Below are 68647 nucleotides of genomic sequence, written 5' to 3'. Positions count from 1 at the left end.
AGTGCGCCCCCAAGCCTGGCACAGCTAAGCCCCTGCGCCAGAGGAAGTGGCCTTCAGAGGCCCAGCCTGGGACGCCATGGTCACCACCCCACACCAGCCGAGTGGTTTTCCAGCCAGAGGAGACCTGCGGGGAGGGGTGAGGAGAGGCTCCACCTGCCCACCGTCTCCCCGGCTCCGGCCATCCTGGCTGCAGCCACTGCCTGTGACTCATTCCCCCGGGGACTGAGCCGGCTCCTCTCCTGGGGCACCGGCCCAGGCTCAGAAAGTTGGGGAGGGAGGAGTGAGGCCCTCTGTGCGGGGAGGGGTCGCAGCAGACCTCTCTGGTGTCCTCTGGCCTCTGCAGACTTCACCTTCCCTTTGCCGCAGCCCCCGATTACATAATGGGTCCCAAATGCCTCACAAGTAAGCGGCCCAGCCTGGCAGCTGGACTCAGGAGTCCCTATTCCCCAGTGCCCGCCACCAGCGCACGTCCCCATTCCAGTGCCCGGCTCGCTGGGGGAGTGGGTGGTGCCTCTCACAACCCCCCCCCCACTGTGAGGGGGGGCTGGGCAGCCTGGGAGGGGGTGGGGAGGCCCTCTCCAGGGAAATGAATTCCTGGCCTGGCCCCAGATGCCGGCCTGCCCAGCTCTGCTCCGGGCTAACGCTGGGTGCACACACAGCCCCATTGTACGCCTGGGCCCTGTGCCCGCCATGGGCCTGGCACCAGCTCCATCAACAGCAGTGGCTCCGTCAGCTCCTCAGCACCCCCTGCCAGGGCCCGAGCCACTGGGCCCCCGGGGAGGAGGAGGAGGGAGGGCAGGCGATTAGGTTGTGAGTGAGGGTGCCCCGGCCGGGGCCGTGCAGATGCCTGAGGAGCCAAATGCATACATTTGTTTCTTTGTCAACTGTGGATACAAGGCGGAGAGCACTGTCCCCCATTCACATGAGGCATCAAGACCCCAAGAGGCTGCAGTAGCCTGCCCAAGGGCACACAGCTAGCAAGGGATGGAGCCGGGGTTCGAGCTCAGGCAGCCTTGGTCCAGAGTCTTTTCTGCACCCCTTACTGTGCTACACACCCAGTCTCCAGGTCAGGGCTGGGGGAAAGGCAGAGCTCCTTCTTTCCCCAGCCCAACATTGAGGAGCTAGGCAGGCTACTTTCTGGAAAGTACATGTCCCCAGGGTGGAAGGGGACCCTGGAATAGTAGGGTCTGGAGCTGTGCGCTTGTGAGAAGCATGGTGGTTTTCAAGGATGATACTGGTGGCTGGACTGGCAGAGCAAGTCTCCAGAGTCGGAAGGCGGCTCTGTGCCTCAGTTTCCCTGCCCCACCGGCACTGAACATCCCCTGTGCTTCTTGGCAGGGCATAAAAATGTAGAGGTGAGGTGTGGCCAGGGCTGAGACCTGGACCCTCATCTCCTTTTCCGATGCTCCATAGGCTGGCTGGGAAGTTCCCTTTTCCCAACCTAGACCAAGGCCTCCTGTTGCTTCTATTCTTAGAGTCTGTCCTGAGCTGCCCCATCTCCTCAGGTTTCCCAGCCTGAAGGGTCCTCTGAGGCCGGAGAGCCTGCCAAGGGGGCAGCCTAGCTCTAGGCTGTGAGGGGGTCCCATCTCTGCCTAGCGCCCAGGCCCCTCAGGCCAGGCTGGAGGGTGCCCAGAATCAACTTCCATGGGTCTCAACTTATCCACTCATGACCTCCGACCCCATGGGTTTGGGCAAAGCTGAAGCTCCTCCCTTCTTCTCGGCCCAACCTCCTTGTCCCCTGCCCATCGCGGGCACAAGGCCTGGCTCCCCCTTGGTGACACCTCAGCCCTCTCAGCAAATGGACAGGGCAGTCTGCAGGGACCACCCGGTTGTGCAATGCCAGGGCTGGGCCTTGGGGACAGGTGGGGAAGAGAGAGGCTGGAAAGGGACACCAAGGCCAGCTCCCTTCTCACCCCACTCTGGAGTCTTGTCTGCTTTCCCAGTCTGCTTGGGCTCAGCTTACCCCGATTATGCTGTCCCCCAAGACAGCCAACACATCTTCATCCAAGGCCACAGCAGGGCACGTCAAACCCAGAAGGGCCAAGTCTGAGTGCCTTCTCCCTGGGAGATGCCGAGAAAGAGAACACCTGGGGACAGCCCTCAGGGAGTTTCTACTACAGCTGAGAAAACTAGGCAGAGTAACTTCTCTGTGCCTCAGTTTCTCATTTATAAAATGGGTACACTAATATTTCCTACTTCCCAGTGTTGTTGAGAAGGGCAGATGAATTAAGACATGGTAAATCCCTTAGGAACAGTTCCTGACAAATGGTAAGTGCTTAGTTCAGGTTTATTTGTAGTAGTCATAGTGGTAGTAGTCATTCTAGTAGAAGAAGTACAATATATGATATCAGGTAATGCTGTTTTTTCCAAACTAGGTTGTGCATACCGGTGAGGACAGGGACTGTCTTACTCATCTCTGTATCTTGGCGTTAGGCACAGAGCCTGGCTTGGAGCAGATTAAGTAATTGTTTTCAAATGGTGATCAGAGGAGGGTAGAGTCAGGGTGGGCTGCCTGGAAGAGGTGGCCCTAGAATAGGGCTTCCTGAGATGCACAGGCATTAGACAATCTGTGGATGGAGGATGGGGCAAGGGGTGCATCTGGAGGCCTCGATTGTGTTGGGGAGAGAGTGAGAAAGCCCCCTGAGCCCAGGACTTGGTGAGGACAGGGGGATCCTGGATGCCTTAAAGGCCCATCTAGGGAGTTACGACTTTATCTGGTGGACAGTGGGGAGCCACTGGGGGTGATGAAGCAGGGGGATGATCTTTCTTTGTTGCTTAGTCCATTTTGTTTTGTCCAAGTGTTCTCCACTTCTCCAAAGACAATAAACCCTCTCTCTGCTCTTCAGTCCCTTCTCTCCAATCCATATGCACCCCCAGCCCACATATCCATGCTCCATTCTTGGCCTTCTCTGCTCAGCTGTACTAGCCTGCTCCCCCTGCCTGCTCTTGTCCCCTTCCTCTCCCTGGCCCCTGACCCATCTTCCCTGGGATTGGGGTTGGCTGGACTTGGACTTGAGGGGAGAGGGATACAGGCATGGTGTGACCACATGGTGGGAACCCGTGTAATGGCGACCGAGCCAGGACACCCTGTTCTGACATAGCCCGCTACCCCCTTCAGGGAATGACCCACCCCCACCCCCAGCCAACAGTGTGGCTAAGGCTCATTAGGAAGAATTTACTTAGCATTTGTCAACCTGATAAATGGAGATACAGGTTTCTCTAACAGATAAATTAGAGAGTGATGGGCCTTCATTTTCTTGTTATTAAATTTAGCCTAAAAGGATATTGAACTGCATGGGAACCAGACTGTAGAAAACTACTGTGTCTCTTCTGTCTCCTTTCAAACATCCATCCATCTATCTATCCATTATATCCATCCATCCATCCATCCATCCATCCACCCACCACTTCATGCATTATGCCCATCCATGCATCCATCCATCCATCCATCTATCCATCCATCTATCCATCCATCTGTCTGTCCATTACTTCATTTATTATATTCATCCATGCATCCATGCATCCATCCATGCATCCATCTACCAAATATTTACTGAGCACCAAATTAGATGCTTTATGTTTAATCCTTATAGAAACTCTCCAAGATGGACACTATCGTCATTTTGTACATGAGGATACTAGGATGCTGTGGAGTTAAGTAAGTTGCTGAAGGTTACGCAGCCAGTAAGCGATCTGGGATTCAGCTCTACCTGCTTCAAAACACATGTTCATAGTGTGGGATCAGATGGCCTCCCTGGGTGTCCCCAGGGCCTCGTTCTGAGCGTGGAACATAACAGCTTTGCTATTGAATGAATGGACAGGCACACTCAGGTTCTGGAATGCTGGAGTTCCATAGTTCCATCCTAGGAGCAGCCTGGGGTGGGAAGCTCTTCTGGGCTTCCAGTTGTACTGGCATTTGCTACTGGTAACCTAGTGTTGCCATTGCTGCCCCTGTAGTGGAGGCTTCTTGATCACGTAACTTGCAACCCAGCACGTGCCTGTTTCTTCTCTTCATCAGGCTAGCTCTGCTTCTGAGGGCAGTCCTGTCTTCCACAGGTAGGAAAGTTCTAGGTATGTGCTTGGCCACTGCATTCAGCCCCACCAGTCTCGCCCAGCGACTGGGCTCTTGGGCACCTGTCTCCCAGCTTGTCCATAGGACACCCAGCCCCCATTTTACTCTGCCCCCTTTACTGGCCTTTCTTTCTAAGCTGTGGAGTTAGCGGCACAATTTCAGGTTAAAACTGCCTCCTCGGGCCCCATTGGCCGAGACAGGGCTGTGAGTGCAAGCAGTCTACTTGGGAAGTGACCCCAGGAAGCACGGCTAGTGGAGCAGGCTGAGTGAGACACAGAGGGGAAGGGAGCCAGTGAGATGTGTGTTGGGGAGCAGGTGACGGCTGTGGGCACCAGGCTGTCTCAGTGCGGATCTCTGGAGAACGTGCTTTGGAGCTTCCCAGCCGCGGGATGGGGTGAGGGAATTGGGGGTTTCTTCCTGGCTCCCCCTGGTCTTTGGCCCGGGGAGGGCGGGTGCTGCCTCCATTGGCTCTGGCACAGATGCGTGCAGGTGCTGGCAGTTGGAGGTGCTCAGGTGGGCAGGAGGGACTGGGAGTGTCCAGGGGCCCTGACAGCCTCTGCCGTGCTCACCGAACCCAGGTGTGGTGGCCCGGCCAGTCCCTCGGAGTGTGCCTCTGGCCAAACCCCCTTCCTACAGCCCTCCTCTCTCCATGCCCACGAAGCTGCCACTCCACCCCACCCACGCCCGCCACTCTACCCCAGGCAGACCCTTCCCACTGGGGCCAGTCACCGGTACCACATTCATTACATTCAGCAGATACTTAAGGAGTACCTACTATGTGCCGGGTGCCACCAGAAGAGGAGGAAGCTGCCAGGACCCCTCTAGATGCTCACAGCAGAGGAAAGGGATCCAGCGTGAAGGAGGTCCTTCCCATTGGTCCGCCAGACGCGGCAGCCCTTTCCGCCCATCTCTGAGCTCTACCGGTCTCTCCTAGGGGGCGGGGCCAACAGGCTGGGGGCGGGGCCGACAGACCGGGTGGCCACAGAGCTTGGGCCACCTTTGAGTCACCTCCCGGCTCTGTCGAGGCTGTGATTGTAGCGGTTTTTCTGACTTCCTTTTCCTTTCTCTCACTGCCCCTGCCTCTTCCCTCATGGGGCCACTAGCCGCATGGCTGCCACGTGGCTGCCTTCTTCAGTCGGGAACTGAGCCTTCTAGCGCCCTCCCTCCGAGTCTCTATGAGGAACAGGATGCAATTCACGGTGCAATGGCAGGGGGGCGGGGGGGGGGGGTTTATTCATGGGCACCCTTCTTTGTCCCCGGTGAAAGCCCTGCCTGGTGCCTGCTTCCTGAAGAGGGCCCTCCTCCTTCTTGACTCCTGCCCCCACCCCTCAGACTCCACTCCCACTACTTTCTCCTGCCTTGTAGGGCCCCGGGAGGGGGCAGAGTTAAGAAAGGGAGGTGGTGTGTAGGTAAGGCCGCCTGCTGTAGGGGCAGGGGAGGGCAGGCAACAGGGCTGGGGCAGGTGCCGGGCCTGGCGGGAGCACACACAACACATGCTCCAAACTCCGTATTGGGCCACAGGCAGGACTGCCAAGTCCCAGTCCCTTTGACTCATCTCTCCAGCCGCCACCCACAGACTTTCCCCTTGATGTTTTCGCTTCCAAACCAGGTTTGGTCAGGGCGCGTGTGCCAGGGCGGCGGGGGCAGGAGTGTGTTGACCTGGGCTGGCCAAGCTCGTTCCCTTCGACGTTCTCCTCCTACTTACCCGTGGTATCTATTTCCCACCCCGTGGGCAGGGCCAGCGCTGGCAGAGCAAACGTCAATCGTGTACCTGCCCCACTTGGATAGAAAGATGGCTGTACTTATTCGGGGCAGGCGCGTCAGTGTGAGGGCTGGGAGGACATCGGAGACATTCGCGCGAGGTCAGAAAGGGGGCACTTACGATGAGGCTTTCTGTTTGTCTCAGGATGGAGCTTAAGCATCTTTGATCGGGGGAGGAGGAGAAGTTGCAGCTGCAGGTCGGCTGCCCGAGTCTTACCCCCATGGGGGAAGCTGGGGAGACAGAAGGACACAGGTTGGGGGAGACGGTGAGTGGGGAGAGCAGAGTGACTGATGCTCCTCCCCCACCCAACACGCACAGAAGCCAGGGCACTGGGTTCCTCTCCCTGCCCGGCAGAGGGCAAGCGCTTCTTGTGGCGTTTCAGGACAGCAAAAGGGGTGGGTGGGCCGCTGTGTGCGTTTTGAGAGTGAGACCACCATAGGGTTCATCTCATACCTGTGTGTGTTGGGGGGGCTGGATGGGGCAGGTGGAGGCGGCTCCCTCACTCCAGGTGCCTGGGGTGGGGGCACATTGCTGTACAAGGTCATTTCTTTTGTTGGGGGAGAGGTCTCCTCTGGCTCCCAGAGGGAGATGGGGTAGAGGTGTCAGCCGGGTACCTGGGCAGGGCAACAGAGAAGCTGAGTTCTGGGTCTGGGGCAGCTGCCATTGGGGAAGTCCTGGGCTGAGCGAGGGCTAGGCAAGGACCCAGGCAAGGGACCCCTGGATTTTGTGCCCCAACGGACCATTCCCAGAAGCTCAGCTCACGCCGGGGTGGGGCTGGGGAGGAGGCCCAGCCACCGGGTGGGTGCGGGTAGCAAGGGGAGTCAGTCTGTGATTGTCCAGTGGCCCCTGCCTGCTCCGGCTGCCCTGTCCTGCCCCCACCGGGCATGAGTCAGACCGAAAGCAGAAGCTGCCAGACGTTGCGCAGGGTGAAGTGAGGCAGAACCAGCAGTGCTATTTTGGAAACCGGTTAATTCCCCCTTCTGTCCCCCAGCGCTCATCACTCAGGGCTCCCCCCACCTCCTTGTCGCCAGCTCTTTGCCTTCCTCGAGGGGACTGTTGGGGCGAGACTTGATGTCCCCTGGCCCATATGTCGGGGGCTGGGTGTGTTGCTTAAAGCTCCTCTGCTTGCTGGACCCCTCCTCCCTGGCCAAGATGTGCTGGCTTCTCTGGAACCGGCCTTCTGGGGTGTTGGGAGGGCAGGGTGCCCCCTCCTGGTGGGAACTAGCAGACCGGGTGAAGGATGGTCGGTGGCTTTTAGCACTGCCCCTCCTCCGCTGCTCTCAGGCCAGCTGTCAGCCGCCTCTTCCAGGGCTGTGAGCTGACAAGGGCTTCAGGTGGGAGCCTCTCCCGGCAGTGACTCTTACAGGTTTGGGAGGGATTTCCAGACCCGGAGGGGAGGTATTTTGGGGCCAAGGGCCTTTCCAGAACCCGTGACATCACGCACCCTGCAGCAGCCCCCACTGACCCCCTAGTCAATGGTTCTTTCTTGGGCATCTAGGCCTGCTTGAGGCCCCACATTTTAGGATTTCTTTGGAGCCCGTGTGAGCCTGGGGGCCCCTGGCCGTCCAGCCCGCGGAGGTGACAGAGGTCAGTGGGTGTGTGTTTCTGAGCTGAAGATGAGGGTGTATAGATGAGAGTGTTACCCACCCGTGGGCCGGGGGGATGGGGGTCCCTGCCACTCCTGAAGCTGTGTGGTCAGGGAGAGGGTGTGCTTTGCTCTTGCTCGTGTGATTGTGTGCGTGGGAGATGGGTGCGGTCTCCATCCGCAGTGTGTTGCCGCCCCCGGGGTGGGGGGGCCCTGAGGTCAGCGCTCCACCCGGCTATTTACCCCCCGGCAACCTCGGGTGGTGGGTTTCATGCACTGGGGCGGGGGACTGTCAGCAGGCACGTTGCAGGTGACCAGTTAGAATGTGGGTCCCTCTTCAGCTCAGGTGAGCAGGACTTGGGTTTCTTGTCGCTCAGCTGGGTTTGGGGCTTAGGCGGGGTGGGGAGGGGCAGAGCAGTGTTGGGGGAAGGGTGGTCTCCCAGGCCCGCTGCAGGGCCCCAGAGTCTCCCACGCCTCACGCACGGCGTGCAGGCACAGCCTGTCCTCGAGGTTGTCTGCTCTCTGCTGGAGCTGTTCTCTGGGCAGCTGAGTCCTGGGGTGGTGTGTGTGTGTGTAGGAGATGCTGTGAGCGTGTGTGAGTAGGTGTGTCTCACACGGCCTGTCTGGGTTGCTTTCCCACTGGGAACCATATCAGCTTCCAGTCAGTTCCTGCAGACTGTTTCCCCTCCTGCCCGAGCCAGAGCCCCAGCACCGAGTAAGCCCGAGTCCAGAGATGGCCTGGAGCCCTGCATTCCCGCCTCCACCTTGGCTCCTAGGCCTGCCTGAGAGTTTGGGTTGTTTGCTCAGGTTCACTGTGCTGCTCAGAAGGCCTGTGCCTGTCCCTTAAAGGCTCTCTCTCCACCTCCCGGCTCTCCCCTCCCACCTGTCACACTTGGAGCCAGCCGGTGATCAAGCCTCCAGGAAGCAGCAAGTAAAGTGACTTTAACGTGCCCACAGCTGTCCTAGGAGTCCATGTGAAAGTGCAGATTCTGACTCAGTAGGTCTCGGCTGGGGCCTGAGCATCTGTATTTCTAACCAGCTCTTGGGGCTGTGATGCCTGTGGATCTTGCTTTGAGTGGTGAAGCCTTAACTGGCCCTCTTCCATCCAAACTCCATCCAGATGGACTCTGCTCATCCGGCCAGGGAACTAAGCCTCAGGGGCCACCCCCTAGGTGCACTCCGGCTCCTTTGATCCCCTCACCTATTCTGAAGGAGGTGGCATTACTGCCATCCTGTTTTACAGATGGGGAAACTGAGGCTCTGAGAGGTTGAGTACCTGTCCCAGGTCATACAGCTGGAAAGTGGCAAAACCAGACTTGAACTCTGGTCTGTCAGGTCCAGAGCATATGAGCATTCCAGTAAACCCAGCCATCTTCCGGGGAGCGGACTCAGAAGGCTGAGATGCAGCCAGGGGGGCTGGGTGAGGGGTGGGACCGCAGCTGCAAGGAACATCCAGCCCCACCTGCCTAGCCCAGGGCCCCTCCGCTGATGGGATCACGACTCCCTACCTGCCTCCTCAGGCCCTTTCTGGACTGACTCCCCGCCTGGGCACCCGGCCTGCTGCCGTGCCCCTGTGCACTCACCTGTGTCTGTGGAGGTTGGGTGTGCGGACCAGGCCCCCCAGCCCCACTGCCTACCAGCGTGCAACCTTGGGCAAGTGGTCAGCCTCTCTGCCTCAGTTGTCCCCCTGTGAAGTGGGGGATATATTACTACTTCCCCAGTAGCATGTGCCTGGAGGATTACATCAGTAACATGTATCAACTCAGAGCCATGCCTGGTGCATAGGAATCGCTCAGTGCCAGTAGTAACAAGCGCCTGCTGGTTTGTTCCCGGAGACCATAGGCCACCTTCTGCGAATGTAACGCGGTTGTCAGGGCTCATAGGTGTTTTTCTTCCTTCTTTTTCCCCTGCAGTCTTCCAAAGCCTTCTTTTATTAGGCAAAGCCTGGATACTTCAGTTTTAAAGAGGTTGTTTTTGAAGTCCTCAGAGGCAGATTAAATTCTTAAAAAGGAAGCCAAGCAGTAGGAATTCATTGCAGTGGACAAGCAGAGATTGCAGAGGCCTTCGCAGCAGGGAGGAAGCAGAGGAAGCCCCCAAGGGAGGGGGTTAGGAGCCAGGCGCCCGGCCTGGGGCAGGGAGACCTGGGTTTGGAGCTCAGGTTTGGGAGCCAGAAGCCTCTTCGTGTGCCGGCTGCCCGCTCCTCGCTGCCCCTGGGCTGCATCCTCCTCTTCTGAGGAGAGATGGACGATGGAAGACTGGGTCTCCAATGCTGCCACAGCTCTGGAGAGGGAGCTCCTGAGAGTTGGAAAGCAGCGCCCGGCTCTCCCTCTCACAGGCCTGTAGGCTGGCTCCCCGGGCACCCGGCCCCAGACCCATCCATGCTGCCCGAACCCTGCACCTTCCTGGACAGAGCAGGAAGGGGGCCACCACGGCCCTTCCAGCCTCCTCACGTGATCAACCAGGGGTCCAACTGGGAGAGGGGACAGGACGTGTCTGAGGTCACGCAACTGGGTCGTGATATAGCCAAACGCGGTTTTTTGATCCCACTCTGCCCTTTCGGAACAGACTCATTCCAGAGGGTCCAAACTCCCGGGCCCCAAATCCATGATGGCACACAGTGACCAATCAGGCGGAGCCTTGAGACGCATCTTCCCTGGTGGGGGTATCGGTGACCTTATGGGCTGACCTAGCATCCACCGAAACTTAGCTGAGCTTCCCTCAGCAGGGGGATGGGATCAGGTGGGCTGGGGTGGGCAGGGGAGGTCACATGGGGCTTGAAGCCCTTGGAGACCCATCTGGAAATCCTCCCCTTGCTCTTCAGGCCCCTTTCCTGTCTGGGGTGCCATCTGTGGGCTGTACTCCCCGCCCTGCCCCTCCCTCTGCATGTACAGCTCTGCTGCCGTCCAGTGCCAGATCTCTGGTCCATGTAATCGCATTTCTGTCCAGCCAGTTTGATATAATTTCCCCCTGAGGCCCTCGTGTGGCCACGTTACCGCCTCAGTGAGATCCAGATATATGGTCTCCTGAGCCCTGGGCAGGGATTGTCTTGGCTGTTCGGCAAGAAGAGAGCCTGCAGGTGGGCGGGGCCTGGCCTGTGTCCTGGGGCATCCAGGAGGGCTGAGGGGTGTGCAGGCCTCTCTGGGACCCTCTGGAGGGTTCACTGAGGGCAGCGCGGGGTGAGGGGGTGAGGCAGGGCTGGGAGTTTACGGGAACAATAATCCATCTATCTACAGGGATCTTCCCTGTGGGCCCCTGGTTACCTCATGGGACTGGAGCTGGTGGTGGTCGCACACCTGAGGGAGACCTGGGCTGGCCAGGAACACTTCACCATGCTCTTGCAGTGTGGCCTTGCACTGGGCCCTTAACCTTTCTGAGTCTTGGTTTTCTCATCTGCAGAGGTTCTGTTTGTCCCATGAAGTGTTTGTGGGGGACTGGTGAGATCTGATACAGGTCACGTGCTGAGTGCAGCGCCTGGTCCATCGTGGGGACTTGGAGCGTCTGCTGAATGAGTGAACAGGTGGTAATTGAGCACGTGATGGGTGGTTGGATGAGCAGCCTCCCCGGGCCCTGAGCCTTGTTCTGGGAAGTCTGCCGGCTAGGATCGGGTGGAGGTTCTAAAGAAGAAAGCTGATTTCTCTGGGAGCTTCCTTGTAGCTGGGGAGACTGGAGGTGATTAGGAAACAACTGGAGAACAAAGTAGTGTGGTCACAGGCAGGCTGTTCAAGGGGATGGGGTGTCCAGGATTGGGGGTGCAGGGGAGAAGGGGAAGAAGGGGGTTTCAGCCCCCTTGCCCAACTCTAACCCAGGAGACAGGTGGCTGCCCACTGAGCGGCAGGGTGAGGGATTCTGCAACGTGTGTATCTGTGTGTGAGAGACAGAAACAGACAGACAGCAGAGGGTCTGCATGTGTGGCTGGACTGAGTCTATGCGTATCCCAGGGTGGACATCTCCCAGGACCTTTCTGGTTTCTCCCTCCGTGCTTCCCTCAGCCACATGTCCCCCTGGCCCCCCATCCTTCAAAGCCCAGTGGCAGTCCTCCTGGGATAGGCCTCATGCCAGGGTCCAGCTGATCCCTATGGGACAAGACAGGCATCTCTCTGGTCTGGGATTGCCTTTGAAGCTACCCCCCTTGCCGCACAATTGCCTTGCCTTGCCCCAGGCCAGCCAGGAGGTGCCAGCTCCCACCCTTTCCTGTGGGATGTGAGCTGGGTCCTCAGGCTGATGGGCCTGAGCTCTGGGCCCTGGAGGCCACTCAGCAGGCCAGGAGCTCCTGTGGCTGCCCTTCATCTCCCCTCTCCTTCCTCTCCCTCCTCCCCACCTCCTGCCTGTGTTCAGGCTTGTCTAAAACAAGCCCCTGCCTGTACTCCCCCCACCCCAGGGCCTTCAGCAGCACCCTGTGGTGCACACTTACCGGGGCAAGTGTGAATTCCAGTTGCTTTTTTTCAATGTTGGAAGCATCCGGAGAGCCCACTGTTGCCTTTCATGACCCCTAAGGAACCACGGATCAGCTAAGATAATAAGGACCCACATGACTAAGTGTCTCCAGCGCTGAGCCCTGGGCTAAGGGTTCTCTTTAGAACTTAGAGAGGTGGGTTTCACTGTTCCCCACCTGCCTCTCCCATAGCACCGCAGTGAATTATGTATAATATACAAGTTTTAGAAAAGAAAATCTTTTAAAACACAGGGATTTTCGAGAGGAAACAAAGAGGGTGCCTGGTATTGGGAAAAGCTGGCCAAGGCCTTTTTGCTTCTGGCCAGTCTGTAAGGAGAGACAGAAGCTGGTGATCACTAGGCAGTGCTGTCCCCCCACCTGGGGCCTTGTTATGGGGTGTGTGTGCGTGTGTGTGTGTGTCAATGGATGGGGGAATGGATGGGACCCTTTTCTCAAAAGAAATTTAAGAATAGAAAGAGGAGACTCACCCAGGGATGCCCCCGGTGGGCATGGATGAAACGAGAGTAACCAGTGACCGAATGGTATCACCCTTCTGCCCATGATTTCACCCTTGCAGAGGGGAAATCACCCAGCATCCAACTTAGATCACAGCAGCTCTCTGGGAGAGGTTCCCCAACTGGTAAGTCCCACTTGAGTGTTGGAAAGGCTGAGGCTAGGCTCAGACACTGAGTCAGGCCCAAGTCTGGGATTCATCCCCAAGCATTCTGATGCCAAGTTCCCATAGCATCTTGTGGGAAGGCGTGCTGGCTCCTGGGGATCTTATGACACCTCCCTACCCTTAGCTCTCTTCGGGTTTGGCCCAACTGATGCCCACCAGGCCCTGCAGGGACCCGTGACTCCCTTGGTAATTTGGAACGGCCCTGTCCTAAGGCGAGGGGGTTGCGTGGACATTCTTGTTCCGTTTCCTAGTTCATCAGGCCTTCCTTTGCCACATCCTCGGCCAGAGGGGGCTCAGAGCAGATAAAACAAACCCCAGACCTGGAATCTTCCCCTCTCTTCCCTTCCCAAGGCCGAAAGGTTACCCAGGAGGTCTCGGGGTCCTTCGCCCTGCTTCCGGGAGCCTCGGCACCTGTTCAGGAGGCCTTCCTTTAGTGGTTGGTTTGATTTCCCCTCGGCCACGACTGGGCAGCTCCCACACAACTGGTAGTTTGTAACAGACTGGGTCAGAAGAAAACTTCTTCCTACCACAGAGGTGCAGAATGTGATAAACGGCTTAACCAAGCATCCCGGCCTCTGAGCTTCCACACTTTGTTGTTTCAGCCGCCAGACATATGTTTTTTTCTGGGAATACAGGAAATTATCTCTGCCCTTTGAGGGAGGGCAGAATTTTTTCTGCTTGTGTTTGGGGATTCCAGACCATTCCCTCATCCTGGGCACCCTCTGGCCCCCTGAGCTAGAATGAAAGAGATCAGCTGCTGAAACACTTTGATTGGTGGGGGGCGGGGGGAGAGGCGCATCTTCAGTGGAAATCCCTAAAATAAAATGTGGCTACCTTGTCCCAAGTGCAGGACCAAGGCCAAACTCTTAAGTCCCAGGACTAGGGTGGTGGAGCCAGACTGCCAGCGTCCAGCCTCGCCACTTATTAGCTCTGTGACCTTTGGCAAGTGACAACCTCTTTGTGCCTGTTTCCTCATCTGTGTGTGTGAGGGGGACAGTACTGGTATTCATGTCATGAAGTGATTGTGATAATTAAATAAGGTGCTTTGAACCATACCTGGTGCATAGTAAGTACTCCATAAGCATTAGTATAAAATATTTTCCCTCATTAGAAAGATATACAGGGACTTCCCTGGTGGTCCAGTGGTCAAGAATCTGCCTTCCAATGCAGGGGACGTGGGTTTGATCCCTGGTTGGGGAACTAAGATCCCACATGCCTCGGGGAAACTAAGCCTGCGTGCTCTACAGCCCGCACGCCACAGCTGGAGAGAAGCCCACACGCCGCAACTAAGACCGGACACAGCCAAACAAATAATTAATTAAAAAAAAGAAAGATATACATTTTCATTAGAGAAAAAGAAGAATATTCCACAGGTAAAAAGAAAAAAAATCGGGCTTCCCTGGTGGCGCAGTGGTTGAGAGTCCACCTGCCAATGCAGGAGACACGGATTCGTGCCCCGGTCCGGGAAGATCCCACATGCCACGGAGCGGCTGGGCCCATCAGCCATAGCCGCTGAGCCTGCGCGTCCGGAGCCTGTACTCCGCGACGGGAGAGGCCACAGCAGTGAGAGGCCTGCGTACTGCAAAAACAAAAAAAAAAAAAAAAAAAAGAAAAAAAATCACTCACGATTACATCATCCAAAGAAGTCAGCAATATTTTAGTATATTTCCTCCCAAGAGGTTTTTCTACACATATTTGTACATGATGATCAGATTTTATATACAATTTTGCATCCTACTTTTTGTCACTTGCCATATCCCTGTGTTACTTGTTGTAAATACAACATTTGATGAGGAGGAACACGACATAATTTTTTTTTTTTTTTGGACTGCGTGGCTTGCAGGATCTTAGTTCCCCAACCAGGAATTGAACCTGGGCCCTCAGCAGTGGGAGCGCAGAGTCCTAACCACCGAATGGTCAGGGAATTCCTGAACACAACATAATTTAACCGTCCTATTGCTGGACATTGAGATTATTTTTTATTTTTCGCTATATAGTGTGATGGGCATCTTTATGCATAAAAAGCCTTTTCTGCATTTGAGATTTCTTCCTCAGGCTAGTGGATATTTTTTCAGGCTTTGATACATATTGCCAAACTGCTCTTCCAAAGAGGATGTACCAAGCTACATTCCGGTAGCTGCATTGAAGCTGCCTGGTACCAAAGGCATTTTAAAGTTGTAGCCACACTTGGGTGGGGGAGGGGAGAGGGTAATTCATTCAACTTTTCTTTTACATTCTTTAAGGTCTGCCCTCATTCTTACGTACAATTTTAGTGAAAGTAGGACACACCTACAGGAAAGTGTACAGACTATTGAGTGAGCATCTGGATGTATTTTCATAAACTGGACACTCCCGTGTCGCCAACCCCGGCATCAAATTACAGAACATTCCTAGTCCCCACACCCACCCCAGGCTGTCCTGTGCCACCTCCCTGTCACTCCCCCTGCAAGAGTAACCAGGATCCTAACTTCTAACACGCAAGATTCGTTTCCCCCGTTTTTGAACCGTCTATACATCGATCGTGCTGTGTGCGTGTTTGCCTTCTTTTGTTTGCTATTATGTCTGCAGGAGTCATCTGAGTTGTGTGTAGCAGTAGTTGGTTCACTTCCATCACTGAGCAGCGTTCCAGGGCATGGAGGTACCACAACTTCTTTATCCATCTTCCTGCTGATGGACGTTTGGGTGGTGTCCAGTTTTGGCCACTATGTATAGCGCTGCTGTGAACTTTCAGGTCCATGTCCTCTGGTGCCCACATGGATGCTTTTCTGCTGGGCAGATACTTAGGAAGGGAGTTGCTGGCTCATGGCGGCGACTATGTATTTTCTGCTTCCTGCTCGTATTTTTTTGTTTTTTTTTTTGCGGTACGCGGGCCTCTCACTGTTGTGGCCTCTCCCGTTGCGGAGCACAGGCTCCAGACGCGCAGGCTCAGCGGCCATGGCTCACAGGCCCAGCCGCTCCGCGGCATGTGGGATCTTCCCGGACCGGGGCACGAACCACTGCGCCACCAGGGAAGCCCTCTGCTCGTATTTTTAAAGGATCATCTGGAAGGCAGAAAAATCCCCAGGGCAGTTCAGGCCCCACAATTAATTGAAGGGAGGTGCCTCGGCTCAGGGCTTTTTGGGGGGCCCTCCATGAAAATCATGTCCCCTCCGAAGGCTTGTGTCAGGGCTGTAGTGGAAACTGAGTTAGGCCCTGGGTCCTGGCCCTCCAGCTCCAGCTGGTATGTGGCTTCTGACCCTGGCCTCTGCCTCCAGAGGCCACTCGGTATCCTCACCGGGGGTCCTCAGCTGGCCTCACAACCATCACGCTGAGCAGGGCAGGGCTCGGGCCAGACTCCAGGTGGAGCTGGGGGGACCCAACTTCGGACATGATTGGAAGCAGGTTGGGCCCCTCACAAACCCCTAGAAGCTGCCCTACTTCCTTTTCCCTTGTTTTAAAAGAATCACACAAGTAACGCATCTTCACATCCTAGGAGTTAAGTCTTCGAAAGTGGAATGAGAAACTATAAAAACCCCTCTTTTCGCCTCCCCACTCTACTGCCTCTCCCCAGAGGTAACACAGTGAACAGTTTGGGTGTTGGGGGTGGTGCCCGGATGAGTGGATAAAACATGGGGGCTGTGAACCAGGCTGCCTGGTTCAAATTGCCCTTCTGCTACTTATCAGCTGTGTAACTTAGGGCCAGTGACTTCACCTCTCCGTGCCTCAGTTTCTCCCTGAAAATTGAAGGCAATAATAGTCGTCACTGCTTGGGGTTGTTGTGAGGAACAGATGAGTTAATAGTTGAAAAGCACCCAGCCCAGCCCTGACCCATGGCAAGGATTCAAAGAGCATCTTGATTCTTCTAGTCTTTTCTACACATTTACTCATTTCCTGCCTAAGTGGGCTCTGGCTGTACATTTTATTCTGCAGTTTGATTTGTCCACTCAGTGCTGTATCTCTGAGATCTTCTTTCCTATATCTGAGACCTTTCTGTCCTGGGACCCTCTTTCTCCTTGCGTCTCCTCATGGAGTCCACTGATTTCTCCCCATCGTTCCCCTCCCTCTGTCCACATCTTCCCTTGGAAAAGGTTCTGACCAGCCTGTTCATACTAAGGCGTAAATGACTGACGAGGGAGGCTGGTGTGAAACCACCTCAGGCCCCTGACCAGAGGAGGGCACAGCTTCGGAGGGGAGCCAGGAGCCACCTGTTATCAACGCCTAAGGGCTGTTCTGTTAGGTGCGTTCTGCACACTCACTGTGTCTCCTTGAATCCTCACAACGACCCCAAGAGGCAGGTGCCATTATTGGCTCCATTTTACTGGGGAGGAAACCAAGGCACAGAGAGGTTAAGTGGCTTTCCCAAAGTCACCCAGCCAATATGGGCAGAGCAGGCACTTCGGCCACCTCTGTTGACTGTGAAGTCCATTTTGGTCACAACTAAACTAGATCCCCGACACAGCTTAGGGAAGGTAGAGGCAGGTGGGAGGCTCTGGGGGAACCTCAGCAGAGGCGACCTGTGGACTCTGAGGGTACAGATGGGGGCAGCTCTCATTGCCTCGGCTGCAACTTAAGCCCCTGCTATGTTTTCCATGCTACTGGGCAGGGGCAGGAATTCTCTGGAGCATCAGACCCCCTGGTCCCCTCAGGAGGAGGGGACAGGGGCGAAGGTTCTTCAGGGAAACACCCTAGCCCCAGGGTCTGCATCGTAGTGGGCACTCGAGTTCCCGGTGTTACCGAGTACATGCACGGTGGACCCATTCCAGGCCTGGTGGGTCTGACGTCAGACAGTGGGGAGGGTCTGGGGCATTTTAGATCTCCCGTGTTCCTCCTCTCAGCCCTTCCTGACCAGACTGGGCACTGGGGGAGGCTGCGAGTGGCCCTTAGGCTTTGAGTGAGCAGGAGTGCTTGGGGGTTGGGGGGGTGTTAGCACCCCCAGGGTCTCTCTTGGACCACCCCATCCGCCCTTGGATCCCCTCACCCCTCAACTCCCGCCCTTAACCCCACACCCATCCCACCTGGCCACGCTTAGAGCAACCCAGGCTGGGAGCCAGGGCAGGGGGCTGGGACTCTGCAGGTAGCAGCAGCTCTGCGAGGGGGGTGAAAACTTTGACAACAGGATTGGGGGTGGGAGAGTCACCTTCTGACAGAGGACCGGGGACAGGCTAAGGCTAGTGACACTCTTTGATACACAGACAGCTGAGGTTCATAATTCAATATCCTCCCCCAGGAGGCTCTCACAGACCCCGGCTGGGTGGTGGGGCAGGGATTCCTGCGTCCATTTTACAAATGAGCAAACTGAGGCTGGTGCAGGCAGTGAGAGGCTGAGCAGGCTTGAGCCCATGTTCTCGCCCAGCCCAGGATGGGCGCCCAGCCCTTTGTGAGAGAAACAAGGGGCTCGTTCTCCCTCAGTCCTCCCCGTGCCGGCTGGCACTGCCAGGCTCGGTGTCTGCACCCTCACCCCACCCCTGCCCCCATGGGCCAACTGAAGTTAGATTGTTCCTGAGGGGGAGGGGCTCGCTGCATTTGTGAGCGGGCAGGGGGTGCAGCTGCGAGGGGAGTGAGCTGGGCTGGGGTCAGAGCCTGTGAGGTCTGCAGGGCTGCAGTGCAGGCAAAGACAGGCTACCCCTCTGTAGGAGCACAGGACAGAGATGGAGGCTGCAGATGTGGCCCTGCTACAGGACAGAGGAGGGGGGGAAAGGGTGTGTCTGCTCCTTTCTCCTTGGGAACTGTCCATAGGGAGCTGGGCAGAGAGACCCCTGGGGCTGAGGCAGCCTCGTCACAAATTCCTGGCCTACGGGGACAGGGAAGGGAGGAAGGGAGGTAAGGTTAGGGCCGCTGAGTACTCAGCCCTCCAGCTGGGTAGCGCTGCTCCACTTTGTAGGGTAGGATGCAGGGTGATTAGAGCAGCCCTGGCTCCGGGGTCAGGTGGCTTGGGCGGCCCTGGGTCAACCAGATGTCCAACCTGGGACAAATGCCTTCCCAGCTCTAAATGGAGACATGACGGTCTGAAGACCCTTCACGTTCACCCATCATGAGCCGGGGAGCCAGAATGTGGGATTGGGTCCCAGCACTGTCCCCGCTGCCCGAGACCTAACCTCCCTGTGCTTCTGTTTCTCCTTTTCTGTAGAAGGAGAATAATAACCAAAGCTACCAGATGGGGCTGTTTGAGGTTAAAGTGCTTGGAACAGTGCCCAGCACACAGTAAATGCTCAGATAGATGCAAATTATTATTATTTCCATGATCCGGTGATTTTCACTGAATATATGCCAGTACCTTCCGCTAATGCTGACTTAGTCTGATGTCTGGCATTAGGCAGAACATGTCAGCCTGTGCTGCTTTCCTTTGCCACCCCCAGAGGTCTGGTCTCATTCTTAGGACCTTGGGCACAGCTCTGGCGTCTGGTCTACGCTGTGGCTGACCCTCCAATCTTGTGCTGATCCATCACTCACCCGCTCAGCCTACCAAGTGCTGTACACTGTTGAAGACACATTATTTTCATTTAACGCTCTCACCGATCTTCTGAAACTCTTTACAGGTCAGGTAACTGAGGCTCAGAGAAGTTAAGTGACTTGCCCAAGGTCACACAGCAAAGAAGTGGCAGAACTGAGATTCAAGCCCTGTTTGTAGCACTTGCTCAACTACAAAGTTGTACCGCCTCTTGCAATATCGCTGAGAGGGGACCCTGCAGCCCCTGTCAGGACCTTATGGCATCTGGTCACCCCCAGGGCCCCTGCACCTCTCAGAGAGTCTCAGCCCATCCCAGCTGGGAAGGACCTTAGAAATCACCCAGTCCAACGTTTTCATCTTGTGGATGGGGAGATGGAGGCTCAGAGAGGGGGAGGGATGTGCCCAGGGTCAGTCAGTGGGCTAGGGACAGAGTGCGACCAGCTGCAAGACTCATTCTGTCCTGTCCTGCCCCCTTCCCAAATAGGCCTTAGTCTCCTGTCCTCCTGAGACCCTTCAAAGATCAGGGCTGATGTGCTGGGTGGTGGAAAGCTCTCCCTAGGCCTTGGGAGGACCAGGTGCCCTGCAGTGGCCCTCCCTGTACAGGGTTACAGTGGCCTGAGGACTTGCCTTTCTCATTTACTGGCCTGTAGATGCCAGGAGCTCAGGGACTGCAGCTGGCTCGCTGCTGTATGGCCAGTGCTGCTTCATAAATAGTAACCATTCCCTGCACATGTTCATAGAAGCCTGAGGCACAGCAGTGAGCAAGACAGACAAAATGCCTGCCCTCAGGGGAGTTTGCATTCCTATTGACAAAGAGATAGAGAATGAATTGAAATAACTAAGCAAAAATGTGTAATATTTAAGATGGTGGTAAGTGACATGGAGAAACAAAACAGGGAAGGAGCATAAAGTGGGGGGCGGGCTGGTGGGGGGTTTGCAGTTTTAAATAGGGTAGTCATGGAAGGTCTCTGTAAGGAGGTGACCCACTTGAGTGGTGGAGGTGAAGGAATGAGCCATGGTGGTGTCTGGGGGATGGGCACCTCAGGCGGAGGGAAGCGCAGGTGCAAATGCCCTGAGGTAGGAAACGTGCCTGGTATGTCTGAGGGATTGGGTGTGGCTGGAGCAGATGGAACAAGGAGGAGAGTAAGAGATAATGGGGTCACAGGGATCATGAGGTGGGGACAGATCATAGAGGGCTTTTATGGTGAGGACTTTGGTTTTTACACTGAGTGAAACAGGAGCCATGGAGAGTTCTGAGCCGAAGGAGGGAGAGGATCTAACTTTGGTTTTAACAGCACCCCTCTAATTACTGAGTTGCAAGTAGAATGTCATGGGGCAAGCAGGAGGGAGTCTGGCGCTAGGAGGCGCCTTCAGGAAGCCAGGTGAGGCATAGCAGGGGCTGGGCTCACACTGGGGCAGCGAGGCAGTGGCAGAGGAGGGTGTATTTGAGGCCCGATCTGGAGGCTCACCAGGTGGCATGAGACAGAGAAAGGAGTCAAGGTGGACTTCAAGTCTGGGAGGCTGACCTGGAGGGAGTCTCCATCTCTGGCCCAAGAACCAGCAGACTTGGGTTTAAGTCTCTGTCATCCACTTGCTTGGTGACCTTGGGCAAACCCCTCCCCCTCTCCTGTAAAATGCGGTTGCCCTTGTCCTGGCCCCTTCCCCAAGACCCCGTGCGCTTTGTTACATTTTTTGTTTGTTTGGGGCTGCACGGCGTGGCTTGGGGGATCTTAATTCCCTGACCAGGGATGGAACCCGGGCCCCCTGCAGTGGAAGCACAGAGTCCTAGCCACCGGACCACCAGGGAAGTCCCAAGACCCCACGCACGTTGAAGGGGACCGTGCCTCCCAGCACTGCCCCCTCCCGTCCGCAGGGAGCCAGCGGCCACCATGGCGTCGCGCATCGGGCTCCGCATGCAGCTCATGCGGGAGCAGGCGCAGCAGGAGGAGCAGCGGGAGCGCATGCAGCAGCAGGCCGTCGTGCATTACATGCAGCAGCAGCAGCAGCTGGGGGCGCCGCCCACCCCCGCCATCAACACCCCCGTCCACTTCCAGTCTCCGCCACCCGTGCCCGGGGAGGTGCTGAAGGTAAGGCCTGCTCCACCCTGTCCCTTCGCCCCGGTCCTTGGAGCCCCCGCCCTGAGCCCTTTACCTCCTCCCGGCTCCAGGTGCAGTCCTACCTGGAGAACCCCACCTCCTACCACCTGCAGCAGTCCCGGGACCAGAAGGTGCGGGAGTACCTGTCTGAGACCTACGGGAACAAGTTTGCTGCCCACATCAGCCCTGCTCAGGGCTCCCCAAAGCCCCTGCCAGCCGCCTCCCCGGGCGTGCGGGCCGGACACGTGCTGTCGTCCTCAGCCGGCAACAGTGCTCCCAACAGCCCCATGGCCATGCTGCACATCGGCTCCAACCCTGAGCGGGAGGTGAGTGAGGAGCTGGCCGGTGCCTGCCACCAGCAGAGCTGGGGCCACGTGCTGTGCTCCTGGGACTCCTAGTCTAATGGCAGAGGCAAGATACTGCCCTCAGGGAGCCCAGGTCTGGGGGGAGACACGGCCGCGCCCTCGGGGAGCCCCCGTCTGAGGGGAGACACGGCCCCGCCCTCAGGGAGACCCAGTCTCCCAGGAGAAACACCCCTACTTTGGAAACCTCTGCTAGGGAGAAGCAGGAGACTCATACAGGAATGCCCAGCACACTTGCAAAGCCATGTCCTGACAGAAGGTATATAAAGCCATCTGCCTGGCCAACTTGGCTCCTTGGGAAGAGCCCTGGCCTGGGCCTTGGGGCCTGGGGGACCTGGACAGCTCATCGTCTCTCTGGGTCTGTTTCCTTCCCCCCCAGGTGAGCAGATGGGGTGAGGTGGGCACCAAGGTCCCTTCAGGTCAGTGGCTGTCCCAGTGCCCCCTTTCCCCTGCCTTTCTCCGAGTAGGCACCCCACAATATGGACTATTTTTTCCCTTTCAGTTTGATGTCATCGACAACATTATGTGTCTGGACGACGTCCTGGGCTTCATCAATCCCGAAACTCAGATTCCCAATACGGTATTGCTGGCCAGGGCGGGGTGGGTGTGTCAGAGGGAGGGGCAGTGGCCCTACAGCGGCTGTGAGCCTGGAGAGAACTAGAATATCTCCTACAGAGATGAGAGTCACCTCCATCAAATCATGTGACGAGGGCCCAGGGTCCCGCAGAGCTGTGAATCCAGAGAGTGCGCCTTAGCCTGCGTGCGTGGTGGGGCTTGGGGGGAGAGGTGGCTGGGGAAGGCTTCCTGGGTCGGAGGTGGGGCGGGAGGCACTGGTACTGAGGGGAGCAGTGTGGCCCCAGGAAGGCCTGGAGCTGATGAGTTTCTCTGAGATATGGGGCCCCCTCTTCTACCAAGCCCAGGACCCAGAAAGCACAGGCCCGTGTCCCTCACTCCGAGGGGCGAGTGGTTTCAGGCTGGTTCCGTTCCCTCCTTCTGGCAGCCTCCTGGCAGCGTTGGTGCTCTCTGGGCTTCCTGGGCAGAGGTGACAGGGCAGGTGGGAAGGGGTCAGGCTTGGAATCAAGCGGCCTCGATTCTGGCTTTGGCTGTGACTCTGGGAAGTCCCTTAAGTGTTCTGAGCCCCTGGGATGATGCCTTCTACCCACGGGCTGGTGGGAAAATTAGATAAGGCAAGAAATCGGGGGCTAGCTCTGCACAAGGGGGACAGGTACTTACACTGAGCAGGTGGAATTGCAGGCGTCCCCTTCCCTTTTTTTTGGAGATCCCTGAACCTTAGCTGCCCACTCCTGCCTCTTGGGCCCCAGCCCATGCTGCTGGGGGAAGTCAAGGAGTCAGTCCTCAATCCCCGCTGCCTGGTGACAGTGCCCAGGGGCTCATCAGGAGTTGGCAGGGGCCAGTGGGTCGGAAGCCTGCTGCCAGCAGGGGCATCGGGGGCTGGGAGGCCAGGGAGGAGGGCACAGCGTCTGGCCCCTTTAGTGGGGGCCAGGGTACCCTGCAGGGTTCTGGGCCTGTGATTTGCTCTGTGTGAATGTGTGGCAGGAACTGGGAAGATCTTTCCAGAGCTCAAACCTGTCCCTGTGGGGCCCGTGTAAACCCCCAATGGCTGCTCATCACCAAGTCCCAGGGTCTCTGCAAGTGGAACCTGCCCTCCGGCGTCCGGCAGGATCTCCCCCCACTCCCCCGCCACCGCTGCGCTCCTTGGGCTTGAGGTGCTTTTGACCTCATGCTGTGTCCAGGCTGCTTCCCTGCTCAGCCATCCCCCAGCCCATAGTGCCCTTCCTCACCACGCCCTCTGGAAACCTTCCAGATACTCCAGAATAGATTAGGTGCCCCTCCCCTTGACTTCCAAAGGCCCTGGGGGAAATCCTCTCACCCACTATCTCCTCTCTCTCCAGCTGCTTCCCAGCGCTGGCTGGTTGCTCCTTGAGGGCAGGGGCTGCCTCTTATTCAGCTCTGGACTCTGCCCTGGGTGACCCCAGCACAGCCTCCCCCAGTGTCCCGGGGAATCCTGGGACGATGGGCCCTGGGGAGAGCCCCCCGAAGACAGGGGGCTGCTCATCGGGTACCCTTCCCCACCTCACCCTGCAGCTGCCCCTGTCCAGCAGTCACCTAAATGTGTACAGTGGAGACCCCCAGGTCACCACCTCCCTGGTGGGCGTCACCAGCAGCTCCTGCCCAGCCGACCTGACCCAGAAGCGAGAGCTTACAGGTACCAGCCCGCTGCTTCCCTGCGCCCCAGCTCCCGAGTCCTGCCGCTTCCCTTCCCCTCCCAGCTCCTCTCTCCTCTCCTGTTCTCCAGATGCTGAGAGCCGGGCCCTGGCCAAGGAGCGACAGAAGAAAGACAATCACAACCTCAGTGAGTCTCCCCAGCCCCTCTTCCTCCCCTCACCTGGGCTGGCTCAAAAGCCACTCTCTGACCTGCACAGCTTCTAGGAAGGATTCCCTACCCAAGGCTTTAAAATCCTGGCCCTGGTGTGACTGGGTTCAGCACAGCCCTCTCCCGTCAGCCCTTTCTAGGCAGGGGCGGGAGAGGCGCTCCAGGGAAGAGATATTCATGAAATTCCCAGCACTTCAGAGGGAATGAGTTTATCAGATTGTTTTCTTTAGGACGTGGAGTCTGGGAAGGAGTTCTGGGCAGTGGAGAGAGAGAGTCTTCCCCCGGCAGCTTCGCCTGCTACAGCCTGACCCCCTTAGCTGTGTCCGACCTGCCCCCGACCCCCTCACCCCCATAGAAATCCCATTTGGTTGGTCACCCATTCCTTCCCAGAAGGACTAAGGCATCCCTGCTTGGGCTGGACCCTTCGTCCCAGGTGGGGTCCTCATCCCCCTAATGGCCCCTCCTGGAATTTGTTACTTTTAGTTGAAAGGAGACGGAGGTTCAACATCAATGACCGCATCAAGGAGCTGGGAATGCTGATCCCCAAGGCCAACGACTTGTGAGTGGGTTTCCTGGAGGAAGGGAAGGGAGGGCAGCAGCTCACAGGTATTACCTGCTGGTCGCCAGGGGGAAGGGCTGAGAAGAGAATCCCTTGGTTGCTGCCTCAAAGAGCTTATCATCTATTTGGGAAAGAAGATTCCTCCCTCCCCCAAATAAGGAAGGCTCAAGACAGAGGAGCAGACGTCCCAGAAGTGAGGGTGGGGTCAGGGGTACTTCCTGAAGGAGGAGTCATGCTGGACTCATGCTGGGAAAGTTTGGCAAGGCCACAGGACTGGTGCAGAGGTGGTCCAGGGACGGGAGTAGTGAGAGTCAAGGATGACTGTGGGTGTGGGTTTTGGTGGCAGGAATGGGAGGCCTGGGGAAGGAGGCTGCTTCAAATTGCTTGGTTCCTGGGATTAGTGACGTGGGTGGTAGCACCACAGTTACCTGGGAAGGCCCGTTCTGTGCAGATGGAGATCAGCCTCCTTCATAAGTAGGGGTTGGCTGGATCTGGGGTTTGGGGCAAAGTTGGGAGAGGCGACATAAGCTCCGAACAGGGTTTTACTTCCACCCACTAAGCTCCTGGCAAATACTTGCCCCCTCCCCTGAGCATGCACCTCTGATTCTGCCTGGCCTACAGGGATGTGCGCTGGAACAAGGGCACCATCCTCAAGGCCTCTGTTGATTACATCCGGAGGATGCAGAAGGACCTGCAGAAGTCCCGGGAGCTGGAGAACCACTCTCGGCGCCTGGAGATGACCAACAAGCAGCTCTGGCTCCGCATCCAGGTCTGGCCCCTGAACTTGGACTTCTTGGGTAGCTCTGACTCCTGACCCCTGGCCTGAGTCCTGACCCCAGGGGCAGTGCTTATACTTCTGAAGTTGGAGACATGGGGATGATGCCCATGAGGAGGGAGGACGTATCAGTCAGGATGTTATAGCTCGGTAACAAACAATCCCCAGCAGCTTTAAGCAGCAGATGTCAGTTGGAGGGCCTGTTCCGTGAGACCCTCATTCTGGGACCCAAGCTGACGGACAGGCACATCTAGAGCTGGCTCTTAAAGCCATGTGTCACCCTTAGGGTGACACTTGTCCCTTCTGCTCACATTTCCTCCATCAGTGCAAGCACACGCCTATACCTAACGTCAAGGGGGCAGGAAAGGGCAAACCTACCCCTGTGGGAGGCAGAGAGCTGGGACTTTATGGTGGGTAATGCTAAGAATCACCACAGGGGACAAGAGAAAGAACAAAGGCTTGGGAGAGTCCATCCTACCACCTAGAGCTGCCTAGTCCTGGCTCTGTGTTGAAGGCCTCTTGTCCTCTTTGGACCTGAGGCTGGTCACCTATATACAAAGGGCAGCTGGACTACAGCTTAAAATCCTTCTATTTCTTATGGTAGATAATACAATTCACATTACAGTCCAGCACACATAGCCATACTCAAAGTGAAAAATCAAAGTTTCATGAAAGAACCCTCATCCTTAATAGATGAAGTGCATTCTGATAGTTTCTCGTCTAGTCTAACCTAGGCAAGTCTATTTCAATTAAAAAAATAGAGAGCTGGTCTAAGGCTCACTGTAGTGGTTTCCCAACCCACTCATGAGTTGCGACTTGTAGTTTGAAAAAACACTGGTCTAGACTCTAGAGCTACCCTGTGCTTCCTCCCAGCTGAGAGAGTTTGTGGTCTTGGGTGCCACAAAGGGAGGGGCAAGGGCTGCAGCAGAGGTGGGGGGCGGGCAACGGGTGCCCACGGCTGTGCGCCTCCAGCCTCTGTCTGCCGCACCTGCAGGAGCTGGAGATGCAGGCTCGAGTGCACGGCCTCCCCACCACCTCACCCTCGGGCATGAACATGGCTGAGCTGGCCCAGCAGGTGGTGAAGCAGGAGCTACCCAGCGAGGAGGGTCCGGGGGAGGCCCTGCTGCTGGGGGCCGAGGTCCCCGACCCTGAGCCACTGCCGGCTCTGCCCCCCCAGGCCCAGCTGCCCCCGCCAGCCCAGCCAGCCCAGCCACCGTCCCCATTCCACCACCTGGACTTCAGCCACAGCCTGAGCTTTGGGGGCGGGGGCAACGAAGGGCCCCCGGGCTACCCCGAACCTCTGGGGCCAGAGCATGGCTCCCCGTTCCCCAACCTGTCCAAGAAGGATCTGGACCTCATGCTCCTGGACGACTCACTGCTACCACTGGCCTCGGACCCCCTCTTCTCCACCATGTCCCCCGAGGCCTCCAAAGCCAGCAGCCGTAGGAGCAGCTTCAGCATGGAGGAGGGCGACGTGCTGTGACCTGGGCCACGGGGGTGGGCCTGGGGGGTGGGAGAGCCAGGGCCACCTCCCTCCCACCCTCCAGCCTGTACTTGTGTGTGAAGTAGCCCCTGCCCTGCCTCACTCCGCCCTGTCGGCCCCCTGTTTGGGCTTAGTGCCCTTGGCAGTCCGTGGGGTCGGAAGCCCCCCACCCAGGGGCAGCCCTCTTGATGGGGCTGGGCAGAAATAGGCTTTCAGCCCGGCTCCTGGAGGTGAAATCATGAGGGTGAGGGAGGATACAGGGTGTGCTGGAGGTAAGACGAGGTCTTACCTTCTGAGCCTGGTCCCCCCACCGATGAAGGAGGACTCGTTGGAACCAGGGGTCCAGAGGTTCCTTCTTGGAGGCAGTGACTGGTCCAGGGGGTGCCCAGGCCTGCCTTTCTGGACTCTGATGGCAACAAGCCCGTCCTCCAGCCTGGCACTCCCCGCACCCCCCTTTGGTGCTAACAGCTCTCCCCACCAAGTGGTGTGAGGGCGGGGGTGGCCAGAAGAGGAGGCGCTGGGTTCAAGTTAGAGTGGGGTCACTGCTGGAAGAGCAGCTCCCCTCCAGTCTCCCCACTTTGTGCCTTTAGTAAACACTGTGCTTTGTACCTGTTTGTCCTGTCTCTTTGGAGGGGGGTCTGGGGACAACAGAGATGGGAGGATTCAACCCAGTGGGCTCCTTTCTGGATTCAGAGTTCAAATGCCCCCATGGGGATCAGGGAAGGGGGCTACAGGCAGGAGGGACTGAGTCCATCACCTAGTTTTCCCCAGCTCCCCAGCCCTGCCCCATGGGAAGCTGGAGATCTAGCCTTACTTACGTGGCTCGGGAGCTGCCGGGGTGCCTTGTCCCTCCTCGTGGCCACAAGGTGGCGCCACAGCCCTGCTGGTCTCACACCTCCAGCTGTGGCCTGAGACCGCTGACCCGGGTGATGTGGGAGACCCCGTTGCTTGTAAACCAAGTTTACTGCTCCTAACTGCTGCTCTTGGGCACTGTGGGTCCAGGCTACTCCTGGCTGGGGATGGGGGGCATGTTTCTCCTGTTCCCACCCCCAGTTCTTTCCCCTCCGTAGGTGGGCTGCCTGATCTGTGCGGACAAGGCCCTCTGCCCTCTGACTTAGTGTCTCTAGCAGGACAGGCTCCCTAGGAAGTGAGGGGCTACATCCTTCTATGGGTTTGAGGAAAGAGGGACCATGTAAACCAGTTTGGGAGGAGGTGGGAGCACAGGACGCTGGGTGGTGCCCAGGGTGTGGGTTCTGCTCCGGCACCATCAGGCAGTCAGGTCCCCACTAACCCTTTTCTCTCTCTGGGCTAAAGCTCCCTCACTGCACAATAGTTCCTGGGGCCTCTGCTCCAAGATCCTGGGACCTTATGACCTCACCCAGGAAGGGGAAACGGGCTTGGGGCAGAGAGGGGTGAAGGGGGAGCTTTTTGAGCCCTGGGTTTCTGGGAGGGAGGGAGGACAGGGCCTCTGGGGGCCTTCCCTGGTTCTCCCTCGACTTCCCACAGTCTCTTCAGGCAAAGGCCAAAGTGGCTTCCCCCTCATGGGGCCCTATGAGGCAAAAGGGGCCTAATTTAAAAAAAAGAAAAAGAAAAATCCCAGGATGAAAATGGCTAAGTGGGCAATTTCCTCCTTGCAGAATGGGAGATTGAATCAACGATGGAACAATTAACGTGTGCGGGAGAGAAGGAAAGGGGGCTGGGTGTGTGGGTGCTGATGGCGGCTGGGCTGGGGATTAATCTCAAGGTCAGATGGAGCCGTGGATGACCTTGTGAGTTGGAGCCAGCCCAGGTGCTGGCACCTCCTTCCAGTTCCAGGCGCCACCCTACTGCCCGGGACCTGCCCACAGCCTGGGAACCTCCCTTTCAGCCCCTCCTGGGGCAGGTCCTGGACTCTGGCTGGGAGATACCTGATGGGGGAGGCATGGCGGTGTGGAAGTCCCAAGGCCATCCTTCAGGCCATTGAGGACTCTCTCCTACCCCCATCTGTTCTCCCCCATCACCCTGGGGACTGACTCAGTGGAGTGGAGAGCTGCCCTCCTGCTTCCTCAAGCAGCCCCTCAAGACCATAGTATGCCCCCTGCACCTTCCTGCAGGCTCCTGCCCCGAGGTTCCTTCAGCCTGGCCACCACCTGCAGCTTGGGAAGAAGGGTCTGGATAGCCAGCCCATGGGGCAGCACTGGGGAGTGAGTGTGGGGCGGGGGGGGGGGGGGGGGGAGGGTTCTGCCCACAGGAGGGTGCCACAGAGCCAGGAGCGGGCAGCTGCCGGCTCCCCTGGCAGGGGTGGGTGGGGCTGATGTCTCAGCTTAATTGTGATTTTCAAGCTGTGTGCCTGCAGGCCCTGCAGGTTTGATTCAAGCAGGCCCAGAGGCTACCTCCAGAATTTCAGCAAACCACCAGAAAGTGTTCGTGCATCTGAGACTGGTCTGCATGACCCTCAGCCTGTGGCTGGAATGGCGTCGGCCACCAGCTTCTGACCGGTGGTTATGAACATCTCTGATTAAGTAAGAAGAGGATGCAGTCTTCATCCACACCCTTTACTTGGTAGACAACATCTTTCCAGACGTCGGGTCCACGACAGGGAAACTGTAAAAAGGTGGAGTGGGTGAGGGACTGGTGTGAAGGCAGAGACGCACCTGTGAAACCCCCTCGTTTCACTGAGGAAAACCCCACGGCCTTGAGAACAAGCCAAAGTGTGAAAAGGTCATGGGGTCTGGGAAGGGGTCCAAGCCAGGTTGGGGGGAGGACAAGCAGCTGCAGCTCCTTTGGGTTGTGGAGCCCCAAAGCCAAGCAGGTATACTGGGTGTGAGGGTCCTGCCATCCCCAGCTCCACCCCCTGTATCCGCCTGTCCTTCCCCCACCAGCTGCTGGCTTCTCACCTCTTGTACTGGGAGGAAGTTGGGATCCGAGGCCCATGAAGGAAAATAGACACACTCACCGGGGTGTACACACAGGAAGTCAGCTTTCTACCCCTGACGTCTGTGGAGCGTTTCCCTGCCTGTTCAGATAGAAGGCCAAGAGTGGACTCCGGGCCCTGCTGAGGACAGGCCGGGGGCGGCGCTGGCTCTCGGCTCCTTATACCCACCTCCTCAGCACGGGGAAGTCTTGGACGTCCAACAGCATCTCCTCCAAGGCCTGCTCCACCATCTGTAGGACAGGGCTGTCTGGGAAGCCAGAAGTGGAGTGAAGCCTGGGGTGGGGATGGAGGGGGGAGAAGCAGGACCTCAGTATGTCCTTCTTGGAATTTCTCAAGTTTCCATCACCCACCGTTCCTTTTTTTTTTTCCCCCAACATCTTTATTGGAGTATAATTGCCTTACAATGGTGTGTTAGTTTCTGCTGTATAACAAAGTGAATTAGCCATACATATACATATATCCCCGTATCTCCTCTCTCTTGCGTCTCCCTGCCACTCTCCCTATCCCACCCCTCTAGGTGGTCACAAAGCACCGAGCTGATCTCCCTGTGCTATGCGGCTGCTTCCCACTAGCTATCTATTTTACATTTGGTACTGTATATATGTCCATGCCACTCTCTCACTTCATCCCAGCTTACCCTTCCCCCTCCCCGTATCCTCAAGTCCATTCTCTACGTCTGCATCTTTATTCCTGTCCTGCCCCTAGGTTCTTCATAACCTTTTTTTTCCCTTTAGATTCCATATATATGTGTTAGCATATGATATTTGTTTTTCTCTTTCTGACTTACTTCACTCTGTGTGATAGACTCTAGGTCCATCCACCTCACTACGAATAACTCAATTTCGTTTCTTTTTATGGCTGATTAATATTCCATTGTACATATGTGCCACATCTTCTTTATCCATTCATCTGTCGATGGACACTTAGGTTGCGTCCATGTCCTGGCTATTGTAAATAGAGCTGCAATGAACATTGTGGTACATGACTCTTTTTGAATTATGGTTTCTCAGGGTATATGCCCAGTAGTGGGATTGCTGGTTCGTATGGTAATTCTATTTTTAGTTTTTTAAGGAAACTCCATACTATTCTTCATAGCGGCTGTATCAATTTACATTCCCACCAACAGTGCAAGAGGGTTGCCTTTTCTCCACACCCTCTCCAGCATTTATTGTTTGTAGATTTTTCACCCACCATTCCTTTAAATCAGAAATTCTTCACTGTTTGGAGATACTGGCTTGGATGAGCGATACACTATGGATATCACCCCCCACATAGCCTCCTAACAACGAACCCTAAGTTTAACACTCCTGCTCCCAACCCATGCCTCCCTCCCCATCTCAGAGCCCAGGCCCCTCCACGCCACCTGGCATGTCAGCTGGAGCAGCTAGAAAGAGCTCCTTCAATTCACCTCCTGTCCCTCACCTCCTGAGACCTTCACCTCCCAGGGTCCAGCCCCCATCCCCCTCTTGGGCTCCTCCAGCCTCATCTTTTTTCTTTGCTCTCTCTTTTCTGAGGGGGGCAGTGAAATTTATACAATATTTAAACCGCCAGAGCCGAGTCCAGGAAGATATTATTAATGTAAAAGGGACGGGCTGCAAATGCTTTTGGACCTGGTTACAATTAGAGGGTGATTTTTCTAAAGGTCAATGAATTCAGATAATATTCAGGGGGGAGAGAAATTTAATACCTTTTTAGTGAATTAATTAATTATAATATTATATCGGCTTGGGGTTCTTTTCTAGAGTGATTAAGGGAGCGATCTGTCTTCTGTGAGGCCGGGGAGTGGTGCCTGCCGCAAGCAAGGACCCTGTCTCAGGGCTCAGGAAGGGGGTCCTTCCCCCTCCTCTCCCTCTGGAGGTGGCCAGGGAGCTGGAGGGGCTGTGGGTAGCAGGCGGGACCCGGTTTGGGCCGGGGCAGGTCCGGTGATTGGCAGTGCCCTTTGCCCTCAGCCTGGCCCTCCTCCTGCTGCCTGGTCGCTGAGCCACACGCCATAGCTTGAGAAGCTGCGGTGTGGGTTATGGCCTCCTCCTTTACACTTGGAGAAACCGAGGCCCACTGGGTTCAGGGCCTTGACCTGAACCCCATTATGAGTTAAGACAGACTGGGGTGGTGGAGCTGGCTGGAATAATGAGAAGGCTCCCCCTGCCTCCTGGAAAATCTCCATTGGCCTGTATAGTTCCCCTTTCAGAAGAAAGAGGCTCTTTAAGGGCATAGCACGTGCCCAGGCTCTGCTTGTAAAGTGAAAATGTCCCAGGAGAGCTGATAAGTCAAGTTGCTGTGAGGCCTGGAGAGGAAATAGCTAAGACTTCTGACACTGGAGAGCCCTGAAAGCACCCTGGGGAGCACGCCTCTCACCCACTTGTGCATTCATTCATGTGTTCAATCATTCAATCACTCAAACATTTGTGGCATGCCCACTCTTGTGCCATCTCGGACAGACTGAAATAGCCCTTCTGGAGGGCCCACCAACCACATCTTGAGCCCCAGGTGCTCATCTGAGCGATGGAGGGTGGGCTGGGGAGACGTCTGTGGTCCCTTTCCACCCAGACAGCAGCCCGCCTCCACCTGAGGGCTGCGAGATAGTGGTTATTCATTCCCTCGGCAAACCTTGAGCACTCCTTAGAGCCCGCTCTGTGCTGGGTGCTGGGGATGTCCTGGTGGATACGGGACAGTCCCTACTCTCTAGGAGCCAGTCCCCAGGCAGGTGGGGGCGAGGAGACAGGCACATGAACAGCCATGATGATTCAGCAAGGGGGTTATGGGAAGGCAGAGGCAGTATTCAACTGAATCATGAGGGACCAGGCTGGCAAGGAGATGGAGGGGGCATTCCAGGCACAGTGTGCGAAGGCTGCCGGTGGACCACAGGGCTGGGGAGACTGGCAGCAGATGAAGCTGGGGGGCCCAGACACTGACCAGAAGACTGTTCCACGAGGCACAGGTTTTGGGTCCAGGAAGGCAGGGAGCAGCAGGACTAAACGGGCCTGTGTTGAAATGTGGGCTGTGCCGCGGCTTGCCATGTTAAGAGGAGTGGGGGAGACTTTCTCTGCCTCGGTTTCCCTTCTGTAACTGGGGACTGCCATGTCTACCTCCCAAGGCTGTTGTGGGAATTAAAGGAATAACTGAAGGGAAATGCCAGGCACAGCATCTTGCTCAAGGTGTGGCTCCAGACTTACTTCCAGTTGGCCCTCGAGGGGCGGGTGGGTCAGGGCCCTGTCCCTGGTTGTCCCTGCACTTCCGGTTTCCTCCCCAGGGGGCGCCAGCGGAGGCCATAGCCTGGGGACCTCTCTGGGGGCAGGGGGAGACCAGCGCTTTCCTCCCCTCCCCGCTGGGCCTCTGCTACCCGCCCCACCGCTGTCCTTCTCCTCCTTCCCCCCCGCACCTTGGCCTGGCTGCCCCCCACCCCTCCCCCATCCTCTCCTCCCTTTCCGTGTGCGGCGGGCAGGGAGGGCTTCCCTTTGTACTATCTTTGGGGCCCTAAATTAAAATTGATGACATCTTGAAATGAGCAGTGAGGGTAATTTTGCTTCTGAGCCGGGATGCTAATGAGGCCCCTTAATGGTGCGAACGCCGAGCTGACGGGTCGTGTGTCACGCGCGGCGGCGAGGGGGGTAATGGTCGCGGTAAGTGCCGGTAATTACACCCTGTCTCGCTGTATTTTGGCAGCCCTGGCGGGAGAGCGGGGCGCTCCATCACCGCCGCCGGGGGCGCCCCCACCCACCGCGGGCCTGACAGCCAGAGATACCCCCCTACGCCCCGCCAGACCCCCCAACTCCAGCCTCTCCCAAAAGCAGGGGCCTGGGGCCCGGCCCCCCATGCACACACTGTGTGCAACAGCGCACACACAGTCACACGCGTTGCAATTACACCACTGTGCCCCTCGCAGCCTGAGCACACACCCGTCGTGTGCCCAGCACACCGTGCTCACCCATTATGCTCCCCACCCCCCCGATACTCCGTACCCTGGGAACACACAAAGATCCACGTACACACCTTCGTGGCACACACGTACGTGTGCATACAAACACGTCCTTAAATAGCGCACGTATGTTCAGTGCCTACTGTGCTTCAGGTCTGTTCTCTCTCATCCTCCCGACCCTCCTGAGCTGGGAGGTTGAGTCCCACTTTATGAGGCAGACACTGAGCTTTGGGAGATGAGCAACTTGTCCAGGATCACACAGCTGGACAGCGGCAGAGGCGGGAGCGGAGGTCAGGTCCGTCTCACTCTGCAGTCTCGGCACCCACCACGCTTCCTCTCACGCGTGCCTGCTTATACACCTCTCCGAGTACAGACACATGCACGCCTGCATACGCACGTATATTTATCACACCCAGGTCACATACAACCTCTGTGCACCCAAATACAGCTACCAATGTACTGTGTGGACATTCACCCAGGCACTGTCGACACACAGATGCATGGGTGTACTTAGCACACACACAGTTACACACACGTGCGTACGTGCTTGGATCACATGCTGTTCATACTCCACGTGCACACAGGGTGCTAGTCATGCAGCTGCTTCAGGCTCTGGCATCTCATTTTCTAAAGAAAGGGAAGTAAGTCCTGGTCCACTTCCCTCCCAAGTAGTTAACTATTGTTAAGGAAGAATGACAGCTACACAAAGGCGTGTGACGTGCCCTCTTACAACACCCCCCCCCGCCCCCGTGCAGAAATACACACCGGGTGCACACACAGACATTGTACAGATGTGCACGCACTCTGAAAGTGTGGCGTATAAGCTCTCTGTGCATACAACATGCAGCCTTTAGACACATTTCTGCACAGCCATGATCCACGTGCAATGACCACACACGCACAGCCCTGGTATAGAGCCCCAAGTGTGCATAGCAGTGAAACTGGAAACTCCACAAAGCCCATGGTACTTGTCATGTGTATATCCTACCACCCTCCACCCCCACCCCCCGCCCTGGGCAAATGTTCATCAGCCTGATTATAGTAGAGGGTAAAAGCATGGACTTTGGAGTTTGACTGCCTGGGTTCTTGGCCTGGGTCCATCACTTTACTTGCTGTGTGACCTTAGGCAAGTTACTTAACCTCTCTGTGTCTTGTTTTCCTCCTCTGTAAAATGGGATAGGGATGTTGTGAGTGTTAAATGAGTTAACAGATGTAAAGCACTTGTGCCTGGCACATGGTAAGCTCCCAATAGATGTCGGGGCAAGGTGTGTATCGGCCACAAAGGGTGCACATCAGAATGTGACAAGCAGTGAAGGATGGACTGTGGAAAGCAGAAGACAGAGTGCCCACTTAAGCCTGGGGTGGTCAGAGAGGGCTTCCTGGAGGAAGAGGGCTTTGGGCTGGGCCTTGAGAAGAACTGTAGCCACCATTAATTGAGCAACCTAATTGTGGTCATTGCACGTGGATCATGTCCGTGCAGAAATGTGTCTAAAGGCTGCATGTTGGGCCCTGCACTAAACACTTGGTATGAATTAATCCCTTGAATCTTCTGTGGCTCACAGGAGGTGGGTACTGTCATGTCCACATTACAGATGAGGAGAAAAAGACCCAGAGAGACTAGTTAACTTGTCCAAAGACAGGAAGGGCTGAGATGAGAGGAGAGGAGGGCCCGGGAATTCCAGGTGGGCGAGCAGCATGTGTCAGAAATAGAGCAACATGGGCTTCCCCGGTGGCGCAGTGGTTGGGAGTCCGCCTGCTGATGCAGGGGACGCGGGTTCGTGCCACGGTCCGGGAGGATCCCACGTGCCGCGGAGCGGCTGGGCCCGTGAGCCATGGCCGCTGAGCCTGCGCGTCCGGAGCCTGTGCTCCGCAACGGGAGAGGCCACAGCAGTGAGAGGCCTGCGTACAGATGGGAAAACGCGCCCAGAGAGCTTTCCTTGATACACCGTAACAGCACCTGGAGGGGTTTCTCACCTAACTGCTGTGTCTCTTGCAGCTACACACTGGTGGGAGTGGGGGTGGGGTGGCCGGCACTTCCCTAAGATGCTGGGGCATCTTCACCTCTTCCTCCCGCAACCAAGGACCAGTTAGGGAAGGGGTGAGTCGTCCTGAGCATCCTGGCCCTGGAGACCAGGCCTGGCCCTCTGGAAAGAGACCAGAAGAGGACTCAGGAGGGCAAGAAGGCCTGGGAGGAGGTGTTGAGGGGCCGTGAGCAAATCTCTGCCCACAACCCTGAAGCCAGCATGGCCGCACCCAAGGGGCTGGTTCCCTTGGATTCCTCCATAAGGAATAAATGCTCACCAGGGCACCCAAAGCTTTCCCCAACAGGCCACAATATCCCCTTTGGCTTCACGTCCATTAAAGCGTCCCAGGCCTGCCAAGCTGGTGCACTCATTATCCTCGAAGAGATCAGAGATGTATTTTTCAGTTTTTGCACAAGCTCTTCCCACTTGCGGTGCCTTTTTCGATACCCAGCCCACATCAGTGCCCCATCCTCCCTGAAGCTCTTGGTTCAGGCATTTTGCCCCCACCCCCCACCCCCGTATCTCAAGTCCTTAGGCCAGTGGCAGAACACAAGTAAGGGAATACGCTTCATCTGGTCGGGTGGTTCTTCGGATAGTTGGCCTAAGCCCCTGTCCCCAGGTTCCTCTCTCACCTGCTCCCAATCCACTCAGTTACCTGTCACCCCCAGAACTGCCCGCCCCCAGCAGCCTTTCCTCCAGACACCGAGTTGCTTTAACTCCTTTTCATAAATCCCAGTGTGCGCCAGCCACTCTCCCCACATGTACCCCTAGACCTTCTCATCCCACACAACCCTTCTTTCGTAGTGCCCTCTTGCCAAGTCAGAAAGGGAGCGTGGCAGGGCAGGAGGAGAAGGGGAGTGGGCTTCCGAGGCCCCCCCAGTCGTGGGTTAGCACCTCAACTCCTCCCCTTTCTGGTGGTAGGAATTTGGGGAAGCCCTCCACCCATATCTTCACACTTCTGTTTTTGCCTCTTCTGTCAGGGGAGGGGGTCCCGACAACCCTACCCCTCAGGTTGAGGAGTCCCTGGGATGGGTGAGCACTGCCTCCGGCCCATTGGTGTGGACAGCACCTGGCCAATGGCGGGCAGGGGGGTGGTGTGTACACTGTGGGATTGTAACCGAAAGTGGGGTCCGGCTGCTCGTTGCTCCAAAGGCAATAAAGAGGCAAGGTTGGTGGAAAGGAAAGTTTGCTTTACTTTGGACGCCGGCAACCAGGGTGGTGGAGGGCAGATGCCTGTCCAAAGGCCGACTCCGCCTCCCGTACAACCAGTGGGCAAGAGCTTTTATAGGCTGAGGGAGGGGGTTACATGCCGAAACTGCACAGTCAGCTCTGACGGTCATCTTGAAGCTGGTCATCAGTGGTCTGACCAGCATCATCTTGGTTGTTTTAGGTATAGTTAATCTTCAGTTCCAGGGTCGGTTTGTTCCCCTTTCCTTGAGGCCAGTTCTCAGAATTGTGGCAGCTTATATCATGGCTACCGTCTGGTCATCATGTAGTTAACTTCTTCCACCTGCTGGGGGTTTCAGTATCCATAAGAGCTCGCTCACAGGGCATGGCTCAGAATATTATCTACAGCCCTTGAGGAGGAACTAAAGGTCCTTGACTCTGCATAATGACTACACTATTATTATTTAGTCTTGCTGGACTGTTTTCCTTTGTTTTTGCATTTGCTTGCTTCTCTGATTAAACTTATTCTTTGGCTAAAGTTTTTCCACAGACAAAAGGCAGGTGGAGGGCATGAGGGGAGGAAGGACCATAGGGTCCTGCTCCATTTCAGGATATCATTTTTAAAAAATTATTTATTTTTGGCCACATTGGGTCTTTGTTGCTGCATGTGGGCTTTCTCTAGTTGCTGCGAGCGGGGACTACTGTTCGTTGCAGTGCGCAGGCTTCTCATTGCGGTGGCTTCTCTTGTTGCGGAGCATGGGCTCTAGGTGCGTGGGCTTCAGTAGTTGTGGCATGAGGGCTCAGTAGTTGTGGCACAAGGGCTTAGTTGCTCCGCGGCATGTAGGATCTTCCTGGACCAGGGATCAAACCCATGTCCCCTACACTGGCAGGCAGATTCTTAACCACTGCGCCACCAGGGAAGTCCCGGGATCATATCATTTATTGTCCAAATCTGGGCCCTTTAAAAGTGGAAGGAGGCCCTATGAATAATTACATCAGGGCAATAGGCAAAAAGTAGGCCTGTCCTGGGAGAAGCAAGATGTGTGGTCACTAGATCTATATGCGATGTTGCTCCCTTTCCTGCCCACACCTCTGGTAGGATGCGCTGGGGCATCTGTGTGCCCCCATTGGCCAGTAGGCTTGGCCACCTTGGGGCCCTCAGGAGCTAGCATAACCTGGACCCGGGGAAGCATATAGAGAGGGTCATAGCTGGGGGCAGAATCTCAGGAAGTGGAGGTGACATCCTAGCTATTGGGAGTGGCTTCCGAGGCTAGACAGTGGAGAGGAAAATCTGAGAGGTGGGAAGGAGGGGTGGGGGACCCCAAATCCCAAGGTGCTCTCCTGGAGGTACCAACAACCTCCATTACAGAAAATAGTGACCACCACCCTTATAAAGCACTGGCTTTGCAAGGCAGACACTCTTCTGGGCGCTTTTCATGCATTCACTCACCTGACCCTCACAGCAAGCCTTGGGGGTGGGAGTGGTACTATTATTAACCCCATTTTAGAAAAGAGAAAGCTAAGGCACAGAGAGCTGGAGGGTAACACACCCAATGCCCCACAACTTAGAAAGATCTGGGATCTGAACCCAGGCGGCCCGTCCCTGCTCTCTGAGGCCCTGCTCCTGGCTTATAGGGAAGTTAAACTGTGTCGACGGACGCACATGTTCCCAGTTCTGCACGTCGTGAGATCTGGGAAATTCTGCAGGAAGCAGCAAGACTAGTAGAAAGTAGCTCAGCTCTGGAGTCAGACACATGTTTGACTCTGGCTCCATCGCTTACTAGCTGTGTGAACCCCCCGGGTACACTTCTCACTCTCATGGAGTCTCGGTCTCCCCGTCTGGAAAATACTGTTCTGTTGGGTGTCAGAGGCTCCAGACACTAAGCTGTGGGAGGTGATTGACTGGCCCAAGGTGGGTATTTCATGCACACTGGTCCCTGTCCTGCTCTCCAAGCTGGGCCTGCCCTGGGCTCCCCTCACCCCAAGGAGGCCAAAACTCGGGGCTCCAGAGTCCACAGTTCCATCCTGATTCGGGGCCAGGGGCTTGAAGGAGGAAGGCTACAGGCTCCTGAATCTGAGATGCTCAAAATGGTAGAAGTGTTTCATCAGAGAAGGGCACCTGACTTCAGGCCAGGGCAGCGTGAGCTCGTCTAGCTGCCCCCCTCTACCATCAGGATGGGCCCAGAGGCTGGGCTGGGCTCCGGGGGCACCGCCTACCACGGGCCCCTCAGGTGCCTTAGTTGGTAGGGTCTAGAAAAGGGAAGGGGGAGAGGGGAGGCTGCTTCCTAATGAACAATTAGTGTCTGCTGAGTGGCTAATCATGTGGTTCCATGTAATTAAGAAGCTAATTAGTGCTGTGTCAATTAAGGTTTAATTAGTGTCTTCTTCAGAGAAGCCTGAAAGACCCTCATGCTGGAAGCTTCTGGAGTGGCAGGTGGGGGTGGTGGGGTGGGGAGGTGGATTCTAGGAGAGTCATCAGGCATTGCAGGGGAGCCCCTCTTCCTCCTGTTGTGCCCCCTGCAGTTCTGGGATCCGTGATTTATTGACCCCTGGCTCCACCCGCACTGACTCTGGTCATGGAGGTTTGGCGACCTCACGAGGCTCTCCCCCATCGCCAGGGTTTGCTCACCCCAGTGAGTGATGAGGCCCCTGCACAGCTCCTATGACAGGGGGCCCTTAAGGCATTGCACCCCATTCTCTACACCTGCTAAAGCCGGTAACTTCAGCTGCTCTCCTCTGAGGAAGGTGAGGAAACAGGGACACAGAGAGGTTAAGTAACTTGCTCAAGGTCACACAGCCAATTAAGTGGCAGATCTGGGATTCAACTCCAAGACTGTTGGGTTCTTTCTTCTTGCTTTTCTCTCTTCTGCCCCTACCTGAGCACCCCACCTTGCTCTGTTTCTCAGCCAGGACCTGACCTGGTGGCTGGGTGCAGAGCCACCGTGCAGTAGAGCATGGCAGCTGGGCCCCAACTGCTTGGCTGTCCACAGGGAGGGACTTGGGATAACAGTCATCTTTGGAGCATCACACTCAGTGGGTTCTTCTCTCACCCTCAGCTCCCAGCCAGCTGTTTTCCCTGAGGCTCTCCCGTCCCCTGCTACCTCGTCCCTCTGTCTTCCAGAGGGGCGCCATCTCCTAATGCAGGAGGCTTCATTTTCTGTTGGGGTCCAGGGCTGACCACGGCTTCGAGCAGAAACCACTTTCCTCACAGTACACAGTATCCCCCTGCGCTGTTTAACAATTTGATCAGCTTTATTGAGGTACAATTTACAAACCATAAAGTTCATTCATTTTAAATGTACAATGCAGTGGCTTTTAGTGCATTTGGAGTTATCTGATCATTGCCATAATCTAATTTTAGAACATTTTCATCACCCCCAAAACTGAACCCTATACCCATTAGTGGTCACCCTCTAATCCACTCTCCACCCCCAACCCCAGCCCTAGGGAACCATTAATCTGCTTTCTGTCTCTACAGATACGCCAGCTCTGGACATTTCATATAAATGGGACCAAATAAGATGGGGTCTTCTGTGACTGGCTTCTTTTATTTAGCATAATGTTTTCCCCTCTCTTGTTAATACTATTTTAAATAATACTGTGATAGGGCTTCCCTGGTGGCGCAGTGGTTGAGAGTCCGCCTGCTGATGCAGGGGACACGGGTTCGTGCCCCGTGTCTGGGAAGATCCCACATGCCGTGGAGCGGCTGGGCCCCTGAGCCATGGCCGCTGAGCCTGCGCGTCCGGAGCCTGTGCTCCACAATGGGAGAGGCCACAGCAGTGAGAGGCCCGCGTACCACAAAAAAAAAAAAAAAAGAAATACTGTGATAGACATCATGGAACTCAAGATCTTCACGTACATGTTGAATAATTTCTTCAGAGTAAATTCCTAAAAGGGAAATTGCTCGGACAGAAGCTGAAGCTTTTTGTTTAACTGACTCCCCACTCCCTCCTGCCTTCACTGTCTGATCAGCGTTGTTGGGGGCATCCCTGCCCCGTGACAGGTGACAGCCGCCTTCCTCTAGTTCCTGTGCTATCCCCCCTGCCCCCACCTCAGGCCTCCGTTCTCTGCCGCTCATCTTTCTCCTTTTGCTTCCATCGTGAGCATCGACTCTGGATTCAGCTTCCAGGAGTGTCTTTGCCGGATGGCTTCCCAAGGCTTATGGGAGGCAACCCACACTCCTTGGTGGTCTTTGAAGGTTTATCACAAGCCCAGCCCCCTTCTTCCCTCGCCCCTCCCTCCACCCTCCCTCCACCCTTCCTTCCTGCCTGCCTGCCTGCCGGCCTTCCTTCATGGCTTCCTGCCTTCCTTCCCTCTTGCAAACTTCCACTAATTCAGCCAGACCAAGTTCCTCTTGTGTGTGCTGCTTCTGTTGGCATTTCCTCTGAACTCTAAATCCCCAAACCAAACACTAGCTGCTCCGTGAAGCTTTCCCTGAGCCTTCAACCCAGAAGTGACGTCTCCAACTTCACAGCAACACAGAACGCAGGAGGCTGGCTGAAGTCACACACCTCCTGCCAGGCTTCCTCCTCGGGATGTGGGCAGGATGGCATTTCTGGGCTATGGCAGAGCAGCTGAGGTCAGGCGATCAGCCCCCTCCCCTGTGCTTGGATGGAGGCTATCACTCTGGGACCCAGAGTCGTCCTTTCAACAATCTTTTCTAAGCTTTCCCTGGAAGCCAGGCCCTGGGCTAGATCCGGAGATGGGAAGAGAATTAAGACGAACCCATGCCCGCAGGGAGCCGGTAGTTTAGTGGGAGAAGAGACAAGCCCTTCGAAAACAAGGTGGTGAGGGCATGGGGCTCCTGGGAACACAGGACAGGCCCCTGGTACTACCTCCCGGGCTGGTGCTAGTGGTGGCGACAGACAGGAGCCTCTACCTCCCCAACCCCCCCCCCCCAACCCCCGGTCTCGAGAGTAGCAGGAAGGCCCAGTGGGGGAGGGGAAGCAGAGACATTTGGCTTGAGGGGGGAGGAAATGAAACAGAACAGAGATAATTGTTCCCATTTGACAACTTTCTCTAATTAGGGACCAGTTCTGGTAGATTCTCTAATTTGCTAGGTAATTACTGGCCAGTAATTCTACCAGGATGAAATCTGGGGAAGGAATATGTAATCAGAACATTTTGGTTTTCTCTGTCCTGGGGGCTTTGCCCAGAAAACAAGCTAGATGATCTGAGCTCTCTCTCCTGCCTCTAACCCCGCATCCCTCGATGTCACCCGGAGGCCTGGTCCTCATGCCTCCCACTGGTCTGTGTCCCCGTCCTGCTGCCTGAGCTCCAGGAGCTGGCAATCCAGTTGGAAACCATCAGGCAACACCACAGGGATGTGGGGGTCATCTGTATTTTTGCCTTTGTAGCATCCAACCAGGTTCTGGTGACATAGAATTACTGTATGTCAGGGACTAGGAAGGGGCCACCTTTGAGATTTGAATTGCCTTTGGCAACTTCGTTGAAAAGAAATTGGTCGTATATGCATGTGTCTATTTCTGGACTTTCTATTCTATTCCATTGATTCATTTGTCCGTCTGTCAGTTCCATCAATTTGTCCTGATTCCTGTAGATTTATAAATCTGAGAGTGTAAGTTCTCCAAACTGCTTTTCCTTTTAAAAGTTGTTTTGGCTATTCTATGTCATTTGTCTCTTTATATGAATTTTAGAACCAACTTGTCAATATCCATGTAAAAGCCTGCTGGAATTTTGACTGGGATTGCATTGAATCTACAGATCAGTTTGGGGAAGAATTGATATGTTAACAGTATTGGGTTTTCTGATCCATGTACACAGTCTACCCATTTCGTCTTTTATTTCTCTCAACAACGTATTGAATATTTTAATTTTTCAGTGAACCAGTCTTGCACATTTTTGGTCAGATTTTTCACTAAGTATTTCATCGTTTTCAATTCTTCCTTCATGGCTCAGCCACCCATCCCTGGTCCAACCAGACATGGTCAAGTTCAGGGCTGCCACACGCTGTCTGGCTTTAAGAGGCACCATTCACAGGGGTCAGGGGCCCCTGGAGGATTTCAATGGGAAGTACTTCTCTGGGCAGTGGGGTTGGCTTCACTCAATGTACCAGTGAGATGCAGGGCAACTTTTAGTAGAAAGAACCCCTTAGAGGGGGCTTCTCTCCTTGGGCAGGTGGATGTGTCTTAAGCATCTACTCTTCTTTTGTCTTCCCAGCAACCCTTCTCTCCTTCTTCTAAAATAATGTCCCTGCTTTGGGGAACTGCTCCTCTTCCCCTCCTTGGGGCTCTGATGAGGCTCTTAATTACCAAAGCCCCTTCCCCAACAGGAGTAAACAGATGATCCAGGCCCATCAATTAGTGTAGCCAATGCTTCTGGCAGCAGTGATCCATCCAGAGGGTGGACATGTGATCTCAGAGAGCCATCCTGAGTCCTCTCCTAGGATTAGAGTTCTTTTCCTCACTGGGGTTCTTGGCATCTCTAGCTTCTATCCGCCTTGCTCTCTCCCCCTCCACCAACATGGAGGAGATGTGTCTGCAACAGGAGACGCTGAGGCCAACACTCAGGGGGTCACAGACCTGAGACAGAGGGAAGGAGAGAGACAGAATCCTGGTGGCATTTGGTCCCCACCTCCCACCGATTGCTGAAGATCTTTCTTTAATTTTTCAAATACCAGAGTGTTCCTTCCAGCTATGAGAGCCAATACATTCCTTTTTTGTTTAAGTTGGTTTGCATAGGATTTCTGTCACGGGCATGGTAGATGCAGAGCTCTCTGGATTCCTCGCCAGGAAAATAAGACTTTGGGGCAAACTCTTCATTCCTCTCACAGAGCAGCTAATGTCACAAGACGCGAAGTAGATCGGTCAGTATGTTTTTTTTTTTTAATTTATTTTTATTCATTTATTTTGGGCTGCATTGGGTCTTCGTTGGTGCGCGTGGGCTTTCTCTAGCTGCAGTGAGCGGGGGATGCTCTTTTTTTTTTTTTTTTACATCTTTATTGGAGTTTAATTGCTTTACAATGGTGTGTTAGATTTTTCTTTATAACAAAGTGAATCAGCTATATGTATACATATATCCCCATATCTCCTCCCTCTTGCATCTCCCTCCCACCCTCCCTATCCCACCCCTCTAGGTGGTCACAAAGCATAGAGCTGATCTCCCTGTGCTATGCGGCTGCTTCCCACTAGCTATCTATTTTACATTTCGTAGTGTATATATGCCACTCTATCACTTTGTCCCAGCTTACCCTTCCCCCTCCCCGTGTCCTCAAGTCCATTCTCTACGTCTGCGTCTTTATTCCCGTCCTGACCCTAGGTTCTTCATAACCATTTTTTGTTCTATTTTTTTAGATTCCATATATATGTGTTAGCATACGGTATTTGTTTTTCTGTTTCTGACTTACTTCACTCTGCATGACAGACTCTAGATCCATACACCTCACTACAGATAACTCAGTTTCATTTCTCTTTATGGCCGAGTAATATTCCATTGTATATATGTACCACATCTTTGTCCATTCATCTGTCGATGGAAGGGGCTGTTCTTCGTTGCGGTGCATGGGTTTCTCATTGCGGTGGCTTCCCTTGTTGCAGAGCACAGGTTCTAGGCACGTGGGCTTCGGTAGTTGTGTCACACGGGCTCAGTAGTTGTGGCTCGAGGGCTCTAGAGCATAGGCTCAGTAGTTGTGGCGCACGGGCTTAGTTGCTCCACGGCGTGTGGGATCTTCCTGGACCAGGGCTCGAACCCGTGTCCCCTGCATTGGCAGGCGGATTCTTAACCACTGTGCCACCAGGGAAGCCCAGTCAGTATGTTTTCTTTTTCATTTTTATCAAGAAATCATTGAGATATATATAAGTTTAAGGTGTATGGCACGATTGTTTAACATATATTGTGAAATGATTATCACAGTAGGTTCAGTTAACACCCATCATCTCATATAGGTACGGTAAACAGAGAAGGAAGAAACAATGGGGAAGAGTAATTGACTTCCAACACCATGGATTGATTCCACTGTCTTTGTACTTTATGTAAAAATAATCACACAGTCTGCTCTTTTGTGTCTGGCTTTTTTCCCTTGGGTCGGGTTTGTTCATTCTCACTGCTGTGCAAAATTCCATCAGGTGACTGCACCACAGTTTGTTTTTCCATTCTACCATTAATGGACAATTGGGTTTCCAGTTGGGGGTCACTATGAATAGCGTTGTGGTGAACATTCTAGTCTGTGCCTTTTGGAGCGTGTGTGTACGTAGACCTTTTTCATATGCCACCAGAAGGGAGTTGAATCGCTGGGTTGAATGGCTTATGCATGTCTATTTTGCCAAAGGAGATGCGCTCCCAGCGGTTGTGTACAAGGGCTCTTGGTGCTGAAACATGAGGTAAGACAGTCTCTACCTACAGCAAAATGGGGGGAAGCTGGTGCCTGGATGGAAAAAGCTGGACTTCTCCATCCTGAGAGTGGGTGGCAGTGGGAAGGCGGGGCAACCACACCCAGGAATGGGGATGGAGGAGGACTGGCAGCCTGTAGGGAGGGTGGCCACAGAACGGTCTGGAAGGGCCGTCTCTTGCTCTCCTCCTGAGCTAAGCAGGTAGAGGAGGCTGAGGTGACAGCTCCACATTCCAACAGCACCGGGACTGAAACTCACCTCCTCTCTGTGGGGTTTGTCCCTCACACTGATGTGGAAATTGCTCAGCCCCTGTGACTGGCCTCTGGTGGCAGAGTCTCACCCCTGGAGAGACGGGGCGAAGGCTGTGGCAGACCCTGTGGTGATCTCAACGGCCGGCCCCCTTCTCCCTGCCCAGCAGTGGACCAGGTTGGTCTGTCTGTTAGTCACTGCACACGCATTGCAGGCGTTGGGGCTGCCTGTGCCCTCAGGCATTACCAGTGAAGAGCTCTCTGGCCAACCTCTGCCTCTCTGCGTCTCTGCCCCTTTGCCGGAGGGCTTCCTTCAGCAGCCCAACCAGGCAGCAAGCACCAGAGAACTGACACTCCATTGGGAAGAGCCTTCAACCAGTGATGGTGGGTTTGGTGTATAAATACCTCAGCTCCCTCAGAGGCAGGACCGAGTGCTATCCACCCACAGTGGTAACCAATTCGATAACACACCCTTTATTGTCTGCCTTCCCTCCCAGTCTCACTCCCCTCCTCCCCCACTGATGTTTCCTGGAATCCCCTCCTGAACAAACCTACTTGCACTTGAAGCCTTGTCTAGGGCCTGCTTCTGGGGAAGTTAACCTAAGACCACATGTGACCCAGTCTGGACAAAAATGTAAGTAGACCTGTTAGGAGCTTCTGGAAATGCTTTTCCCCCCTCTGGTGAAAGGCGTAGGAGGAGAAGGTCTCTCTTTCCCGCTCTGCTGTTTCTGTTCTGTGTGGATGCTGTGTGAGCTTGATGCCTGGGGCGGTGGTAGCCACTTTGTGACAAGGAGGGGAGACCTGGACCACATGATGAGGATGACAGAGTGAAAGGATGGAAGCCAGCTTCCTCGACAGCATCTCTGAGTCTCCCAATCAGCTTGGGATCACCTGCCTCTGCACTTCTGTTAAGGAGACAGTGCATGTCCTTACAGATTAAGCCACCTTCAGCTGGGTTTTCTGCTGCTTGCAGCCGAGCTCATCAATTGCTGATACAGGCCTCGTCCCAGAGTTGTTACCGTTGGACTCGCCACTCCTGCTACCACCTTGAAGCTCCCCATTAGTGACACCAGAGAAGGACTAAGACACAGGCTTGGGGTGCAGTGGGGCGGAGGAGGGGCCACGGGCTCAAACTCCACAGGTGGCTGAGGACCAGGGGTCCCAGAAGCGAGAGGGACTTCTAGGCAGCAGGTAGCTGGGGTCCCAAGGACAGGGGGTGGGGAGGGCAAGAACCCATTAATCTGGCCAGGGTGAGAGTTGCTACTGTTATTATTATGAAGCGTCTCAAGGCTCACACTCATCCTGGCCTGGCCAGGCCCCATTAATGGCCCCATAAATCCCAGCCATAAAGAGTAATGGGGGGAGACAAATGAGATAATTAGGAATAAATCTCACCGAGGTCTCTATTCAGCAGCGTCCCTGGAACGGGCCAATCTTCCGAGCCATTAGCCAGGCCCCTAATTAATGCCAAGCTGCCCAGCGTTGTAGAGGCTCCAGGCACGGGAGGGACCCGGGACCAAAAGGAGGGGCACCGCTGCCCCCAAAGCCCCGGTGGCGGGTGACCTTGGGAGGAGCCGAGGGATGCATGCCCGCAGCCTCCCTGCTTCGCTTTTCTGTCTCCAGGGCTTGGGGATGCTTTGTCCGCACTGTCCCGTCTGCCTCGCTGTCTCTTCCCCTCCTTTTCTGCATCTCACTCCATCTCCGGCCTGTCTACCTTCAGTCTCTGTTTCTCTCTTATCAGGTGGTCACTGGCTGCATCGTTGAGCCACAGAAGGTCTGACTTAGCAGGAATTGTGGGCGCCACCTGTAACCACCCTCCTCCATCTGTCCTCCCTGCCAACAGTCAACACCAGGGCAGGGACCCCTTTGACACCCCGTCCCCGGGAACAGTGTTTGGAACCGGGAGGTCCCCCTACCACTGCTGCAGTGCGCTGTCCTTGGGGCGGTTCTCTCTCTTTGCCTGGGGCTGGGTTCTCTCTCCCCGTGTCATTACCTCTGCCTCTGGGTCTTACCTCTGCCACTGGAGCTTAGACTGAGCCTCACTCTCCTCCCAGGCTTCAGATTTTTGAAAGGCTTTGTCCTTGTCTTTCCCTCTCCAGCCAGATGCCCTGTGCATCTCAAGGTTTCCAGCCAGGCCTCCCCAACCCAGGTGCCTCCTCCGGACCCACCTATAGTGACCTCTGTTGTTTTAATCTGCCATCCTCCCCCCCCCCCACTTTTTGTCACAGCACCCCTATTTCTTTGGGAAATGTGCCTACCTGATTCTGGAAGGGCAGCCACGTAACCCACCGTCTCTGGCCACAAAGGCCTGGCTCATTGTAGCCCTCTGTCCCCTGCCATGGTGACTGGTCCAGGGATGGGCCTCACTGCCTTCCCTGGGCCCCCTGAGGTGGCAAAACTGAGAAATGCCTGAGACACAGCACGTGAACACACCTCTCTTTCCCGCCTCCGAGCACCCCTGGACACTTGTCCGCATCACAAGGGAATGAGGCTGTAACCCAGGGATGGTAGGAATTGTGCGGTACAGAGGCCGCTACAAGGTCGGGGAAAGATAGGAAAACCAGGTGCGGGGCAAGGAAGGCTGGGAGGGGCTTTTCTCTGGAGGAGGTGGTGGGGAGGGGAGGGCTGGGGCTGTGGGAGATACCATCCCATGCCTGTCTCCGTATCATTCTAGGAAAGTCAGAATGTGGAAAGGAGCATAAACACGGAAGTGACAAGGGGCCAGGTCTATGATCTCTGTCCTCTCTGCTGCCCCCGCTCAGCAACGGGGAGTGTCTGCAGCAGCTGTCCTGAGCCTTGGGGACCAGCCCACAGTCCCCCACCACTGCCTCCTCTGCCCAGGGAGCTGGTGAAGGCCCCAGGGCATGGCTGGCTGCAGGCAGTCCAGCCTTGGGGCTGCTTCAAGGTGTCCCCTCCTTGCCCTGGAGACATGGGGTGTCTAGGCCCGAAGCCGAGTTGGAGTTGGCCCAGCTCTGAGTACAAGCACAGAGAATGCCGATTAAATGTGCCAAAGAATGGGGAGAAGCTGGTGCAGGCTCGGGAGGCTGGGGCATGGCGGGCAGAGCACCCCTCCCCACGCAAGCCAGCCCCTGGCTCAGTCGCCTGCTTGGTTACAGGGCAAACACACCAGATCACCCCGGGGTCATGGGCGGTCCTGGCCAGGGACAACTCAGCCTGGCCTCACCACCTTGCCTTCCCACAAATGTGGTAATGCCTGTCTTGAGTTAGACGACCCAGGGCAGGAGAGTGGCCCTCAGGAAGTCTCCTGGGCAAAGCAGATCTCCTGATCTGCTGCTCCAGGGTTGAAAGAAAACCAGAGAAGCAGGCGACTTCCCTGGATACTGTGGCCGCCATTAGATTTCCAGGGCCTCATCACTGTTCCATTGTACACACAAGGAGACTGAAGCCCCGAGAGTGAAAGGGCCTCTTCCCCAGGACCTACAGCAGAACCCGGCTCAGATCAGCTGGTCAGAAAGCAGAGACTGGGAGCCAACAGAGAAGGGCCACGGTGTGGAGGGGAACGGTCCAGAACCAGGGCTTGCCCTGGAAGGACATGTGAGCAGAGCTGGGAGGGTCAGTGGCCTCTAAGATAAATGCCGTCTGTTTCCCAGCAGAGATGAGGCCACCTGGGCAAGGACGCGGGGGCTGGGGAAGGTGGAGAAGGCGTGGGATGCAGGGGGGCGGGTAGCAGACACAAGGATCAGGCTGAATGGGCTGGTGGTGTTGCAGGTTCTGAAATGTGCACTGTGTGAGCACATGTGTGTGTCTATGTCTGGTGTGTGTGTGTGCGGTATGTGTGTGTCTTTGTGGAATGTATGTATGTGGCTGTAAGGAGAGTGTGTGTTTGTGTTTGTGTGTGGCTGAATTCCGCCTCTGTCTCACCCCTACCCAGCTCAGCCTCTCGGGTTTCAGCCCCTGTCCTGCAGGAAACCGCTATTTGGACTTCAGAGGTGCCTCTTCCTGCAGCGGCCGCCACGGAGGGGAGAGGGCCGGGAAGGGGCCTTCCTGCCCACCTGGAGCAGACCTTGAGTTGGCCAGGCAAACCCCCTACGCTGGTCCTCCCTAACGTCCCTCGATCCTCAGCCTTGGGGGGAAGCTGGGTTGAGCGGGGACTGAACGGAGGCCCTCCCACAGTCATCCATCCTCCTGTAGACAAAGGAGTGCCGCAGAAGAGTGGACGCTCCCCGCAGCCATGGGGGCAGACTGGCATCCCCTCATCGAGGTCAGAGTCACAAACACACACACCCTGAGGCCCGGTGATCCCACCTTCAGGAATATTCTACAGATACAGCTCATTTGTGCAAAAGGACATGCTCACGCAACCTTGTTTATAACAGAGAAATTAATGGAAGGGATTAAGCAGGAGCTGGGCAGCTGGGTCATGTGTGGCTCATGCCTCCATGAAGCTCCAGGCCGCTCTTCAAAGTGCTGATAAGGAAGAGCCCCAAAACAAATGGTCAAGTGATAAAAATGGTGCAACGTGCATGGGATTCTGACATTTTGTAAAAAAAAGAAAAATGATATGGGTAAATGCTTGTGTATGCACTTTTGATGAGACTTTTGAACCTTTTGTACTTTGATCATACAATAACTAAGCAGAAACAAAAAAACACACAAAAAAAACCTTGAGACAGACGAACATGGAGGGGGCCAAGAAAATGGGGCTTCTCTCCTGGCTTTGATCTTGACTATGTGACCCTGGGGAGGTCACTTCCTCTCTGTGTCCTGAGTTTCCTATGTGGTCCCAGAAGCTGGAAAACCTTGGTGTTGGCAAAGTGAGGCCTGTGTACACGTGTATGAAGGGAGGGGCTGCAGGGGAGGGGGTGTGGGGGTGGGGTCCCTCTCACCACCTCTTGTCACCTCTGCTGACACTGCAACCCACGCCCAAGGCCATGGGCTGTTCCCTAATGTGGCATTCCTTAAGAGAGCTCAGATTTCATCTGGCTCTCTTCCTGAGCTCCCTCCTCCCCTCCAGAATCCGTCAGGGCCACTCCACCCTTTGTTCCTGGAAGCAGCAGCCCACCGGTTTCCCATGAGGTCTCCACTTTTCAAGGCCTTCTTCAGCCATGTCTTCTCCTCAGGACAATCCAAGTCCAACCATGAGCTGTCCTCTCACTCACCCTGGACCTCTCCTGGCTTCCTCCAGGTCCAGGATGGGGTGGAAAGGGGTTTGGTCCACACAGCCCTCCCCGCTGTCAGCCTCAGTGCTCTGGTCTGCCCCTCCTTCCTGCACCCAAGGGCTCTGGACACCTGACCTCTGAGGCTCCCGCCAGCCCTGATAGTTTTCTTCTATCTCAGGCCCCCTGGAAATCAGGGGGACGACTGAGGCTGGGCCATGTGACCTCCATTCAGGCCAAACTTGCCTCCCAGGGTTGCCCCCTCCCCAGGCCCTGCTCTGCCACTGACATAGGCGTCACCCTACGCCTTGGAGCCATTATGGCTTTGAGAAGCAGGAGTCAGCAGGAGATTAATTAATCAAAACCTGAACACATCTGCTGTTAATTAATTCTATGCCAAGGGTTAACTCTTCCCTTTCTGGGCTTCTCCGAAGGAAATAAAGGTGGGGCGTGTGTACGCGTCTTCCTTCCCTCCCTCAGGGGGGAACATGAAACAAGGGAGGGGACCTCAGAGGCCAGGAAAGCCCCACCCATCTGGGGACTTTGTAGGGGGGTTGTGGGAGTGTTTGGTTTTCAGAGTCGTGGTTCATGGCCATCACTCATGAGTCCTGAGGACATGTGAGACGGACCCATATCTTTATTTACAGCAACAAATAGAACAGACCTTCCTTCCATTCCCTCCCTCTCCCCTTCCAGTCTTTTCTATACCTTTCCCCCCTCCCACCCCACCCTGGGCCCGAGCCCAGCCCTGCCCTCTGGGGTCACTGTATGGGTCAGGCCCCACAGGAGGGGAGACCGGGGAGGGGCTTGGCTGAGGTCAGGTGGGGTGTCTCTTTTCACATTTTGTTGTCCTCTAAGCCTGGGGGCAGGGGAGGGGGGAGGCAGGCACAGGGGCAGTGAGAGGTAGAAAAGCGCACAGCCCCAGCACCCCAGCCTCCCCCATGTCCCGGCCGCCTCCCCCAACTTTCACAGTGTTCTGCAGCCCTGGCAGCTGAGCCGGAACGGTCCCCCCTCCCCCCAGGTCTTAGGTGCTGTTGTCCAGGGAAACCAGCAAGGAGGACCAGCACCGCACTCTCAGCGGGCTGGGGTGCCCAGAGGGCTGGGGAGGGTGGGAGAGGCCCGGGGGAGGGGGCGGTCCAGCCTCGTGTGGGTCAGGAGGAGAAGCAAAGCCCGCAGCACTCCATGCAGATCTCCAGGCAGTCGGCCGACTCGCAGCAGGCGTCCAGGATGCCGCAGTCCAGGTCGCAGGGCAGGTCGCAGTCGGCACACTCGCCGGAGCCGCAGCAGCAGCAGAGGCACGAGTCCTCGGAGCTGCAGGAGCCGCACGTGGCGCAGTCCAGGACCATGTTGCACAGCGTCAGGAACTCGCAGAACAGGCAGGACAGGATGCAGTGGACGCAGCAGTCTGCGGGCGAGATGGCCAGGGGCCGGGACCAGCCGCGGGCGGCAGGCGCGCTGAGTGCGGAGATGACGCTCGCGCGGCCCTCCCCCGGCTCCCACCATCCAGGTGACCCCGAGACACGGAGAGTTACGTGGAGTGAGGGTCTGGGCCCCGGCAGCCTGGATCCCGAGTCCCTGCTTTGACCACCCTCGGTCATCTAGTTAACGAACACGGAGGGACGATGTGTCCCAGGCACTGTTCTAAGCGTTGGGCACGAATTAAACTCACTTAAACTTGCAACGACTCCTTGAGGTGGGGCTGCATTAGCCCCTCTCTACAGATGAAGAAACTGAGGCACAGAGAAGTCACTTCAAAATCTCTCCAGAATCCTACCACTCTGCTCAGCTCTTGCCTGGTGACAGCAACTGCGTCCTCGCTGGTCTCCCCGCTCCCTGCCTTTGACTACTGCTCCCGGGCCCGCACGCACCTACTCCGCACACGGAGGCCGGAAGGACCCTTGAAAAACCTCTGTTGGATTCCACCCCTCCTGCCCTCAGAACCCTCTAATGGCTTCCACCTCAACAGGAGGAAAAGCCCAAGCGCTCCCAGTAGCTCTGACGGCCCCTCCCCAGATCCCTCTGCTGTGGCCACACTGGCTACTCCTGGTCACGCAGGCACTGCCCCCTGTCCCCCCGGTGCTCCAGCCCCAAGATACGTGCTCTGCTCATTCTGTCCCCTCCATCTTTGCCCAAATGTCCCCTCTCGGGGAGGCTTTCCGGGAGCACCCTCTTTTATACTGCCGGGCCCCAGCCCCACCCCCTTGCCGGTGCCTGCTCTGCCTCCCCGCCCAGGACTTAGCACCTCCCGCGGCTTACACAGCTCTCCCCGCCTACTACAGGGCAAGCACCGCAGGGGCCGGCGTCTTTGGCTGTTACGGTCCCTAGACCGGTGCCTGGCACATCGTGGGTGCTGAGTAAATACACAGGAAGTGAATTCACACACGATCCTGCCTTGCGCACCCAGCTGGTACGCGGTGGTGCTGGCTCAGCAGCCCGTGTTCTGAACCGCTGGCGTGCTGCCAAGATGCTGGGCTGGCACCCCTCCCAGGGGTCGGGCCATGGGCAGTGTCCAGTTCCCCTGACCAGGCGGGCCCCTGGCTCGAGGCTGCTGGTCCTGTGGGAATCTCACATCACCATACAGGCTCTGACGTCCCCACCCAGTCCTGTGTACAGGGAATGGGGGCTCGCAGAGCTGGAACCCCTGCCATCTATCCGCAAACTGGATAAGGAAGTTCTCTTCAGGTGCAAATCTGATGAGGTCACCACCTTGCTTAAAACCCTTCGAAGCTCCCTACTGTCTTCCAGATGAAGTCTAGACCCACTATGCAGCTTACTATGTAGCCTCCACTGCAGGAGTCCCGGTCTGCTTGGAGTCTCACCTCCCACCATTCCTCACCTGGAACTTCAAAATCTAGCCACACTAGCCAGTGCTCACCTCTGTGCTAAGGCACCCCGGCTAGATCCTCCAATGGATCCTTTAAGGCTTGCTCAGACACCTCCGGAGCCTTCCCCAGCTTTCTGGGCTGCTGTGGGTGTCCCCCTGTGTTCACGTTATCATCATTTATCTTTTATCACATCACAGAGTGATTACCTTTGGATCTCTCTGATGAGAGCTTTACGAGGCCATGGCCTGGGTACCCAGCACACAGCACAGTGCCTGGCTCACAGCAGATGCCCAGTTCACTTCAGATGCATGAACACCCCCTTCATAAACAAGCCTGTTGGGCAGAATCTGCTCTGGGGGGTGAAAGTTAATGAACACATTGTGTGCAAATGTGTACACTGAATCCGGTTTGCAGAGGACCAGCCAGAGTCCCCCAGCATGGGCAGAAATTACTTAAAAGTTCTGGGGTGGAGGTCAAGCATCACTGGGCTACAGGTAGCTGTCACCCCTGCTGAACTGATGCCTGGTGGGGAGGGGGACGTGGCTGCCCAGGTCAGTCCCTCAGAGGACCTCTGTGTGGCAGGAACAATGGCTGGTATATCTGGGTGCTCTGACCTCCCACTGAACCTTGCAGCCCCCACCGTTCCTCAAGGAAAATTTCTGTTTCCAGAAATGAGGTGGCTTAAGCTGGACGAGCCCAGATGGCTCCACTTCTTGTTAGAGCAACTCTGGGAGAGTAGGGATGAGAAGGGGCTGGCCTTGAGAACTCACACGTGCCCTACCTTACCCAACATGTGTCCTCTGCAAGGTTCTCTGATTTAAGCGTCTTGCGTCAGACTCCCTGGAGGGCTTGTTAAAACCCAGACTCCCGGGCCCCACCCAGAGGTTCAGATCTGGTGGACCTGGCGTGGGGCTGAGATGCTGCACGTCTAACCGGCAACCTTGCAAAGATGCTGCCGCTGGCCCCTGCATCAGACTTCGAGGAAGCCAGCTTTGGAGGCTTCTCCCACAGGGAGGCGAGACGGGGTGCTTACCTTCCTGCGCCTGGAGAGGGATCTGGGAGGCAGCAGACTTGGTGCTGCCCTTGCTTTTCTTGCTGCCTTGGCTGGCTAGAGATGGGTGTGTCTGCAACTTCCGGTGGGCCTTGGGGCCACCCAGGGCACCGTTCCCTGTCCGCCTGGTGCCGCCCAGCTCCGAGGGGTGGCCAGAGCCATTCGCCACTAATGGGGTGCAGCCCAAGGGGTTCCCCTGAGGCTGGCCTAGGAAGATGATGAGAAAGGGCAATGGGGGAAGTGGGAGCTGGTGGGGGTGGGGGTCCCCGCACAGCCTCCCGGGGCTCTGCTTGAATCCTGCCTGCTTTGTTCCTAGATACACCACAGGTCATCTAGCTGATCTGTATTTTGCAGATGGGGAAACTGAGGCCCAGGGAAACTGACTTGCCCAGTGGCACATCATGAAACAGCCACAGAGTCGAGCCTGGCTCCTGACTCCCAGGTCCGTGCTCATTCCAGAAAAGACAGAGGTGAAGGCAAAGGGAGAGGCTCAGGGCCCTGGACCCCACCTTCTTACCCGACGTGAAATCCACTCTCCTGCTCTTGGGGTCCTGGGATTTTGGCGAGAGCAGTGGCAGTTGGGGGTGGAGGGGCAGCAGGGAAGCAGTTAAGCGTCACCTCAGCCCCTGCCAAGCCCCCTGCTGCTTTTGCCCTTCGTGTGCCAGGTGATTGATTGGAAACATCTGTTTGGAGATGAATGCCCTGGCCCTGGAATCAGGGGCTCCTCAGAGCAGCCCCCTATCTCCCGCTCCTTCCACCTCCAGCTCCCTGCCCCATCCAGCCTCTGTGGGGCACTTGCAGAAAGGGCTTGCTGAGGGGCCCCTTGGGTCTGAGGAGGGGGAGAAGGGAAAAGGGAGGCCAAGCAGGGAGACCCCAGAAGCTGGGAACCCTGGGTCCCCCATCCCAGGCTGAGGAAACAAAACAGCTTTATCAGTGGGGTGTGGGGAGGCTGGCCCTGGAGATCCCTCCAAACACCCCGTTCCTTCCCTCAGGTTTGCCCACCTGGATGGCATGGTTCTGTTCTCAAGAGATGAGGGCAGGGGTGTGTGTGTGTGTGTGTGTGTGTGTGTGTGTCAAGAGATGAGGGCAGGTGTGTGTGTGTGTGTGGAAGTCTGAGAAGGGGTCACAAGAGTTCGAGGATCCCTCTGCTCAGGGCCCCTGACTCCTGGGCGGGACCCTCTGGCCCTGAGGACCCTCAGTAAACGTGAACGTGGGGCACTTACATCTCTCAGGCCCTGTGGTCTAGATCCCCAGCTCCCTCTGGGCCAGGTCTCTGGGTTTGGATTGTGGCAGGAGTGGGTGTCTGGGGCAGGAGCTGGAGGCTGAGGAGAGCGGAAGGGGGCCTCAGCGCTTCCCCTAACTGAGGGGGCTGGGCCTTTTAGTAATGGTGGGAGCACATTGCTGGGCACTCAGTGCACGCCGGGCACTGTTCGGAGCATTTGGCACGCAAATTGTTCTCAGTATCTCTAGAGGGCAGTATCCTCCTTTTACAGATGAGGAAATCAAGTCCCAGGGAAGTACAGTAACTTGTCCAAGGTCACACAGCGAAGGGTCAGAGGTGGGACCAGCCTGGAGGCTAAAAGCTGGGACTCCGAGAGCAGAGAGGCAAGGAGCGGGCAGAGGTTGGGAGGCAAGGGACTGAGGAATAAGCTGCTACTATCACAACCATCACTACTCTTAAAACTAGTAGCTGACATGGTTTGAGCTGTGACTAGGTGCCAGACACACACAGTGTTAAGAGCTCTAAGTGTAGTAACTACTTCCTTATGTGCTTTTCTTTTTTTGGCCACACCGAGTGGCTTGCGGGATCTTAGTTCCCTGACCAGGGATTGAACCTGGGCAATGGCAGTGAAAGTGCTGGGTCCTAACCACTGGACCACCAGCAATTCCCAGTAGTAACTTCCTTAAGCATCAAACAGATCTACTATTACTAGCCCATTTTGCAAATGAAAAAACTGAGGCCCAGAAAGGATAAAACTTGCCAGAGGTTCCACAGCTAGGAAATGGAGGGGGGAGGGGATGGAGATTGGGAGAAAGGAGCTGAGGACAAGCCGGGGAGTCAGGGATACAATGGGAGACAGGGCTCTGGGGAGGACCGTGCTGGGAGCCTCTGGCCCTGAGCAGTGGCTGGTGCCTGCATCTGGGTAAACAGGGCTAAGGCCAGGGGAAGTGGCCAGGCCTGAATCATCCTGCCCCCACCTCCTGGCCCCATGGTGAGTGACTGGGCTGAGTCCTTGGCCAGCTTCGGTGCCCCCTGCCCTTCTGCCTAAACATGGGCACAGTGACCAGAGGGCGGGAGCGTGTGGTGAGCTAAGGGCCCAGGAAGTTGGGGCAGACACAGAGCTCGCCTGTGGCCATGGCCGTGGCAGTGGTCGTGGTGGCTGAGTCACAAAGCAAACACTCAGGGCCCATAGACACAGGGGTGTCTGTCCAACTCCCATCCAGGCCCCCTCCTCCGTGACCACGGCATTCACCTCTTTCTTTCAGTTCTGCTGGTGTGTGTGTCTGGAGGGCAGTGCACTAGCAGGATTTAGTAACCCTGACTTCCAGGGAGTCCAGCTTACCCCAGATGCCCTGGCTGAAGGTGGCTCCACACTCGGCCATGCCAGCTGGGCAGGCAGGCATAGGAAAGAGCGCTGGGCCAGGAGACCTGAGCTCCGCAGTCTGTTCAGGGAGAGTGGGTCTCTGTGCCTCAGTTTCCTCATCTGTAAAATGCGCTTGGCAAGAGCTATCCTGCTGCCTCCATACAGGCCAATTTGGAAAGTGCGTAAGATCATGCAGGGAAAGAAAGTTGGGAAGTGCCGATGTGTCCGTAGATTTTGCGGATCTTACTGGTAATCACAAAATGATGCTGGGTGTCCCTTCCCCTGCTTCTGAGGGTGACAGTGGCGAATTCTCCCCCTCCAGGACTTCCTTGGAGACACTGAGCTAAACCTGGGAATAGAGCTGAGTTTTGCTCCTTTCTACAGAGAGCAACTGCGGGTGTCTCTCCTGCCGGTTTGCTCTTGACACGCTGAAGGCTGGGCTGCCTCAGGCTCTGGCTCCCTGGCCCTGGCCTCACGCTCTCTTGTCCTGAACCACATCGCCTGGAGCCTGTCCACACTCATTTTGAACTAATTTTATCCGAATCATTTTGTATGTGGAGGTCTTCTTCCTAGACAGAAAGGGCAACGTCCTACACCTTTCCACTGCCCACACCTCAAGGTCCTAGCCCACCGCTAGGCTCCCACAGGCACCCATGGCATTTCTGCCAGCCCATCTGCACTGGATTCCCTAGAGCAACCCCTACATGTTGCCATCCCAATCCCCTGACCCCTAGGACTCACGTGTCACAGCTTCTGTGGGGATGTCGAGGTCAGTGCTGTCCAGGGCCTGGGAGGCCCCAGGACCATTGCTTTGGGGCATGAAGGGTGCCGCCTCCTCCAGGGAGCCCTCCTCTAGCGCTGACTCCGCAGGTTGAGCAGATCCTGTCACTACCTCCAGCCCAGGCAGGAGGGATAGGGTCTGGGCTAGGGAAAAAGCAGACGACTGAAGGACATTTTCCTGGTGCCCTCCTGTTTGCCCAGCCCTGGTCCCCTTCCCATGGCCCAGAATGCCGTGAGCCCTCATTCTCGGACTCAGTACCAGTTACACAGCCCTTACCCTACCTGGCAACAGTGCCAGACTCTAGAATAGAAAGTTCCCAAACCACAGCCCGTGAACAAGCAAGGGTGTGTACATGTGCACGTGTGTGTGTGTGTGTGTTTGTGTGTGCACCGTCAGGGAGTGGGGCCCAAGATGCATGGTATAAGGGAAGTGGGGGGAGGCAGAAACACAGCGCAGGAGAGAAGAGACAGGCAGTGATGGGGAGACAGGGACAGGCATCCAGAGTGACGTGGAGAGAGAAAGAATCAAAGGCACAGTGGAAGGTTGAAGCAAAGACAGACAGTGCATCAGAATGTGGGAGATTGGGCACGGAGGGGGCGCCCTAGACGCCCAGTGACAGACAGCCCGGGACAGGCAGGAGACTCTTGAGCGAAAGTCAGCGATGGAGAGAAAGATAAAGGTGAGATCAGAGGCAGAGGCGATGGAGAGGGAGTGGGGTACAGACAGAGCAAGAGGGAGACAGACAGTGAGCAATTGGGGCCGAGAAAGAGGATGATAGCAAGAGAAAGAGTCAGAGAACCCTGGGGGGTGAGGCGGAGGGGCTCCGGGCAGGAAGAGAGACGGGGAGACAGCCCAAGAGGGCTGGAAGAGGCGTATGGCAGCCACATGTAATTACAGTGAATGGCTCGGCCCCTCTGTGCAGGGTGGGCGGAAGGCAGAAATGGAGCCACCTACAGTTCCTGAGCAGCAGGACTAGGGGCCCCTGGGCCCAGGGGAGGAAAGTTCTGGGGGCTGAGAGGTGGGGCAGGGTGGCAGAAAGGTGACTGGGCGTGGGAAGGCCTGAGGGTGGACAGGAAGGGTGAAGCCCAGGGTCATGGGGCCAGGGGCCAGGCTGGGCAATGACAGGGTGCAGCCTGGGCCTCCCATCAGCCCCCAGGTCGTGCAGTGGGAATGACAGGGGCCTCAAGAGGGTGCCCCTCCCCCAGGCCGCACTGGGAGCAGGGGAGACAGAAATGAGAGACTCAGAGAGACACAGAGACCAAAGGGCCCAGGGGGAGGAGAGTGACACAGGGAGCCACAGAGAAAGATGAAGAGAAAGGGTGATGAAACCCAGAGAGTAACAGGTCAGCGCCCACCCGTACACACCACACACAGAAATCACGAGACACACCCACAGCGACAGAGAGAGACAAGAGCTAGTCTTGGAAACAGTAACAGAACGAATCACAGAGCACAGAGGGCCTTACATAGGGGTTCCTTCCCTGAGCTGTCTCCAAATGGGGGCGGAGGGGTAGGGAAGGAGACCATTAGAGGGATCAATGCAGGTTGGGCAAGTAGGTCTGGGGGATGGGAGCATCCTGAGGCGGGGGGACGATCCACGGGCTCAGAGATCCCTGAACAGTCCTTGTTCCAAAGACCCTGGTCTCCCACGGCCAGGGGGACCGAGGCCCCAGAGACCCCACGTGGGTGGTACAGAGAGCAGCCGGCATGCTCCCACCTGCCTAGGGAAACCATTGACCCTGCCTGGAGCTGGGAGCTGGGACAGGGTGCAGGGAGGGCTGGGGCTCCCACCACTCCTGAACGGTGGCAGTTCTGTGCTGGGAACCCCTCCTGGTGCCCAGGGAGGCAGGGGGCAGGTCCCTCCAGCCCCATCCATTCCTTGGGCCTATTGAGAGCTCTGTGCGTTAATGAGAGGTCAAATGGCTTTGGGAGGATCGCAGGGCTCGGACGAGGGGGAGCAGGGAAGCAGAGATGACCCCCAAGGGGGATCCAGGCCACCTGCTCCATGGCACCTCTCCCAGCCCAGAGCCTGGTCTACGGCAGCACAGACGGGACAGGACAGTGGAGGGTCACGACCAACCTGGCCTGGAGAGGGAGGCTCACGGCTTGAGTCCTAATTCCCAGAAAGGGAGGGGGCTGCCCAGCTCCAGCCTCTGGCCCTAGAGGCGTCTTGCCAAAGCCCTGAAGCGGAGTGCTGACTCTCCCAGGTGGTGTAATGACAAAGGCCTGAGCCAGCAGCTGGAAGACCCAAGCCCTGGTTTTTACCAGATACCACCTTGGGCGAGTTACCAGGAACTGGGTCACCTTGTGTGAAAGGGGGCTCACCATGCTTGTCCCTCAGGGTTTCAAAGAGTAAATGAAACACTCAGCAGAGCCTGGCACGCAGGGGGCCACTCACATACCCTTCCACCTGCCCATCCCCCTGCCTGCCCTCCCTCCTCTCCCTTCCTTCCTTTCCTTTCCTTCCTGTGCTCTTTGGTGTAACAGCTACGATGCACCTCCCAATACGTCAAGCACTGGGTGGACCAAAATGAGAAAACCTGGTCACTCCTCCAGGAGTTCTCTGTCGGGGTTGGGGTCGGTCACATACACCGCAGGGCAAGAATTACAGCAGGGGCATCTAAGAACTGTGGGAGCACAGAAGGTGGGCACTTACCCCAGGGGTGTGTGTGTGTGTGTGTGTGTGTGTGTGTGTGTGTGTGTGTTTGTGTGTGTCTAGGAGGCTGCTTGGAGAAGGCAATGCCTACGCTGGGTATTAAATAATCAATCAGTCAGCAAAGAAGGGGAAAAGGACCTTTCGAGAAAACCAGCAGAAGCCAAGAGCCCAGTGTGAACAGCTACAGCATGAACGAGGGGAGACTAGAATGATAACTGAGGCACGGTGGGCCTTGTGGTCACTTCCCAGGCTTTCTCCTGAGGTCACCAGGGCACACAGAGGTGACCCTGTCAGTCCTGCAGTGGAAGGAGCCAGGATTGCAGCCTCTTGGCCCCCAGGGTTGAAGAGGGAGGAAGGTGAGGAAGCCTGGTTAGGAGTTAGGAGACTGGTCCTCACCTGGGCCCTCCTACCCCTATGTGGCCTGCCACTCTCTGGGTAGTCTCTCCTAAGTCACCTACAGGGCTGGTGACCTTGAATCTGGTGGGAACACGAAATTACAGAGAGCACAGACAAAGTCCCAAGGAGGCCCCTCCTGCAGGAAACCTGCCATTCTGGGGTGAGCATCAGACCTTGGAAGGAAACCAGGGGGGAAAGTAAATCTAGTCCAGTCATCTTGACCTGGAAACACTGAGGGACAGACCTCCTGGAGCCGGGAGGGCTGCGGAGGGGACCCAGCAGACACTGGGGGAGCAGCACTGAGGGCAGAAGAGGAAACTGTGCTGAGGGCCCAGAGATGTGGGAGCAGGCAGAGAAGGAACAAGAAGTGGCAGGAGGACCTGGTCTGCGGGTGACATGCTGCCCAGGGGCCCCGACGCCAAGATGCTGGAGAAGAAACGGCTCTCCCTGCAAGCACATGGAGCCGAAAAACCAGACTAGAGGCGGGACCCATGTGCTCAACCATCAAAAGACGGAAAGAGCCCAGCTTTCCTTCTTGCTACCAGGAGACCCCTGCCCAGCCACAGAGGGGAGAACATCTCTGAGGAGAAACTCCAGGAGAATGGGAGGCCAGCAAAGGACAAGGGCCACTGTGTGGACAAGAAACTCAAGTTGTGTGTGAAGGCATCTGCCCCGGGTCGGGGTGGGGCTGGAGTCCCTGGCTGGGGCCCCACCAGAGCCACCTTTTTCTAATGTGCACAGGGGGTAGTTCCCTGGCGGTCCAGAGGTTAGGACTCCGCGCTTCCACTGCAGGGGACACGGGTTCGATCCCTGATTGGGGAACTAGGATCCTGCAAGCAGCACGGTACAGCCAAAAATAAATAAATAAATAAACTTAAACAAAATAATAATGTGCACAGCGGGCCAGCCATGCTGGTGGCGTCTCTGAGCAGAAGCCCTAGCCCTGCACTTCTCTCAAGAGTCCCCATCTCCAAGGGGGAAACACAGAAAGGCAAGAGCCCGTGTGCCTCGACATATTCTCATCCCTAACATGGGATAAGGTTCAGGTCAATGCCCTGAGTTCTAGGGTGGAAAAGTCACGTTTAAATCCGTAAGCCTGAGAGCGAAGCAGAGAGACCCAAACTTCAGCCGGACCCTGTGCGCTCCCTCTGCCTGCTGTTCCTGGATGGAAAGGAGTTCGGGGGACCTCTTCCAGGTGGGAAGGGTTCATTCCAAGCCTGGAAAGTGTCCACAGGGCCCTCGTCCCCAAGCTCCAGTGCCTGGTGCCTCCAGCCGAGCCCTCTCGTGTCTTCGTGGACAGTGGACCCAGCCTTCCCCTTTGGAGCTCCGACCATCTCTGCAGAGACAGGGCCAGGATCTGATCTGCTCAGAGAGTAGTGACCAAAGCCCCACATTCCAATCTATCCTTGGCTTGGTATTCAAGGCCTTGGTCTGTATCTTCAGCCTACTCAATGGACCAGGATCCTATGTTCCAGGCCGGCCGACCTCTCCATGGCCCCAGGCCACCACAGGGCCTTCTGCCCAATCCATCCAAGCTTCCCCATCAAGGGGAAGCTTATCTTGTTCCCCTTGATCAGAATGTCCTACCTCTTCCCTCTCCCCAACTCCAGCTCATCCTTCATGACCCAGCTGGAGTTTCACCTCTTCCTCCAGAAAGCCTTCCCTTGACCCTCGAGCCAATAGTCTCTCCTCGGAGTGGCCACTTACTGAGAACTCAGCATCCAGGGTTCCCTGCTGTAAACCGTAACTAGGGAGTGAAGTGCGGGTCCTCAGTCAGACTGCAGCCCCAGTCTGTCTCTGCACCCCCAGTAGGCACTTAGCAAATGTCTGTTGCTGAGGATTGAGTTCTGGGGCCTGGAGCCCCAGGTCAGGAGGAGAGAGAATGAGAAGGTGAGAATTAGGGTTGGCGCCCAGCACCAAGAAGGCAAGAATGTGGACTCGTTTGATACACACTTGTGACACACAGGTCACAGGCTCAGGTCACCAGGCTAAGGACTTGTGAGGGCCTGAGATGGCCAGTTAGGCTGGGTCCAGTTGGTTTTATTTTAGGTCTGAAGGCTCCAATTCCCCAGGAAATTCAATTTAGAACCAAGAGCAGGAATGTGACACCACAGTGCTGGACAGAAATCTGTGGGTTAGGGAGCCAGGCTCCTGGGGCATTCGGGGCTGGATGGGAAGAGGCCACTGGGGGAGCCAAGGGTGTGCGGGCTTGGCCACCTTCCCCAACCAGAGCTGCCCTGGGTCCCCTTGCACCCCTGTCTGCATCTTAGGTGGCTGAGGGAGGGGCTGACTTACTCCCTGGCTATCTTGCCAGCAGGGCCTCGGCCTTGCTGTTCTGTCAACGCTCAGCAGGGAGCGTGGGGGATTCTGGTCTCCGATTTAGGCGTCTGTGGGGTTTTGGCTGGATCTCCTGCGGTTTGGGCTTCCTGGGCAGCAGGCTCATTTTCCCAAGGCAGCAGAGCCAGGCCTTCTCGTGTTATGAAAGCCACATTGTCTGGCCCAGCCCAGGCTGGGGAGGGGGCTCGCTGGGGCACTGGAGGGCCTCAAGTTACAGCCCAGGGCTTAACCCTCCCAGTGGCCCACTCTGGCCCTTGCCCCTGCCCCGAGCACATTCAGCCCCTCCTTTCCCTACTGGGGCTCGAAATGGGTCACACAGGGGCGAGGATCTTGGAAGGAAGGAGTGGAGGCGAGAGCACAGAAAATGGATAAGCAGGGGAAGAATGGGAGAGTTGGAGAGAAGCAGGAGGCTGAGAAAGAGAGGAGGGGCGAGGGACAGAGAAAGAGCCTTCCCAGGCCTCTGCCCCTAGCCCTCTCTCCAGGCTGCAGGAGCCCAGTTCTTGGCGAAGTTTATTCCCCAGAAGTCCCTACTCCAGGGTCCCCACAGAGGGGGGAATCTGAGGGCTGGTGGGATGCACAGCAGACACACTAGTCTCACGTACATGCCGGCCCCTGACCAAACGTCTCCCACTTGTCCTCACTCTAGGAGACCCCCAGCCCCACCCCGCACCTCCACAGCCCTCGGTCTCCAAAGGGCCAGCATCTACACCAGGTAGACCTGGGCCTCTCCAAATGGGCAGACCAGCTCCCATGGGCGGATATGGAGACTGAGGCCAGAGAGGGGAAGGAACTTGTCCAAGGCCATGCAGGGAGTTAGTGTCAGAGGTCCAGGACCAGACCTCCGTTATTCAGAGACTCAAAGAGGGGAGAAAGGGCGAATGGGGCTGGGTGAGAGGAAGGCAGAAGATAAGACTAACCTAGAGCTGCGAGTAAAGGCATGAAATCTGGGCCTGTACTCCTGCATGCAACCCCTCCAGCCCCCCGCAACAAATCCCAGATGTTCCTGACTTCTCCCTGTCCCTGTGGTCCATTGTGAGCCTCAGCTCACATGTGTATGGTGAGGGGATTGACTGAGAGCCACAGCCCCAGGACTCCCCTCTGCCCCCTCCTTGGACCCCCTCAGGAAGTCACAAACCCTCCCGGGTTGGGAGGCTCCTGCAGGAATCCCAGGGAGGTTACAGACCCTGTGAGTTGAGGGAAGGGGTGTTTCACTTGGGTGGTGAGCACTTGATTGGGGAGAGTGAATGAGAGAGGGAGAGAGAGAGAAAGAGGCGGAGAAGGAGATAAAACGTGTGTGTGTGTGTGTGTGTGTGTGTGTGTGTGTGTGTGTGTGTGTGTCTCGTCCCTGCAGGGTAGGGGTGGTGGGGACTGGCCGGGCCCCGGTGGGGAGGAAGACGAGCGAGACGAAATGGCAAGGAGGGGAGGGGCCAGGTCCTGTCGGACAAAAGTTTTCTGGATGCACTAGGCTCTGGCTGGGTTGGGGGAAGGGAAGGAGAGAAAGACTCAGACACCCCCACCCCGCCTGAGGCCCCCATAAATATTTACACACTGGGCAGAAAAGGCTGGGACACAAATCCCAGACGGACAGACAGACACTGCGGTGTGTGTGTGTCTGGTGTTGGGAGTGGGGAGTGTTGGAGCCAACTTGGCGCGGCCACCGCCTCCGTTCGGGCCCTACCCCCATCGCCTCAGCCCTCCACTCTCCTTGGACCCGGTCCCCGATACCCAGATTCCTCGCCTCCACCTCCACTCAAGCTTCCCCGAACCCTCTCCCCGCTTCTCAGGGAGGAGGGGGGAGAATGACCACCGCCCCCAACCCCCTACCCGGCTCTCGTCCAGTCTAGCTCTCCATCCCCGGTCCTACCTGGGCCGGGGGCTGCGCTGGGGGCTCCATGGGGCGCGTCGCAGTGAGGGGGGCGCTGGCCACTCACCTGGGACATCGGCCCGGGACCTGCGGGAAACAGGGCTCAGCGGGCGGAGCGGAAGGTCCCCGCGCGCGCGAAAGTGGAAAAGGGGGCCGGGCAGAGGGCGATCCAGCGGCAGCCGTGCGCCCATCCCTTCCCAGGCCGGCCCCCGACCGACTTACTCGTGCGAGCTGCGCGCCGCTCTCTCGCGCCGCGGGGATCACTGCGCTGGGCCTGCCATGCACGACGGCCGCGAGCGCCCCAGCCCAGGGGCAACTCGGCTCCACTGCGGTCGCTCCGCGCCCCTCCCTCTCACTCGCTCCTTTCTCCCATTTCGGCGCCAGCGCGCGCCGCTGGCCCGCTTCCTTCTGCCTCCTTTCCCTGTAGCCCCCTCGCTCCTCCCCTGCTTGCCTCTCCTCTTCCCTCCCCTCCTCCCCGGCCCACCCTCTCCCCGTCCCCTCCTCGCCTTCCCAGGCGCCCCCCCCCCCCCCACGTCCCTTCCCCCGCGCCGGGCTCGGCGCTGCCTGGGCGGGACACGTCTGTCCGCGGGGCGCTGCGGCTGGAGCCCCCACAGGAAGCCGGCTCCGCGCGTTTCCTCCGCGCTCTCGGAGCTGGGCCCAGTCTCCCCAGATCCCCGCCCCCCTCCCAGGCTCAGCGCCCCGGGGGGCGTGCAAAAGGGGCCGCGCGCGTTCCCCTTCGCCTGTCCTAAACTCTGCGAAAGTTTTTGAAAAAGCAAGAGAACGAGAGAGAGAGAGAAACCATGGTGACCACGACCACCTCGAGCCAATTGCCTGAATATCTGTGGCCCCCAAATCTCGTTGTCCCAAAGGTGGGAGTGATCAAGTTTCTCAGGCACCCTTTGCCCACCCCCTTGGTCTCTGCTCCGGGGTCCTAAGCCTGGGCACAGACCAGAAGTTGTCCCTCCGGGAAATCCGGTTAGTGACCACCTAGCATCCCGTGTCCTAGAGCAGCCCTAATTCCCCCACCTCCAGCAGCCGTGCGTGGGAATTTGGTCAGAAACCCAACTTTGGAGGCAAAGAGAGTTTCTCGAGTTCAGCCTTTCTTTTGGCTCCAGACTGGAATCCGAGGCCTTCCAAATTACGGGCGCTCTGGAAAGGGGAGACAGGGAGCCCCTCCCGGCGGGGGCAGCCCGGCGACACATCTGGAATTGTGAGCTGGGTCCCTCCTCAGGGCCGGGGTTAGGAAGGAGCCGTGGCCAGAGAGTCGGGGTGAGGGGAGTTCAGGGACCCTCAGCGTCGCCCAGGGAGCAGGTCCCCGAGGATGGGGGAGGGCATGGAGCCTGCGGCCCGCTGGGTGGGGGTGGGCGAGCCCGTGGGAATGATCAGGTGGGGCCGCCCGCTGTGGTGACAGCTAGACCAAGGACTCCTCGGAGCCGAGTATGGGCTCCCCACCACGAGGGGCCGTGAGCAATTAGGGAGGCGACGGTGGCGCCAGGCCTGTTCTCCCGGTCCCGCCTTCCAGCCCGGGCTTGAAGCTGGGGCTGGGACGCGGGGGCCGAGCTAGGGACTCAGGGCCTCTCCTTGGTGTCCCCCAGTTCCCGCAGTCGCTACTTACGACGCTCGAAGGTCCTCGCGGCGCCGTCGAGGCCAGGACCGCTGTGGTCCCCAGGGCTTTCGCCACCCGAGGCCGCGTCCCCGCGATGAGGCCAGGTGGCTTCGGCCGGAAGTGGGGGGCCCCCGGGCTGGGAGGAGGGGTCCGGCTCCCGCGGCCGCGCAGCCTGGTGCAGGGCCCGGCCTGGAACTCCGGGAGCCAGCCCGGATCAGTCTGTTGTATGGAAATTCTGGGGAGCGGGGCGGACTCCCCCTTCCCGGCAAGGGCTGAGTCACTGGGACGTGCCCGCGGGGCTTGGCGACTGCAGCATTCTGACCAGCTTACCTGGGTCCGCGAGCTTGGCCTCATCCGCCGCCAAGACTGGAAGTGGAAGGGCGTAAGGGGGCGGGGTGGTGGACATGGTCCCCAGGGCAGTCCCCACCGTCGCTCTCCATCCTCTCCTGAATGTGGGGCCCCCTCCCTAACCACAGACCCTAGCCCTACACCACTAACCCGCCCCGCCTCCCCCCTGCTTCTCAGTCTCTATCCAGGGCCCCTAAACTCTGGATCGGCCCAGTCTCCCAGCCTTACTGTCCGAAATCAGCTGCTTGGGATCCAAAGTCCTCTCAATCTAGCCCAGCACTAATTAATATGTCTGGTTTGTTGGAAATGTAAAATATTTACATTTAATCCCACATACCGGTTATACAGGTGTGCTCAGTTTGTGAAAATCCAGCAAGCTGAACATTTAAGGTACATACCCTTTTTTATATGGCTATCATACTTGAATAAAATGTTTTTAAAAATCAACACTCATTAAAATCAACATTCTAGGGCAAAACACAGTATGGTGTGATGACCAGGCAAGGGACTCCAGTTCCAGATCCCAACTCCACCGTCCACGTGTTTCCTTGGAGAAGTCCCTTTACCTCTCTGAGCCTCAAAAGGGATGAACATTGGGGCTCTCCGTGTGGAACCTAATAGTTTCATTGTTATCCAGGACCAGGACTAGGGTGAGGTAAGTGGGACGTTCCTCTGGGGTGCAAAATTTAGGAAGGTGCCAAGATGAAAAAATGTTTTAATTCAATATTTTTAAAAAGCCAAATCAGCAAATTACAGCCCTGCCAGCTAGCTGCCTATTTTTATTTATTTATTTATTGGCTGTGCCTCACAGCTTGTGAAATCGTTTTTGTTTTATTTTATTTTATTTATTTATTTATTTATTTTTGGCTGCATTGGGTCTTCGTTGCTGTGCGCGGGCTTTCTCTAGTTGCGGTGAGCGGGGGCTACTCTTTGTTGCGGTGAGCGGGGGCTACTCTTTGTTGCGGTGCGCAAGCTTCTCATTGCGGTGGCTTCTCTTGTTGCGGAGCATGGGCTCTAGGTGAGTGGGCTTTAGTAGTTGTGGCTCGCGGGCTCTAGAGCGCAGGCTCAGTAGTTGTGGCGCACGGGCTTAGTTGCTCCGCGGCGTGTGGGATCTTCCTGGACCAGGGCTCGAACCCGTGTCCCCTGCATTGGCAGGCGGATTCTTAACCACTGTGCCACCAGGGAAGTCCCAGCTTGCGAAATCTTAGTTCCCTGACCAAGGATGGAACCAGGGATTGAACCCAGATCCTCAGCAATGAAAGCGCCGAGTCCTAACCACTGGACCACCAGGGAATTCCCCAGCTGTCTATTTTTATAAATAAAGTTTTATTGGAAACAGGGACAGGATTAGGGTGAAGCCAGTGAGATGGGATCATGCAAGTTCAGGGTTAGATCCCGTCTTTATTTAAAATATTGGCATTTTGTTCATTATAGATTTTTTTGCATTAATTTTGATTTTTAGATATATTGCAGGAAAATATAGTTTACCGAGTAATTACCAAGTAATTGTAATTACCGAGTTTTTTGATGCTCCCTTAAGTTTTGCACCTGAGCCTCACTCACTCTAGGCCTTACACACCTCGCCGTTGTCCCTGGCCTATTACTGTCTTCTGAAGGACCTGGCTAGGACCGCAGAGTAAATGAGCGGGAGGCTGAAGATGCTTCCACTCCCCTCACCACCCCCCTCAATAACAGGTAGGCTCTGCATTCAAGCCCAGGCCTAGCTTTCCTGGGGCCCACTGATCAGTTCAGAGTCAAATGCAAAGTCCTTACAATGGCCTTCAGGCTCCAAGAGCTGGGCTCGACCTGCCTTCGCCTTCATCTCTCCTCACTCATT

General features: G+C 56.4%; 2 protein-coding genes across 4 annotated transcripts; one reads left to right on the top strand and one right to left on the bottom strand.

Annotated features, from left to right (window-relative positions):
* The first annotated feature begins 20840 nt into the window (after window positions 1-20840).
* Window positions 20841-26627, top strand: TFEB (transcription factor EB). Of its 2 annotated transcripts, XM_065884604.1 has the most exons (8): window positions 20841-21044; window positions 21125-21379; window positions 21918-21995; window positions 23522-23642; window positions 23733-23789; window positions 24294-24369; window positions 24991-25138; window positions 26139-26627. In XM_065884604.1, exons 1-8 carry the CDS (start codon window positions 20847-20849, stop codon window positions 26625-26627), a joined length of 1422 nt encoding a protein of 473 aa, XP_065740676.1. In that variant the 5' UTR covers window positions 20841-20846. The 2 variants fall into 2 exon arrangements, with proteins under 2 accessions (XP_065740676.1, XP_065740675.1); XM_065884603.1 differs by lacking the exon at window positions 21125-21379 and having other exon boundaries at window positions 20847-21044.
* A 24447-nt stretch (window positions 26628-51074) lies between these two features.
* Window positions 51075-65261, bottom strand: MDFI (MyoD family inhibitor). Of its 2 annotated transcripts, XM_065886148.1 has the most exons (5): window positions 65079-65261; window positions 64857-64943; window positions 57564-57746; window positions 54220-54444; window positions 51075-51766 (listed from the first exon to the last, which is right to left on the bottom strand). In XM_065886148.1, exons 2-5 carry the CDS (start codon window positions 64930-64932, stop codon window positions 51513-51515), a joined length of 738 nt encoding a protein of 245 aa, XP_065742220.1. In that variant the 5' UTR covers window positions 64933-64943; window positions 65079-65261; the 3' UTR covers window positions 51075-51512. The 2 variants fall into 2 exon arrangements, with proteins under 2 accessions (XP_065742220.1, XP_065742221.1); XM_065886149.1 differs by lacking the exons at window positions 57564-57746; window positions 65079-65261 and having other exon boundaries at window positions 51513-51766; window positions 64857-64932.
* Window positions 65262-68647: the final 3386 nt, after the last annotated feature.

Source organism: Phocoena phocoena, chromosome 10, assembly GCF_963924675.1.
Source record: "Phocoena phocoena chromosome 10, mPhoPho1.1, whole genome shotgun sequence".
Lineage (NCBI taxonomy): Eukaryota > Metazoa > Chordata > Mammalia > Artiodactyla > Phocoenidae > Phocoena > Phocoena phocoena.
The sequence above is the reverse complement of the archived record's forward strand: the minus strand, read 5'-3'. Positions and strand labels throughout refer to the sequence as shown.

Excerpts from the sequence above, each read along its gene's own strand:
- MDFI (XM_065886148.1), bottom strand. The coding sequence starts at position 64,932 with ATGTCCCAGGTGAGTGGCCAGCGCCCCCCTCACTGCGACGCGCCCCAT. Across the intron at positions 54,445-57,563 it reads CCCCACAGAAGCTGTGACAC|GCCAGCCTCAGGGGAACCCC; the intron begins GTGAGTCCTAGG and ends TCATCTTCCTAG. Across the intron at positions 51,767-54,219 it reads CCCTCTCCAGGCGCAGGAAG|ACTGCTGCGTCCACTGCATC; the intron begins GTAAGCACCCCG and ends TCTCGCCCGCAG.
- TFEB (XM_065884604.1), top strand. The coding sequence starts at position 20,847 with ATGGCGTCGCGCATCGGGCTCCGCATGCAGCTCATGCGGGAGCAGGCG. Across the intron at positions 23,643-23,732 it reads CCAGAAGCGAGAGCTTACAG|ATGCTGAGAGCCGGGCCCTG; the intron begins GTACCAGCCCGC and ends CCTGTTCTCCAG. Across the intron at positions 25,139-26,138 it reads AGCTCTGGCTCCGCATCCAG|GAGCTGGAGATGCAGGCTCG; the intron begins GTCTGGCCCCTG and ends CCGCACCTGCAG.